This window comes from Cibotium barometz, chromosome 58 (assembly GCF_041138505.1).
Source record: "Cibotium barometz isolate CiBa-2024 chromosome 58, ASM4113850v1, whole genome shotgun sequence".
Lineage (NCBI taxonomy): Eukaryota > Viridiplantae > Streptophyta > Polypodiopsida > Cyatheales > Cibotiaceae > Cibotium > Cibotium barometz.
In genome coordinates, this window is record NC_141103.1 from 15,082,609 (window position 1) to 15,154,697 (window position 72,089).

Genomic DNA, 72,089 nt, shown 5'->3' on the forward strand with positions numbered 1-72,089 from the left:
GCTGAATAACAGGCTAGGTCACCTTGATTGGAGAAGAGCATGGCAAGGTCATAAAAGAGGTGGAGGCCAAGGCTGCCAGAGATGAGATTGAGCTGGTTAAGGCAGAAGCCAGGCTGGCTGTCTTGGATGTCGATGAATTTCTAGAAGTGTATGAACTAGAATCCGAAAAGATGGAGCAATGGGAAGGGCAGGCCATCGAGGATCTAAAGGAGGTGTGGGGGAAGTATTTGAAGAAATTGACAGCGGTAATGGCTCGGACACCATCCTCTGTAGATAGATGGTGCCCTACCATTCACAGAACAACAATATGGAGGAAGGATCCAGATAGTCAAATTCAGCCCAGCTAACAGGCTTGAAAATGATAAAAGTAGGAGCCAGTAGTGGGGGAGGTACTAGGGAAAAGAAGCTACAAAAGGAAATTGAGCAGCTCAAAAATGAAGTGGAAGTCTGGAAAAAGGGATTCGCCCTCCTAAAGGGAGACAGAAAGAAGCAAGCCGCATAGACAGATGGGAAGGGGAAAGAACTTGTCATATACAAAAGGGTCTTCAATGGACCTAATCCCCAACGAGGAGCTAAAAGAACATGCATGGAGTTGGAGAAGAAGGATAAAGAGAATGTGGGGGGGGAGAGGTAGAACTTCAAACCCTAGCAAGCAAACACACACACACAAGATAGAGAAAGACACAAGAGAGAGATGGATAGCTGAATTTTCTTCTATCTTCTTCTTCTCTACTCAACCAACATAACATAAAGATGAGTACACACTATATGGGTTAGTACTCAACTACTACAACATACAAGGGTCGGTCCATAATGTGAACCCAACTAAATGAGCTAGCGCTATAACTATGCCAGTCTCTAGTAATCCAAAATGGCTGTCACACAGCCTGTCATCCCACTGGCCACATATCACCCATAATCTCACCAACCATGCCAATGGTGTAGATGCGGAAGCTATCACCCAGGCGGTCATCAATGTCCACCGTAGCACTAGTTGAGCTTGATATCTCACCAACCATGCCAATGGTGTAGATGCGGAAGCTATCACCCAGGCGGTCATCAATGTCCACCGTAGCACTAGTTGAGCTTGATATCTCAACACTCCCCCCCTGGAGCTCAACTCTACACATTGTACTCTAAGTAAGCTCCTAAACCTATGGAGCTTATCTGTGCCCAATGCCTTCATTAAGATGTCTACCTGATCCTCTATGCTAACATATACCATATCTACATCTCCTACTAGAACCTTCTCCCTCACAAAGTGATAATGCACCTCAATGTGCTTTGTTCTTAATATACTAGGCTACTGGCCAACTGTATGCTACTCATGTTGTCACAATATATGACAAGTGCCCTATCCACAGGCTCTCCCATGTCACCAACAGTAGCTTCTGAAACCAAGCTACCTCTCACAAGCTGCCATAGCAACACCCCTGTACTCTGCCTCTGTACTCAACAAGGCAACTGTTGGCTGCTTCTTATTGCTCCAACTCACAGTAACACTCGCAAATGAGAACATAAAACCACTAGTAGATCTCTTGTTTGCAATACTACTAGCCCAATTAGCATCTGTGTACCCATGCAATTGTATCTATATACTAGCCTCATAGAAAAGTCCATAATCAATTGTGGACTTTATGTACTTGAGGATCCATCTAGCCGCATCCAAGTGTGGCTTCCTAGGGGCCTACATAAACTGACTCACAAGTCTAATAACATAGCTCAAGTCTAGCCTTGTAATGGTCATGTAGATCAAACTACCCACTATGCACCTGTATGTAGTGGGGTCCTCCAAAAGCTCATCTATATCTGCGGAGCTTTGTGTTATGCTCCAATGGCACTGAAATAGGCTTATAGCCTATTATACCATACTTGGACAACATGTCTAAGCCATACTGCCTCTACAATAGAAAAATGCCATGAGGTGATCTCACCACCTCTATGCCCAAGAAATACCGCAGCTCACCCACATCCTTCACCTGTGTACACTTGGATCATTGCTAGGTGTCCTCAAAACAGCCTTGGTTCTCCTTACACCAAGAGTAACCATAGACGGAATGCCAAGCTCCTCATTAAGGCACTGCTCAGAGCCACTAGAGTCACCATCCACATATGAGTGACCTTCTGACAGATCATGCACAAAAGGTTGATCTACCTTTTCCTTCACTTTCCGTGATACATGTGTACCTGGATCATTCCTCAACCTACCTGACCATGGGCCTGACCATGGGCTAACATTAGATCCATTGCTCGAGGACTCCCCAGGTCCACTCAACACCTTTGATTGCTGCTCTATTTGTGGTATGCACCTTCTACTGGTGCATACGAGCTACTCATCTCATTGAAGATAACATCTCATTGAAGATAACATCTCTGCTTACTCGCATCTCATGAGTGGTAGGGTTATAGCATCTATAACCTTTTTGCTCCATAACATAACCATTGAAGATGCATTTCTCTGCCTTTGGATCCAACTTTGTTCTCACTTCATCAGGAACATGTACATATGCAATAAACCCAAACACTTTCAACAAGTGAGACACATCCGGTCTTATGCCTGTAAACTTATGTTCTTCAGAAGTCATACCATGAACAGCTGCAGTGTGTGAGGTCCCTATCCCCAACGCGCAACGAATTCAGGGGTTCTAACAGTGAAAGGAGCACTTCTTGCATGGGGCAGTGTCTCACACTCAAGGCCTTGCCCATGGATATCCGGACAAGAGACTAATCTATCGGTTCTTCCAAAATCGATCCGGAAAAAACTTTCCTTGCTCGGAAAGCATGGGCGATTCCTCCAGGATAACTTTTCTCTAACATAGTCAAGAGCCTTAACTAACTGAACTGATCTGAACAAACCTGTAAGTCCCAAGTCAGATCAGGGAAAAGATTACACTTGGATCATAGAGACTAACGCTTTTTTCCTCATTGAGAGGCACAGCCGTTGATTCTTTTCCATAGAACAATTTTTATCCGAGATTTACTTCATCTATCGTACCATAACAGAATTGAGTCTCAATTTAAGGATCCATCAGTTCAGCCTAACCCCATCCAGTCCCGTGGGTTAGCCAACCGCCCAACCACTATAGTGATGGGATCCAATTAAGAATTTGGTTAGGTTTTGTCTCGGGGGTACTAGGGAAAAGAGTTCCCAGGCCCCCCAGCCAGATATTCATGCAAACTTAAAACTAGTCATACCAGTTACACACCCAATATGAAATTGCCTTTTTCTCAGCATTAGCTATCTTTAAAACAATCATTTAATGAAACCATTGTGTCATTGATCACAATCCTCAAAATCTCCGGTTGAATCCTTATTTCCAATCATTCCTTCATTGGTGTACCTATGGCATCATTGGCAACCAGAACGCTCACCACCTATTCACTCAGGGGCCTTTTCGATAGTTCCTAGCTCATAGTAACCGACAATATATTCACATATCAAAATGGAATCTCCGTTGAAGAGATCAGTAAGATCAACCAATGGATCCATATAAAAGAGCCATGGACTCATCCGTTGAGGACCAGCAAGGTCAACCAACTACATCCATGCCCAAATTCAGAAAACAACTCTTACTCCTTGTTCCAATATCTTCCTCGACGTACATGTGGGTATCTTTGGCGACCTAGAGCCCGAGCATCGTATGGTCAGCACCCTCTAGGATCCTTTTCGTAGGTCACCTAGCGCTTCACTCATAGGCCGCTTCCTTGGTCCCTCATCCACAGTATCGGAAGCTCACCATTTAATTCAAACTGAGGCTGGTCAAGACCTCGGCCGAAGACCTTGCTACGCGAGACGTCCTCCATTGACTCTCCGTCTCAGCAGTTGCAACTTTAACAGATAGGTCTCCACGATCTCATTCACAAGATGGTCAAAATGCTTCCCCAGCATTCTTGACATAAAACAGTCATTCAAAAATAGATTTCACATACAAATACAGTTCCAACAACAATATTTCCATTTTTTTCTCATCACTCCACATCCTTTCACATTAGTCCCCATCTTTTCTCATCTTCCCCATTTTTTCTCATCACTCCACATCCTTTCACATTAGTCCCCATCTTTTCTCATCTTCCCACAATTTTTTATTCTTCATCGATCCCTATCACATCATATCATTCCCACATCCAATCGCATCATCCACACATCCAATCGCATCATCCACACATCAATCCACATTATACATCCATCCACATCATCCACACCAATCCACATCATCCATACATCCATCCACATCAATCCACATTATCCACACATCCATCCACATCTTCCATACATCCATCCACATCAATCCACATCATCCATACATCCATCCACATCCATCCACATTATCCACCCATCAATCGAACATTATCCATACATCTATTCACGTCAATCCACATTATCCATACATCTATTCACGTCAATCCACATTACCCACACATCAATCCATATCATCCATACATCCATCCACATCATCCACATCATCCACATCAATCCACATTATCCACTCATCCATCCACATCAATCCACACGTCAATCCACATTACCCACACATCAATCCACATCATCCATACATCCATCCACATCATCCACATCACCCACACACATTCATTTCATAAGTATTCCCATTCTCATCTAATCGCATCTTTTTCTCACTCATCACTTATTTCCTCATTTATCCTCATGAGATATCACATCTACTTGCATCTACCTATACATCTCATCGCTTCACATACATTAACATCTATCTAGTTTACATCGCATCTTATCACATCCATTTCACATCACATCTCATTCATTCACATCCCGATTCACATGCTAACACATTCATTCACGTCTCTTATCGTCGTCCATTCACATCCCGATTCACATGTTATCACATTCATTCACGTCCCTTATCGTTCATTCACATCCTAATTCACATGTTATCACATTCATTCACATCCTATATCATTCATTTACATCCTGATTCACATGACATCACATCTCATCTATTCATTTACATTTATCTGATTCGCATCACATATCATCACATTTATTTACCTTTCATTCTCATCACATCCATCCATCCATTCTTTCCCATCTATCTGATTCGCATCCCATCTCATCACATCTACTTACCTCTCATTGTCATCACTTCTATTCTCATCACATCCATCCATCCATTCATTCCCATCTATCTGATTCGCATCATTCCATCTCATCACATCTATTTACCTCTTATTCTCATCACGTCTATTCTCATCACATCCATCCATCCGTTCATTCCCATTTATTTGATTCGCATCCCATCTCATCACATCTATTTACCTCTCATTCTCATCACTTCTATTCTCATCACATCCATCCTCTTTTCATTCTCATCTATCTGATTCATATCACATCTTATCACATCTATTTATAGAATGTAAGAGAATTCTTATTTTTGATATAAAGATTCTTTATGCATCTATTTATGCATAAGAACTTCAGTGGGAAATAACACTTTTATAAAAATCCATTTATGCATCTATTTATGCATAAATTCAATTTTAAGGAGAATAACACTTTTGAAATAAAAATAAATCTTTTATGTATCTTTCTATGCATAAATTCAATTTTAATAAGAATAACAATTTGAAATAAAAATAAATTTCTTTATGCATCTTTCTATGCCTAAAATCAAAATTGATGAGAATAACTCTTTTGAAATAAAAATAAATTTCTTTATGCATCTTTCTATGCCTAAAATCAAAATTAATGAGAATAACTCTTGAAATAAAAATAAATTTCTTTATGCATCTTTCTATGCATAAAATCAAAATTAATGAGAATAACTCTTTTGAAATAGAAATAAATTTCTTTATGCATAAAATCAAAATTTGATGAAAGTAATGCTTTTATTAAAAAAATTCTTTTATGCATCTATTTATGCATAAATTCAATTTTAATGAAAGTAACACTTTTATAATAAAAAAATTCTTTTATGCATCTATTTATGCATAAAAATTAATTTTGATGAAAGTAACACTTTTATAATCAAAATATTCCCAATATGTATCTTTCTATTATGCATAGAAATTAATTCTAATGAAAATAATACTTTTATTATAAAAATATTTCTAATATGCATTTTTCTATGCATAGAATAAAAATAACACTTTTAGAATACACAAGTGGTGGGGATTACCCTTTTTGAATAATAAAAGATAAAACTTATTTCACAAAATTTAAGAAAATTTTGCCATAACCTCCTTTGTATGGCTGACCATTTTTTATTTTTTTTCATTCTCAAGTTACTTAGAAATTATCCCAAACGATTTAAAGCATTTTAAACTAATCAAATTTCACTTTTTAAAGAGAAACAATATGAAAAGTTTAATTCTAACAATTTGATTATACATCTAGGATAAAGAAAGGTTGAATTCAAGAATGAAGAGAGGGGGGAAGCCTTTCCAACAAGGCATAGCATCATTTTTCATTTTAAAGAAAACAAAAATTAGAAAACCATTAAATGGAATAAAGAAAAAGTAGGATTTCTAGCTTACATGAATTTTTGTGAGCTTTCCTTTGGCTTGATGGTTTGAGGGATCTACTCTTGTTTGCAACAAGAGTGACCACCAATTCTTTTGAAGAGGAAATGGTCAAAAACTAATGAATTATCAATAAATTCACTGTTTTTGGCTCTAGGGAGAGGAGTAGAGTAACAGTGCATAAAACACTATTAACCATTTACAAAGGGGGAGGCTTCATTTATAGGAAAAAATGAGCCTCTAACTAAGCAAATTGATTCTAGAATTTTCCAGATCAGTTTGGTCAATTTTTGACCATTTTCAGGTCAGTTTTTAGCTTACTTTTTGGATCTAGTTGAAGCAAGAGAGAGGAGAGATGAAAATATCTCATTATTTGTGAGTTTAAAACTCAACCACACATATGAAATAGGCACCTCCTTCATGAGGGGAATTCCCCCACACTGAGGTGTCAAAAATGCATCCTTTCTTCTAAAATATATCTTCTTTTTTAACTAATAACCTTGTCCTTAGTCAACTCTTCATCTTATGTGAGTATTTACTCATTTTTGAGGGGATTTCCTTTTATTCTTCAATTTATCTCCTCCCTACATTTGGATTAATCTAATAGGAACCTTAATTCAAAAATTTTAAAATATTTGGACCCTTAGGCTAAGGTCCTTTTTACCTGATTTCAATTTATTCCAATTGCACATTGGAAATTTCTTTTTGAATATCTGTTTCAGGAGAAACCATTTTAGACACTAGGAGGATTTTTATATCCAAAAATATCTCAATTTTGAATTACCGCCCTCTAGACATTTTCTCTCTCTAGGCTAAAACAGGGTAAAACAAGGATCTTTCTTTTATTTCAGAGAGGGGAATAATTATAAGATCAGAAGGGGAGGTTTTTACACCTACACACCTCAAAAGCCGGAGGGAGGAATCTTACATCCTACCCCACTTAGAAAACGCGAGATGTCCTCATCTCGCAAAATTAGAGGAGAACTCTTTTCCTTAAGATCCAACTGATTCTGGGGTTCCTTATAGTCTGGTGAACCCAACAGAATCCTAGGATAAAGATCCCTTATATAAAACTTATCATCAGATAATAATTCACTCACATCGTATCATTCAAATCCTTATCACAATATTGGTCCATTAGACCGAATTTTCTATTTGAACAATCCTTCATGGAAATTTTCAATTATACAGATTTTTAATTTGACATCCCTTAACTTGATCCACTATCAAGTGTTAACAGTAGCAATCTGCCCCAGCACAATCCACTAATCTCATAGTGATTTGCTGAAGTCATCATCACAGGGACTCGTCCCATTCATCCTCATTGTGGTTTTGCTTAGTTTATTACATTTCAACCAAAATTTAGGAATCTTCATTTTTCAATCAGAATCCAAATCAGTTCTCAACTAGAATTTAAAATCATATCAACCACATTCGAATTCATCATCTGGATAGTATTAACGCTTATAATTTCAAGTCTTAGATTTACTCGTATATACTGCCAGTAAAGAGCTGCAGTTATACCCTCGGTATATAAGGGTAGTCATGGTCCTTGGAACTATAAGGTAAATACCATCATATCTAGGCCTCAAGCAAGTCAGGGATTCCATACCATACAATTGCGATACTTCCATCTGAAGACCCAATTACCAATTTACGAATTTCAGTTTGAATATCAATTCGTATGAATTTTTTCACACAATTACAACCTTTTACTGCTTCTTCATAATTTTTTTACATTTTTGGCTTCTCCATTGATCCTCATTAGCCAATTCGCTCTAATACCAGTTGTGAGGTCCCTATCCCCACCGCGCAACAAATTCAGGGGTTCTAGCAGCGGAAGTAGAACTTCTTGCGCAGGGCAGGGTCTCACACTCGGGGCCTTGCCCACCACGGATATCTAGACAAGAGACTAATCCATCGGTTCTTCCAAAACTGATCCTAGAAAAACTTCCCTTGCTCGGAAAGCACGGGCGATTCCTCCAAGATAACTTTTCTCTAACGTAGTCAAAAGCCTTAACTAACTGAACTGATCTAACTGAACCCGTAAGTCCCAAGTCAGATTAGGGAAAAGATTGCACTTGGATCATAGAAACCAATGATTTTTTCCTCATTGAGAGGCACAGCTGTTGATTCTTTTCCACATAACAATTTTTGTCCGGGATTTACTTCATCTATCGTACTATAACAGAATTGAGTCTCAATTTAAGGATCCATCAGTTCAGCCTAACCCCATCCAGTCCCGTGGGTTAGCCAACTGCCCAACCACTATAGTGATGGGATCCAATTGAGAAGTTGGTTAGGTTTTGTCCCGGGTACCAGGGAAAAGATTTCCCATGCCCCCTAGCCAGATATTCATGCAAACTTAAAACTAGTCACACCACTTACACACCCAATATGAAATTGGCAATTTCCAATCATTCCTTCATCGGCATACCTATGGCATCATTGGTAACCAAAACGCTCACCACCTATTCACTCAGGGGCCTTTTCAATAGTTCCTAGCTCATAGTAACCGGCAATATATTCACATATCAAATGGAATCTCCATTGAAGATCAGCACAGCAGGCAAGATCAACCACTACAAATCCATATAAAAGAGCCATGGACTCATCTGTTGAGGACCAGCAAGGTTAACCAACCAGATCCATTCTCGAATTTAGAAAACTACTCTCTCGTTGTTCCAATATCTTTCCCAACATACGTGTGGGTATCTTCGGTGACCCCCCAGAGCAGCCCAAGCACCGTATGGTCAGCACCCTCTAGGATCCTCGTAGGTCACCTAGTGCTGCACTCATAGGCTGCTTCTTTGGTCCCTCATCCATAGTACCAGAAGCTCACCATTTAAATCAAACCGAGGCTGGTCAAGACCTCGGTCGACCTCCGTTGACTCTCCGTCTCAGTAGTGGCAACTTTAACAGATAGGTCTCCACCATCTGATCTTAGGCATTTTATTTGCATGCCTTTTTCCTTCTCGACCCCAAGGCTTTAAATCTGTGAAAGTGAGCAAACACCTCACTTTTCTCCTTCATGAAATAAACCCACACTTTCCTAGTGTGGTCATCAATGAATGTAATATAGTACCTACAACCTATAATTATTGCAGTCTTGGTCAGTGGTCCCCATACATCTGAATGTATAACATCCAATAATGGCCTTGCACTGACATGCTTTTTATGTGGGAAAGCATGTTTGGCCTCCTTACCAAGTTGGCATGCTTCACATACCTTATGGCATACTATCAACCTTAAACTTTGGCAAACCAGAATATTTTGGGCCTACATAGACTTCAGTCAATGTACATTCACATGACCAATGCGCTTGTGCCATATGTCAATATATGTGCAAATGACACTTGTTCCATGCGTAAACATGTCTGCCTTTATGTTAGGCATGTTCACATCCAAAGTAAACATCCAGCCATTTCTGTTGCCCTTTGCAACCAAGCGACACTTATTTTTGAAGTCTTCCACAAAACATCCTTGAGGATTAAACCTCACTTGCAGACCTTGCTCAACCATCTAACCAATAGAAACCAAGTTCTTTGTAATATTCAGAACATGAAGTACATCAGCAAGTACTTCATTTTTCCATCCTACATAGACAATGGCACTTTACCAACATGTGCAATGCGATGCGCAGTATCATCACCTGTTCCTACATAACCTGGTTTTTCCATTTTCTACATATCTCTAAACCACTTAGCATGACTAGTCATGTGGTTAGAGGCACAAGAATCCACATACCATATATCTTAAGATCGTGACACATCCTCTGTTATGGAACTAAGCATGTGCTGCATCACAAAATAGCTGCTCACTTCTGTCATCACCTCTATGTTTGCTGGATGATGCATAGTTGCCTTGTTGCAACTTATGTCATTCTGCTTTTTGTAGCAGTCCTTTGCCATGTGTCCTGGTTTGCCACAGTAATAGCACTCTATGCTATTTGCATTTTGATTTCTTTGCCAACCACCTCAGCCTCTTTGGCTCCCCCTACCTCTAGACTGGCCTCTTCCACCTGTGTATGATTACTGCTATGAATCATTGGACTGTTGTTATCTAGAATTCTGATTTCCTTGTCGGCCACCACCTTGGCCTCAAACACGGCCTCTACCTCTGCCTCTACCTGAATTAGAGTAGAAGGCTCGTTTCGATGTGCTCTTTCTTTGTGAAGACGAATCCTCACCTCTTTTCTTCTATGATCAGCATAGATATCAAGTCTCGAAAGTTGGGAATATTCTCCCTAACTACAAACAGAGGTCTTGAATGTCTTGTACTCTTTGCCAAGCCCATTCAGATAGACACTTCTCCCTAACTACAAACAGAGGTCTTGAATGTCTCGTACTCTTTGCCAAGCCCATTCAGACAGACACTTACCAAATCATCATCCTCCACCAACTCTTGCTTTAACTACAACTTCCTTGCCTTTGTGTTAGTCTAGAACATGTGAGAACCAGATTCTGCCACATGCAACTGCTAGAGTGTTTGCATCATGTATGTGTCCTATCATAGTGTCTGTGACACTAATTGAAAGCCAGTACATGACTTTTCGTGTGCCCTAATTCCAATCCTTGATGGCCTTTATATCTGCAAGAGTGGCATTCTCCTCAGATAACTCTGGAGGCTCCTCATTGTCTCCTTCTACATAATCCCAAAATCCTTTACCCATTAGGAAATTGGTTATTCTAAACTTCCAGGCATGGAAGTTATGCTTATCCAGCTTCTCACAAACAATCTGATTAATTCTGTTAGACATGTTTTCTTGCAGGCAATCAAATAACCTGCAAACATACAACTTCTATATGATGCAACCTGTAATACAGCAGTATCTCCTGTAACTGTTGCAGTAGCGATACTTCAGCAGCACAGCTTGTGTGTCACCAAATGTGACCAGAGTACATGTACATACACCCAATATCAACAATACATGTGTGAACCCTGTTTGGACTTCCAAAATGCACTATTGCTTTTAAGCAGAAACAGTTCTCTACTAGAACTTCAAAAATACCCTGCAGTGATGAAAACGGGGCCCGTAACGCGCCTGAAATGTGAATCTGGCATAAAACTTTTATCCAAAAGAATAAAATACTTTCCTTGTAGCTTTGCTACCACAAAGACAGCTCCTCAATCAGAGACGTGTAGCTCCTGAGGGGGTGTTGTAGCTAAACCAAGAAGGGGAAAGAGATGATGGCACCCGTGTAGTATTGCTTCCTTCCTTGCTTGTTCTTGCCTCTTACTTGCCTCCTTAGCTCTCACATAAACCAGGCTCTGATACCATAAAGAGAATGTGGGGGAGAGGGAGAACTTCAAACCCTAGCAAGCAAACACACACACACAAGAGAGAGCAAGACACACGAGAGAGATGGATAGCTGAATTTTCTTGTATCTTCTTCTTCTCTACTCAACCAACATAACATAAAGATAAGAGTACACACTATCCGTGTAGTATCGCTTCCTTCCTTTCTTGTTCTTGCCTATTTCTTGCCTCCTTAGCTCTCACACGAACCAAGCTCTGATACCATAAAGAGAATGTGGGGGAGAGGGAGAACTTCAAACCCTAGAAAGAAAACACACACACACAAGAGAGAGCAAGACACAAGAGAGAGATGGATAGCTGAATTTTCTTCTATCTTCTTCTTCTCTACTCAACCAACATAACATAAAGATAAGAGTACACACTATATGGGTTAGTACTCAAACTACTACAACATACGAGGGTCAGTCCATAATGTGAACCCGACTAAATGAGTTGGTACTATAACTATGCTAGTCTCTAGTAATCCAAAACGGCTGTCACACAACCTATCATCCCACTGGCCACATATCACCCATAATCTCACCAACCATGCCAATGGTGTAGATGTAGAAGCTATCACCCAAGTGGGTCATCAATGTCTGCCATAGCACTAGTTGAGCTCGATATCTCAACAAAGGAGAATGATGAAGCTGCACTCAGAGCACATATCAAATAGCTAGAGGCTTTGGTTAAAGAGTTCAAAGAGTAGTAAAGGTAGGATGGGCTAACAATAAAGGCCCTCAAGAAGGATGTAGAGGCTGCCACACCTGCAAGAATGATAAGAGGAAGAGGAGGAAAAATGACAGTGAATGAGCTGAATGTCGCATTGACAACAGCTCATACTGAGCTCCAAAAAAGACAAGAGCAATTGCACACCATGAGGAGGGTGCACACGTAGAAGAGGTGCAAATAAACTAGGCCAACCTCAAGAAAAGATAGGAGTAGATGGACACCATGAGGAGGGTGCACGCCGAGGAAGTCCGAGCAAAAGATAAGATGATAGAGAACTTCCAAGGTTGGGCAGAAAGGGAAAAGGGGAAAAAATAAGATCTCCATAAAAGAGTCTAGGAGGAATTGGGCCAAAAGAGCATGGGTGTTAGAAGGGAACTACCCTTAAATATATGCAAACTTTAATCTAGATAGCCTAGCAGGCAGGTGCCCTGAGAACTTCCAACTAGGAAGAAATTACAAAATACATGACATAAAGAAATTACAAAATACATGAACCAATTGGAAGTGTCGAAGACATAAAGAAATGGCCAAGGAAGCTCTTAAGAAAGGGCATCAAGACAAGGAATAAGCTCTCAAGCAAGGGCATCAAGACAAGGAATAAGCTCTCAAGCAAGGGCATCAAGACAAGGAAGAAGCACCTCCCCTAGATCTAGAGCAGTACGTGGAAACAACGGTCTCTTACACACGACTCACGGATCTGGGTAAGGAGGCAACATCACATTTAAAGAAAGACTCTACTAAAGTCCCTCACCAATGAAGTCCATAAACAGAAAGGAAAAGGGAAGTGTTGAAGCGTGAACCTATAGGCACACCACCCTGTGGGTGGAAATGGAGTCCGAGTGGGAAAAGAAGGTCAAAGGAACCGGAGCAGACAATATTTAAAGAAGACATCATCACCCCATAACAAATAAATTCCCACGCAAAGGCAAGGCTATGGAAGCAATGAAGAGGGCAAGGGCAAGGCATCTAGAGGCAAGGGCAAGGGCAAGGCATCTAGAGGCATGGCCCATTAATGTGCAGTTTCAAAGAGCCGATGAAAGGATAGCATAGGGCATGCCTGGGTAAGTAGCAGGAAGAGAGCTTACGAGTCATGGTATGCCCACGATTGCCCTATCAAGTTCATCTCAAGGGGCATTTGCAAGGAGGTACCAAAAGAAGGTGGCTGGAATAAGCTATAGAGGGAATTTGGATGGAAGGACTTAGACTAAGAGGCAATCCATACACCTTTTTTTTCGAACAGTAATTGTGGGCTTCATTGTTGGTAGCATCCACCATGATCGCCAAGTGCTGGCAGCCAATCATCTAGTTTGGCCACTGCGCCGCCTGGATTGCTGTTGGACTAATTGTTATGCAACAAATCGATCCTTCTTGTTCTGTAACAAACTTGTAACAGCTTCTTGATGAATGGGTAGTATCCATGGTTTTTAAAGGAAAAAAGGGGAATTAGTTAGAGAAGGGGGACTAATTGTTATGCAACAAATCGATCCTTCTTGTTCTGTAACAAACTTGTAACAGCTTCTTGATGAATGGGTAGTCTCCATGGTTTGTAAAGGAAAAAAGGGGAATTAGTTAGAGAAGGGGGATAGAAGAGTTAGGGTAGACTTTGTCTACCTAGATAATATTGTAGGAAGTGAGTGCATTACTGTTTGGATAAAAAATGTGTATGGATTGCCTAGAGGAGAGGAACAATACCGAATAGCGGAATAGGAGAGTTGAGTGAGAAGTTCATGAGAAAAGTTCTTACTAAGGCATTGTACTATAATACTCAACAATGGATTGGTCTTTGTCTTACTATTTCTTTCTCTCTATTCATCTCTGTTTATTCAATGTTTGATAATATGTTAAGTTTGGTGATGTCTGGATGTGTAATACTGTTTAGATTCTGGATAGCCCTAGGAACTAACCTACTTTGCACTCATAATTAATCTGGATAGCCCTAGGAACTAACCTGCTTTGCACCACTCATAATTAATCTGGATAGCCCTAGGAACTAACCTGCTTTGCACTCATAATTAATCTCCCCGCACTTAGGTAAATAGGTGGCTCAACATCCTAGCGTTGGCTTATTGCATTGGGCACAACTGCATTAGTCGCTGCTCCTCCAGAGCTGATAGGTGGTTAAGAACCACGTAACTCTCAGGTCTTAATCGAACACCGACATACATCACTAGCTACTCCTAGTTCAAATTTATTATTAGCTAAAAGGGATGTTTCACTAAGTATGAATAGGTGATTTCCATACCGTCCAATCGTGAAAACCTTGTCCCAAGCTTTTGTGGAAGAGTGCACATTGTTTGCCAAGGCATGGACCCAATTCTCATAGTTGTTAAGCTCTAGGAGAGATTTATAGTCCTAGTTCTCTTTACTATTAATTTACATATATTGAGACATTTACACACAACTTGCAACATTTACGCATATTGAGAACAAAGTAGTTTGGACAATTGTATTGGACCAACTGACAAGAATGCCTTGACACATGGGATGTGTCTTCCCTATTTTCAGGTTTATCTTAAGGACTAGTTGCTTTTTCATATATAAATGTGATTAGTTTCCCAATCATGAACCAACCTTGCTCCTCTCAAGAGGCTTTCCAAAGATCATTATGTATGCCCCTCTTCTCTGAGAATCCATCACCACAAATGCGTGGTGGAGGTTTAATCAAAAGGTCTGGATGTGATTGGTTTCCTAATCATGAAACAACCTTGCTTCTCTCATGTAAGGCCTTCTGAGGATCATTGTGTATGACCATATTCTATAAAAATCCATCACCACAAATGTGCGGTGGAAGATTAGTGTGAAGGTCTTAATTTTTACATCTTGTAGGGTGCTTAAAGTGATTATGTTGACACCAACACCACCATCCAAGATTAATGTGAAGGTCTTAATTTTTGCATCTTGTAGGGTGCTTAAAGTGATTATGCACCAACACCACCATCCAAGATCATAGAGACAGTAAGGCCCTTGTACATGGCAAGTAACATGGTGTTCATTTTGTCACTTTCAAAATAGTGCACCCCATCTTATTCATCAGCTCTTTTGGCTCTCCAATGGTTTTGGCTATGGAGGGAGTACACTCAAGGTTCGTCCTCGTCCTTGTCCTCTTCAGGTTCATGTTTCAAGTGTGTGATCTCTTAAGTTCCCATTTATCTAGTTAAATAAGTCTCTCCAAAGTTGCAAATTTCCTTGCAAAAGAGAACTTATTAAAACTTAGACTTCCAAGGACAAGAAGGCTATGAGGCCGTCTATGTCTCATGGGAGAAACTTGTACTCACTAGGTTCATACTCAATCTAGGCTAGGATCTTCCAATGTGTATGGAGCGTGCATTGATGGTGGTGCCTCTAAAGGAGCTGGCTATGATGAACCATGAAAGAACAACTTTCACCTCCCACACTGAGTCCTCCCTTAGTGCATCTAGAAATGTGGGGTTTGGTTATATTTGTTTTAGAGGAAGGGGCCCCCAAACTAGTTCTATTTGCAGCCTTTTAAGAATGGTTACGAATTTATACGAGGCCTTAGGTAAACTTTAAGGTACCCTTACTTGGTCTATGGTGGGCTCTAGGATAGCGTCTAGGATACACTCATATAGGTTTAGTGGTGGTTCATATTCAACCACTTGCTCTAGCATTAGCTATACTAGTTTGTATTCAACCACTTGCTCTAGCATTGGTTCTAGTGGTTCATATACAATCACTTTCTCTGGCATTGGATATAGTTTAGTCCACACCAAGATCTTGGGCTTATCTTTCTCCAACACAGGGTTAGGTTACTCCTTGAGCTTCTTAGGAAGGTTTTTGTAACATATTAGTTTATTTTCCTTATGAAGAGTGGGTTTTAATGAGCTCATATGAGTCTCATTAGTCATAAGACTCATAGATCTCTTATTCGTGGTTTTCTATCCATGCGAGCAAGGTCATCAAGTATTGTTATACTAGTGTGATTATTGGAGAAGCATGTTCAGGTGGTAGTACCAGATGGATATAGCAACTAGGGAGGTATATACATACCTCACAAACAAGTGGTTTTGATAGGTAGGCATTAGAGCTTGTGCCTACTATGAGGAGTGATTAGTGGGCCTTGCAAGTCTAATGGTTTTCTTGGTGTTAACCAAAACATACTACCTTGCAGAAGAGCAAGAGAGAAGAAGAGAATGATGCCATGTCAGTGCATGTCAGTGTCATTTTGGAGACTTGCATTTAGCCAACCCTAATGAGGAACTCCCCTATGTGAGGCCCCTAGGGGCTCAGTCCACTACCACTTGTGTCACCCAAGTGGAGATCCACAACAAGCTAGGTGATGAGCAAGGAAGAAGGGAGCTATGGAGAGCTCTACCCCCACTCAATGCCAATGTGCATGCAAGAGGGATCTTGAGAGGAAGACAATAGAAGGGAGAAGAGAAGAGAAGCTAGAATAACACCATCTCCTCCATGCATACACAACAATCAAGCAAGGAAGAAGGGAGCTATGGAGAGCTCTACCCCCACTCAATGCTAATCACTCAATGCTAATGTGCATGCAACAGGGATCTTGAGAGGAAGACAAGAGAAGGGAGAAGAGAAGAGAAGAGAAGCTAGAATAACACCATCTCCTCCATGCATACACAACAATCAAGCAAGCATGCAACCATAAACACAAGAGAAGGGAGAAGAGAAGAGAAGCTAGAATAACACCATCTCCTCCATGCATACACAACAATCAAGCAAGCAAGCATGCAACCATAAACACGAGAGAGAGAGAGAGAGAGAGAGAGAGAGAGAGAGAGAGAGAGAGAGAGACTCAATTGTGACAAATGGGATTGTCCCTTTTCATATTCCATAAAGTCATTTATATACATTAGCTCACTTTTTTACAATGGCTGGCTGCCCATTTACAATTGGTGGCCCAAAATTGGCTTCCTAGCTCTATGTACATCTAGCTCATTCCTACGACCAGCATTACATAAGCCGTAAGCTTGATCATCCCATATATCTTTTTTTTCAATAAGTGCGTGGTTATATAATGATATATTATAAGAAGCGTAACCATGCTTGACAAATGATGTTAACCATAGTGGTTAACATGCCCCCTCCCTAATTTAGGTCCATTGTCCTTGGAGTTGGAAAGGAATCTAGTGCAGTAGTAGATTGAGTATGTGAGGACGAAGTCACATTTTGTGAGGTGGGATGTGGGGGGGGGCGTGGGCCGATGGAAGACTTTGTAACTCATATAGAAAGTTATCTCCATCATGTCTTCAAATGTTTATAGGCGCCATGCAGGCATCCACTCGATGCACTCGTAGTAGCCAAAAAGTTATTTAGCATCGGGCCTTTATCGAGGTCAAAGGCCAAGCCTTGATTGCCCTTGTGGGTAACGGCTCTAATTCGGGAAGGTCTCCAAGAGAGTGATGATGAGATTGAAGAATCGGATGGTGGCTACCATGGTTGGATCTTGCACCTCCTCGTATTGTCTGATGAAGTCATGGTGGATTGTTTCTTTGTGCAACGGTTATGTGGCATCGGAGGAGCGAACCATGGTGGCTACCATGGTTGGATCTTGCACCTCCTCGTATTGTCTGATGAAGTCATGGTGGATTGTTTCTTTTGTGCAACGGTTATGTGGCATCAGAGGAGCAAACCATGGGAGTTTGTAAATAAGTTTGGGGTTTTTGGCCTGCTCTTGATTCCAGGTGGCCCAACGGCGGTGGCAGATCGATAAATATTCACGGTTGATACACGGAGCTATCACGTGGCGCCTTGCAGTATTGTTCCCATATGTAGGGCTTGCGGAGAAAAGGACACTGCCAAGCAACCATAAATATTCACGGTTGATACACGGAGCTATCACGTGGCGCCTTGCAGTATTGTTCCCATATGTAGGGCTTGCGGAGAAAAGGACACTGCCAAGCTGGTTGCTTGCCCATGAGTTTGAACATGATTGGATGAGTAACAGGTTAGGGGGGTTGTGGTATTTGCCGTCGCATTGATGAGGGGGGTGCTTGCGCTTCCAGCCGCACGATGCTTTGTGTCAAGGTAGGGTCACAGGACATGGAGGTCCATGCAATCAGTTGCCTTGGTGATGGGAGCCTCTTGGAGTTGTCGATCGACCGAGCAAGATTCTTATGGCCTGCGCAAACTCCATGCAATCTAATGGATCATGCCACTTGAGGGGGTTCAGTAGGGGTTCGATCTCCTCTTGCTCTCACGATGGTAGTGGGGGGGGATTTCCCCTTCTTCCAAGGGTTGGGGGGAGGGGATGTTGGGTGGTGGTTATTATTACGAAGGTGGAGGGGTGGCCAATGATGAGGCAAGGGTGTTGAGCACTCTAGTAAAGAATGGGGGAGGCCTCGCTGATGTTGAGGGTAAGTCTATTATGGATGTTGGTAGGCCTAAGTGGAGAGTTAAAGTGGTAGATGAGGGAGGAGTGGGTGATGGAGGCAGAGGAGTGGGGAGATGAGGGGGTGTAGAGGACTATGAGGGGAAGAGAGGGAGTGTGGTGGTGCCAGGTGGGGGTGGGGTGGGGGTGGTTGGGTGCTTGTGCTGGGATGAGAGGAGCTAGGAGGAGGAGGTTGATGGCGGGGAGATGAAGGTGGGGGTTGCTAACGGGGGTGGGTGCCTAGGGCTCCTCCACTCGCCGCCGCCACCACTGTCATTGTTGTCATTGTTATCTTCATCCAAGGAGGTGTTGTCGGGGCTTTTGGAGTGGAAGAAAGCTTTGGTGTTGGTGGCTTCTTGGGGGGTGAACTTCATGGGCAATGCCACATGCGAGTTGTCAAACTGCATTATGTTGGTGGCCTGGATAACCTCCATCTATAGAGGTGGCACCTGTGGTAGAGTATTAGGAGGCCCTGCTAAATAAGGCAGGAGCTCATAGCACCGGGGAGGGACTTGTAGGCTGCATAAACGATGTCCCAACTTGTGCAGTGTAGGAATCGGAGGGCCTCTATGGTTCTTGGGGGGGAGTAGGGGTAAGGGCCTAGCCCATCGGGGATGGCGAGGTCAATTGGTTCAGTTTGTTTGATGTGTTGGCCATAGCAAAGGAGGTGGGCCCATTTCATAAGGTTTGCTTAGAGAGGATGAACAGGGAGGTCAAAAAAGATGGTGGAGTGGGTGAAAGAGAGCTGTCCCTAAAAGAAGAAGGTGGGCCCACGAGGGAGATGCTATGGGGTGGGAGTTTGGTTAATATATAAGAGAAGGTGGCTTGGGAAAGGGGTTCATTTGATAAAAATATCATGTTGGAGTAGGTTAAGGCGAATGGTTTGGAAATTGATCTCAAGGACTTGGAATGGGTTCTAGCAAGGAATGGCAAGGAGTGGAAGTTTTTCGTGGTGGTTTCCAATGCGTCTACCTTTCTTTCGACTGTACTGGGGACATGTTCAAATGGGGTGGTGGGCTGCCCAAGCTTCTGCAGCTTCCAATTGGGTAATTTTTTGGTGGAGGGTCTTTTTTGCGACCTCACGGTATTGCCAGAAGTCAAGGTTGGTCTTTGTGAGAGTTTCTTTGGCTTGGGTTTCTCTTTGGCAAAGGTCTTGTGCTGCGGCCTGGGTGAGGGATAGGTCATGCAGTGCCTGCTGCTCTGCTTTTCTTAGGCCACCTAGAGCTATCTTTGAATCTTTGAAAGGGAGGAGAAGGTGTTGGCCAAGGCCTGCTGCCTGTTGGTGGTTGATATTGGCAATGGTGGTGTTGTATAGAGCTTCCTAGCTTTGCTGCTCCTGGGCCTTTGCAAGCAATAGCTACTGCTACACCACCGTTGCCAGTTCTTGCTGCCATACATGTAGTCCATCACCTAACTGATCAATTCTCGAGCCAATTGGGACAAGCCCTAGGCAAAGTCCAGCACTTCCCCATGTGATGAACGGACACCTTTAGAATATGCCTCATGTGAGCCAAAGCTCCCTGTGCGCGCCTAGCAGAGGGTTTGCAAGGTATTTCTATGAGAGGAGGCAAGAGAAGATGGGCTAGCTTCTGAGTAATGAGGAGGGAATGGAGAGGATCCCGTAGGTGGTGGGGTTTTGTATAGATTCTACTCAAAAAAGGCTTTGTGTTGCGCTTCCTCCTCAATAGCCTCTTTGCGGTGGGCTTCAGCCACCAAGTTCCTCAGTGTCCCGGGCCGGAGTGGGGTGGAACCTGCTCCTATAGCTTTGGGTCTAGGTGATGGCACTTTAGGGGTGGAGAGGTGGGAGAGGATTGAGGGGGATGGAGAGAGACTGGCACTACATTTTGCCCCTCCAATTGAAAATGGCCCTGGGGAGTTTGTCCCATCTTGCAGTGTAGTAAAGTACTTTGGTTGAGCAAGGATGCGGTCGTGAGTTTTCTTGTGGGTTAGCACATATGGAATGTAGCTCTTTATGCGGTAGTCAGCCCAGTTAACGACCATGCCTTGGTGGACCCTGGCAAGTGTGGAGAGAGGCTGCATTGGTTGAATCTATCCGTCCATGTGGTGGTTAGTAGAAAGGACAGGGCCCTGGCTAGCATGACAAGCTCCTCCTATGTAATGTTTTCCCACTCCACCTCGTCCTTGGTGGTGCTGCCTTGGTAGGTGCTGCCGCGAGTTAGATGTGTGGTGTTGGTTAGGAGCACATATGGTTATTCCATCCTTGGGAGGTGCAGGGCTTCATGGACCACGTCGAGACTTAAGTGGACGGTCTGGGTCTGGCCTGTAGCATCCCAATTGCCGCATTTTTGTCGTAGGTCTCTGTGAAATATAGGAAATTGAAGAGATTGAGGCCCTAAGGTTCCAAGGTTAGTAGCTTGCCAAGCCCAATCTGCTCCAGGCAGGTGAAATATAGGAAATTGAAGAGATTGAGGCCCTAAGGTTCCAAGGTTAGTAGCTTGCCAAGCCCAATCTGCTCCAGGCAGGTGAAATATAAGAAATTGAAGAGATTGAGGCCCTAAGGTTCCAAGGTTAGTAGCTTGCCAAGCCCAATCTGCTCCAGGCAGGTGACTATAGCTAGATTTGTGACAACCTTGAAGCAAGGCCTTGTGTAATAAAGGAGCTTGTGCTCCACCTTATAATTGTTTTTCATAAGGCTATGGATAGTGTGTCCAACTGACCTACTTCATCAAGTCCTCCCCAAGGTGGGACAGTTGTTTGGGATGTCGGCCATTTTCTTCAAAGTGTCCCCCAGCTAGGTGCTTCTTCTTCTATGGAGTGTGGGTGAGGACCTCTTGGGAGGAGTCAGAGTGTTCGGCCATTGGGTGGAGGATAAGAGGCAGGAAGGTACAAGCTCAAGAAATTAACTGGTGGGCCCCTTTTTACACGTTTGCAAGAAGGACACGGCTGTCACACAAAGTTTGGTATGGGCGTGGAATCTCCAGGGTATGGGCATACGCTTCAGATGGTATGGCCATTGCATTAGATTGGTATGGCCGTGGCATAGTGGATGGAATGGGCGTATGCTTCCGCCGATGGTGAGAGTGTTACATCCGTGGCTTCAGATTTGTAGGGCCGTAGAAATTAGGATAGAGAATGGTATGGTCGTGGCTTCATAAGGGTACGGCCGTGGCTTCTGGTGGTTGGTAAGGATAATCTTATTGATGCTTTCAGCCTAGCTATTGTCTTGGAGGTAATAGGGTGAGGATTTACAATGTACTAGCAAGAACTTGTTCACATCATTGATAAAATGAGACCTCTATCACTTACTAGTTTAAGTGAACACCTAAAGCTAGTAATTATATTCTCATAAAGGAATGTTGATCTAGCATTAGCCTTTGTGGTAGCATGGGCCTCAACCCATTTAGTACAATAGTCCATAGACAATGATAAATCGTGCTTTAGTACCTTAAGCAGTTGGGCTAATTGGTATGACAAAGTCAATAAGCCATTTCTCAAATGGTTGAAGAGACACTATAGGGTGTAGGGCAATTTTATCATAGTTGTAAACCCCATGAATTGTTGTTGACATTAAACGCAAAATTTTACAAATTCAGTTGCATCTCTAAACAATGTCGACCACCCACCACAAGCCTGCTAATAGAACTTTCTTTGCGGTAGTGTCTAGCTGAGAAATGTCCACCTACCATACTAGAGTGGACTTCCTCAAAGACATCGATGCATTCCAATTCTTAAGTAAATTGCCATATGATTCCATCTTGTCCTAGCTTGTATAATTGCCCCATAATCAATTGGTACTAGAGGGTGCCTTTTTAATAAGGCACCATGCTTTGTCTCTATCAAGGGGTCTCTCTTAGGGAAGATTTTTATAGCCAAATAATGAATGATCTCTTCAACCCATTTTGGAATGATATAGAGTTTGAATAGTGGAGCCTCTGGTAGTTCATTCTCTATTCTAACCACATCAGGGAATGCAGACATGCTACGAGCCCTTCCGCACAATCACAATCAAGCAAAACTCTAGTAAGATCAAAAGTCAGCAAGTTATTAACCAAGTAAAGTAATACCCAATGGTCTACAAAAAACACAAATTTGTTCACCACCATGAAAAGGTAATGGTGGTACTTATTTATAGTGTAGACCATTGAGAGTCCTTCTCTTTTTGTGGTGGTGTAGTTTTGTTTCGCATCATTCAATTGTTGGCAGCTAGTGAACCTAGCAAGGAAGTCCATGTTATGATATTTTGGCTATGCTAATATATAGCCAATTGCAACGAACAAGGCATCTATGTGCATATGGAAGATAATATCCTAGTTGGGAGATCTTAGAATTGGTGCACTTTCTAAGGCATTATTGAGAGTGTCATAGGCTTTTGGCACTTATCTATCCACTCAAAGATGACAAGTACTCTATACAAGGGTCTTACTATATGGGCGTATAAGATTATGAATCTTCTATAACATGTCCCATGGATTGTTGGACACCCTTGAAGTTTGTGGGTGGTGGAAGCTAAAAAATCATCTTCACCGTGCTATCATCCGTAGAAATGCCATGTTTTGAAAAATATGGCCTAATTTTACCCCCCATATCTTACCCAAAACTGGCAATTGAGTGGGTTAAGGGATATCTTGTATAGTCTTCATTTTTAAGTACCTTCCTCAAGCACTAGAGATGTGCCTTTTATTTAGAAATTGACGCAAAGTTCATCCATGAAAACCTCAAGGAACTCCCTAAGGTATTCATTGTATATTATGTATATAAGCCTTTGAAAAGTGCCTAGGCCATTGGTTAGGCCAAATGGGATAACTTTGTACACATAAAGTGCCTTATTCCATGGAAAATGCCAGCTTATATTGATCGTTTGAGTCTATCGCCACTTGGTTATAGCCTGAGAACCTATCAAGGAAGCTGTAGGACTCCTTGTCTCATTTTATAACATAGTGAATGGCAGCAAACAAGTAATGGTCTTTCACTATGGCTACATTAACCTTTTTAAGGTTAAGAGAAACCAGGATCTTTCCATTTTCCTTAGGCACTATGACTATTAGGGATAACCATTTTGTGTGCTATATTTTGTAAATGAATCTAGCTTTGATGAGTTTGTCAATTTCATCCTTGACCATTCTATAGTATTTTGGATTCATTTGATAGGCCCTGTGCCTCGATGGCTTTGCTGCTTCAACAATGGGAATAGTATGTTTAACCACCACACTGCACCCTGTTCATATCTTTTTATTTCCAAGAAAAACCGTTTAGGAACTCTGTGAGTAGGTTAATGAGGTCTTTTTCTTCTTCTAGAGATAGGTCTTTTCCAATGTATATTGGTTTTGGATTTTTGTCAAGTTCGGCTAGGTTGACCTCCTTACTTTAACTTTAACCAGTTTGTCCATGCTTCCCATCAAGGGTCCTCTTTGTCTTTTCAAAATGCTCAAAGTGGTTACCCACATTATATGTTTTGAAGTGCTCAAGTATCTACCTAAGATCATCCCCACATGCACTCTCTTATAGAATGTGCTTGTCTTCTTTTTCAACCTCCTCTGCCAAGACTACTTTGTTCCTTGCTCTTGTTGTTGTATAGTGAGAGAGTTTTATGGATTCTTCTAAGCTTGAGGGTTAATCTCTCTTTGTGGCCATTAACCTAACAAAGACTTTGAAAATATTGAGCTCCTTCTGCTCCATTGATGTAGAAGTCTACATGGGAGTCTATGGCCTTGAATATCAAAGCTAATAGTCTTCGATTCCTTCCTAGAAGAGATATAAGTCTTTACTTTTCAATTGTTTTAGGCCCTAAGACATTTTCTCCTGGTTAGATATCACCTTCAAATTCTAGTGTATGTTGCATTGCTACAAATTCACAACATATATGTCGAGGAAATTTCCTTACCATCTGTTGTGGCATATCTCGTTCCTATTCTAGTTGGGAGGATGTCCATGGTTGCAAGGATATGCATCCAATTATCAGAGTCTTCTTGCTCTGGAACCAAGGGAAACTCTGATTCCTCACCTTCCTCATCTCTAGCACACATATTTTGTTTAGTGGTGTTATTTGTGGGTTATTGAGTCTTCGGTAAAAGGTCCACCACTCATGGGATATGTTTTCCAAGTTTGTAGGTTGAACTTGAGGGTTTCATTTCTTTTCCGAATGTAGATGTGGAATGTGTCCCAATTACGTGTTGAGATATCGAGCTCATCTAGTGAGGCGGTGGCCACCACTGATGACCCGCCTGGGGGATAGGCCCCACACTTACACCACTGGCATGGTTGGTGAGATCTTGGGTGATATGCAGCCAGTGGGATGACAGGCTGTGTGACAGCCATTCTAGAGACTGGCATAGTTATAGCGCCAGCTCATTTAGTCGGGTTCACACTATAGAGAACCCGTGTATGTATTGGTTGAGTACCTTTCATATTATTGTGTACTCTTATTCTTGTATATGGTGTGTTGAGTGTTGAGTGAAGAAGAAGAAGATTTTCAGCCTCTCACCTATTGTGTTCTCTATTAGGGTTTTGTGAGTGTGTATGTGTGCTTGCAAGAGCTCAAGCTCTCTTCCCCCCTGCATCTTTTCATGGTATCAGAGCCTGGTTCGTGCTAAGGGCTGAGCTGCAAGCAAGAGAACCATAGGAAGCGGTACGAGGGTAAGAGCTTCAACTACTCTTCCCTGTTGTGTTGGTGACTACACCCTTGTCGGGAGCTCTACGGGAGGCACCGGCAAACGGTCTCTGATTGAGGAGCTTTCTTCGCGGGAGTAAAGCTATAGAGCAACTATGCAGTCCTATTGGACTGCATAGTTGCCCTATTGGACTGCAGTTTTTGGGCCGAAAACGCGTTTCGGGCACGTCTGGACCTCTGTTTTTCAGAAAGCAGGCGATTTCGAGCACTGCGGGTAAGTCATCGATTCTCTGCAGAACTCTATTTTAAGAACTACAGGAAGACAGATTGACTGTGCAGACACTGTGGGTGCTGCAAAGAGGTCTACAGTTGCCATTGGGTGTATGTATGCACATTGAAGTCACTGGTTGTGACATTTGAGAGTACTACAGTACCGCTGTGCAGAAAATACAACAGTTTGTGCAGAAAAACTAGAGTGCAGTTTCTGGTAAAATTGTGTGTTTAGCAAGATGTCTAATGATGGCATAACACAGATTGTGGCTGAGAAGCTAGATAAGAATAACTTCCATGCTTGGAGGTTCATGTTGACGAATTTCGTGATGGGAAAAGGCTATTGGGACTACATAGAAGGTGAGCATGAAGAGGCACCGGAGATACCGGATATAAATCCGACTGCTGCAGATGTGAAAGAGTTTAAAGACTGGAACCAAGGAGCCAGGAAGGTTATGTATTGGCTCTCCATTAGTATACAGGACACCATGATTGGACACATTCAGGATGCCAAGTCCCCCAAGGAGGCGTGGGACACCTTGGTAAAGCTCTATGAAACAAATACCAAGGCACGTAAGATACAGTTGAAGAATGAACTTCATACTGTGGAGAAAAAGAGCATGTCTGTGAATGACTATGCGGCGCTGAAGATAAAGGGTATTGTGGAATCCCTTGCATCTATTGGTGTGTCAGTAGATGATGATGATAAGGTGGAAGTCTGTCTACGTGGTCTCGGGCCACAATACAAGGCGTTCAAGACGTCCATTCAGACTCGAGAAAACATTCCCAACTTTACAAATTTGGTGTCTATGCTGATTATCGAAGAGAAGAGCTTGGGTGAAGACCAACAGTCTTCACAAAGCAAAAACAGTTCAGAGCAACAGGCCTTCTACACGAGTTCAGGAAGAGGACGAGGTAGAGGAGGCCGTGGATGCGGTCAACAAGGTGGCCGAACAGGTAATCAGAATTATGGCCAGCAGAGCAGCAGCAGCAGCAACAACAGTCCCAGAATTAACAACAACAACAACACGCAGGTGGAAGAGGCAAATTCAGAGGCAGGGGGAGTCAAAGAGGCCGTGGAAATTGGCAAAGGCAATATAATGATGCACGTGAATGCTATTATTGTGGTAAGCCTGGACATGTGCAGACAGAATGTTATAAGAAGTAGGCTGACATGCAAAATGGGAAAGTGCAGCAAAACAACTATGCATCCTCAAGTAGAAATAATGAGGATAATGAAAGGTTGTTTGTTATGCAGCATGTCGTAAATGCCATGTCTAAAAATGTTGATGCAACACAAAAAGATAATGTATGGTATGTGGATTCAGGCGCTTCGAACCACATGACGAGTCATGGGGAGTGGTTCAAGGAGATGAAAAACCCGGAAAGACCAGGTTTTATGGAAACAGGGGATGACACTGCTCATCCAATTGCCCACGTTGGAGATGTGCCATTGTCTATGCAGGATGGCAAAGTGAAGTACCTTGCAGATGTACTTCATGTACCGAACATAACAAAGAATCTGGTTTCAGTTGGCCAGATGTACTTCATGTACCGAACATAACAAAGAATCTGGTTTCAGTTGGCCAGATGATTGAGCAGGGTTTGCAGGTTTGGTTTAACCCTGATGGGTGTTATGTTGAAGATTTCAAAGACAAGTGCAGGTTGGTTGCAAAAGGCAACAAAGTGGGCAGAATGTTTACGTTGAATGTAGACATGCCTGAAATGCTACGATGTTTGCAAATGGTTCAGGAATTGTTGCAGACACAGACATTTGGCATAAAAGGATTGGATATGTAAATGTGCAGAGATTGAAGTCTATGCAGACAAAAGGAATTGTGACAGGGCTGCCTAAATTTAAAGTGGAAGGTATGCAGAAAATATGTGAAGCATGCCAATTTGGGAAGCAAACAAAGCATGTGTTTCCACGTAATAGATATGTGAGCAGAAATGCACTAGATGCTGTGCATTCAGATGTATGGGGTCCTACAAAGACTATATCTATGGGAGGCTATAGGTATTATGTGACTTTCATTGATGACCACACAAGGAAAGTGTGGGTATATTTCATGAAGGAGAAGAGTGAGGTGTTCACTCACTTTCAGAATTTCAGAGTTTTGGTTGAAAAGCAAACAGGGAAATATGTAAAGTGCCTAAGGTCAGATGGAGGGGGAGAGTACTTCTCCAATGAGTTCTCTGAATTCTTGAAGAAGAATGGTATTCGGAGACAGTTTACATGCAGATACACTCCGCAGCAAAATGGAGTTGCTGAGCGGAAAAACAGGCACATTGCTGAGATTGCACGAGCATTGATGGAAGAGAAGAATATGCCGCATTGCAATTGGGCTGAGTCTGTTTCTACAGCAGTATACATCATGAACAGGACTCCAACTGCAGCCATACATGATGTAACTCCAGAGGAGAGGTTTACTGGCAGAAAACCAGATTTGTCTCATCTGAAAGTCTTTGGATGCATTGCATATGTGCATGTGCCAGATGAGCTGAGAATTAAGCTGGATCCGAAAGCTGAAAAATGTGTGTTTATTGGATATTCCCTTGAGCAAAAGGGATACAGGTGTTATAACCCTGCTACACGTGAGTTGAGGGTAAGCAGGGATGTTGTTTTTGATGAGATGAGCAGCTGGTATGTTGCTGGTATGTTGGTATGCTGCTGAAAAAGAAGCTGTTGGGGCTGATGTGAGTGGAAGTGTGGTTGCATAGAATGCAGGTTAGCAATCATAGTCTTTGAGTGGACCAGGAGAGTCCTCATCTAGTGGGTCTATTGATAGACCATGGAGTGGCAGGCTGCGTCATAATACTAGTCCTGCAAATGTGATTACTACATCACGTAAAGGAAAAGAGAAAGTGGTTGAGCCCCTTGGTATGCCTGACATTTCTGCAAGGCATTCTCATGTTGATGGAGAGTCTAGTGGCTCAGATATGAGCCTTGATGAGGAGCTTGGGATCCCAGCTATGAGAACACCTGGTGTAAAGAAGGCTATGGAAGCCATGAATGAAAAGCTGCGAAGATCAGGGAGAGTGAAGAACCCTGTGCAGAAATTAGGGAGGTGGTGCAGGTTGTTGAGTCCACATGCATTGATGAGGCTGTTGGCAATGTGTGTTGGGAGAAAGCTATGGATGAGGAGATGGATGCACTATATGGAAATGAAACTTGGGATTTAGTGCAATTGCCTGAAGGCAAGAAAGCCATTGGATGCAAGTGGGTGTACAAAGTTAAACATAACAGTGATGGAAGCATAAACAGGTACAAGGCTAGATTGGTAGCCAAAGGATATGCGCAGACATATGGGATTGATTATGAGGAAACTTTCAGCCCAGTTGCCAAGATGGCAACGGTGAGAGTTGTGATAGCAGTGGCTGCGTCAAAGCAATGGTCTTTACATCAGATGGATGTAAAGAATGCATTCTTGCATGGGGATTTGCAAGAAGAGGTGTATATGTTGCAGCCACCTGGTTATGAGGATGTGGGTCACCCCGAGCATGTTTGCAGGTTGAAGAAAGCCTTGTATGGCTTAAAACAAGCACCATTTGCATGGTCTGACAAGATTTCTGAATATCTTGTCACTATTGGCTTTCATGTAGCCAATGCAAATTTCTCGCTGTATGTGAGACATGGTGATAGAGGAGTTGTGCTTGTTGTCATCTATGAAGATGACTTGATCATTACGGGGGACCATGATGCAGAGATCTTTGATGTAAAGATCTTGCTTAGACAGAAGTTTGAGATGAAGGATCTGGGGGAGCTGAGATATTTCTTGGGCATTGAGGTGATTAGGTCACCACATGGTATTACTGCAGAGACAGTATGGCTTCGACATGTTGTCCAAGTATGGTATGAGAGGCTGTAAGCCTATTTCTGTGCCATTGGATCAGAATGGTAAGTTGAGTGCAGATTCAGGAGAGATCTTAGAGGACCCTACTATGTACAGGCGCATAGTAGGAAGTTTGATATACATGACGATCACCAGACCAGATTTGAGCTATGTTGTTGGGTTGGTGAGTCAGTTTATGCAGGTTCCACGGAAACCGCATTTGGATGCAGTGAGACGGATACTGAGGTATGTGAAGTCTACTTTGCATTGTGGACTATTCTATGAGACTAAGACAGAGATATGTGTACATGGGTACACAGATGCTGATTGGGCTGGTAGTATCTCAAACAGAAGATCTACCAGTGGCTTCATGTTTTCTTTGGGGAGTGCTACTGTGACTTGGAGCAGCAAGAAGCAGCCTACGGTTGCTCTATCCACCAGTACAGAGGCCGAGTACAGAGGAGCTGCTACGGCAGCATGTGAGGTAGCTTGGTTGAGAAAGCTACTTGCAGATTTGGGTCTATCAGTGGATAGACAAGTTGTCATTTTCTGTGACAACATTAGCAGTATACAGTTGGCCAGGAACCGAGTCTTTCATGCTCGTACGAAGCACATAGAGGTCCACTACCACTTCGTCAGAGAGAAGGTCTTGGCAGGAGACCTTGACCTTGTTTATGTCAGCACAGAGGATCAGGTAGCTGACATCTTCACCAAAGCATTGGGTATAGAGAAGCTTTGCAGATTCAGGGCTTCGCTTGGTGTACATGAGATGGAGTTGAGCTCAAGGGGGAGTGTTGAGATATCGAGCTCGTCTAGTGAGGCGATGGCCACCACTGATGACCCGCCTGGGGGATAGGCCCCACACTTACACCACTGGCATGGTTGGTGAGATCTTGGGTGATATGCGGCCAGTGGGATGACAGGCTGTGTGACAGCCATTCTAGAGACTGGCATAGTTATAGCGCCAGCTCATTTAGTCGGGTTCACACTATAGAGAACCCGTGTATGTATTGGTTGAGTACCTTTCATATTATTGTGTACTCTTATTCTTGTATATGGTGTGTTGAGTGTTGAGTGAAGAAGAAGAAGATTTTCAGCCTCTCACCTAGTGTGTTCTCTATTAGGGTTTTGTGAGTGTGTATGTGTGCTTGCAAGAGCTCAAGCTCTCTTCCCCCCTGCATCTTTTCATTACAAACCATTCAGGTCTCTCTCATGAAGAGTCTACCACGGATACAATCGAATTGGGTTGCTAACTTAGCCCAAAGGTCTTGATTCTCAGATTTCACAAAAGTCCCATGGGTTTTGCAGTGGCTCCATCAATAAAGCTTGATTATTAGACTAGTAACGTCAAGAGGAGGTTGCCCCCACTTGGTAATGACAACCTCTCCATCTAAGTGATGGCTCTGACGACCTAAGTGATGGATGACATTCATGTCATCACTCTTGAAGTAGTGGCCTAATTTATTCACCACACTTTTGGAAAAGCTTGGTAAACTGTCTCTTTCCTAGTAGGTTCATCATCATTAGACTCATCCGAGGAGCCTTGAGGAGATTGCTCTTCCATACCCACCCTTAATCTTCCATCCATCCAATCCTTTAGGTCCTTTTATAGGCTTGGGCTTCCTTGTAGAGAAACAACCAACAAAGATTTGGACTTGAGAGAAGAGGAAGGTGGCGAGTCGTGCTATGTCTCTATGGGTATGTCCATTGTCACTTACATAGATATTAGGGCGGATAATGGTATATGGAATGTGTACTTGCCCTTTCGAGTGCAGCACTCTTCTGTTATCTCACCAAAGGATTTGGAGGTATTGGCTTTAAAGCTTTTTTCCTCATCTCCTAATCCCTATTCCAAGACTCCTTGGTTGTGAAATACATAGGTTCTTTTCTCAATCTTCTCTTAAACTAGCATCTATGTTGGCACCCACTCCGATATCCTAATCGCTATTCCAAGTCCCCTTGGTTGTGAAATGGATTGGTTCTTTTCTCGGTCTTCTCTCTAAGGAAAGTGAAACCAACATCTGTGTTGGCACACCCACTCCAATAGTAGGAACCACTGGAGGTTTAATGTCCATTTGAACTTGGCATGCCCTTACTAGTTCCTGGGTAACTTCTAGCCTATTTTTTTCCTGAATAGGATTAGGGTACTCTTCTAGTCTTAAACTTAGTGACTTAGGATCTAACTTGGGGGATTGTTAGTCTCTAGAGGTTCTAGGTAGATACCATCTCCTCCTATTCATCTTCCTTCCCATCAAGTATTTATGTTTAGGATCAATTGGTTTATGGGAGTTACCCTGGAAATGGGGGGTTTCTATGGCAACCCTCCATTCCCACAGTCACAACTGGTTCATGAGAGTTACCCTAGGAATGGGGGTTGTTGTGGGGTAAACCCCATTCCTAGGGCAACATTGGGGGATGGTAGAGGCAACTTCAAAATGGGGGGTTCCGGAGTTACCTTAGGAATGAAGGGTTGATGTTGCAACATTGGAGGTGGTAGAGGTAACTTTGAAACTCTTAATACTCCTCTTTGTGGCATGTATTGCCCTAGTTGAGGTGCGTTTACAATCATAGGTCTTGCCGCTGGAGCAAGCAAAGCTAGGTGATGAGCATAATGGAGCTAGTGCAACTAGCTCCATGTACTGCCCTAGTTGAGGTGCATTTACAATCATAGGTCTTGTCTCGGTGGAGAAAGCAAAGCTAGGTGATGAGCAGAATGGAGCTAGTGCAACTAGTGGTTTTGTTGCCCCTCTGTTTGGGTCTTAAGTGGGGGCATTCTATGCTTGTGTAGCTAGCATGACATTACATGCTAGTGTGGGTAGCATGGCATATCAAACACTAGACCAAACTTACATCTAGGGTATAGATATGGTTTTCCTATGTTGTCCTTTCTTTCCATTGCTCAGCCATTTGTTACATAAGTGTGGTCACTAGGTCTTCTACAACAACTGGCAAGGCATGTGGCTCCTTTTCTCTGTTGGCCAATCCTCAAAGGCATTGTGCCAAAAGATTATTTTGAAGATGATTTTGATGGGGTCCCTTTATGGAGATTCCTTGAAGAAGTTCCATGAAATTATCGTCAAAATCTATGGCACTCCTCTATAACACGATTCCTTAGAGTACAAGGAATTTATGGCACTCTTACAACATGACTCCTTAGAGTGCCAGAGTGAATCAAGGATTCCTTTAAGGAATCTCCCAGATAATTGTTCATCAAAGAATTTATCATTTGTAAGAACATCGAGAGTGGAGGTATCCTTGAGGTATCTCACTGTATTGATGTAGTCTTTAATTCTCTGATTGATTCTTTCTCTTGTTGCTTGTTGACATAGTAGAGTTGATTTGACTAGGTTCCATCGGGTTTTTTGATGGGAATAATCAATCATGAAAGCAGTCTTAAAGGTGTCAAAGTCAACCTTATCTTCTGGTTTTAGTGTTCTGAAATACTATCCTACCTTCCCTTCCGTGGTAAGGTAAAAAAGCACTCACCCCTTACCAAATCATCAGGTCGACCACATGTGTCACACATTTGATCAAATATTTCCAAGTGTGTAATGGTGGGATCTCTAGTCCCATTGAACTTTAGCATTAAATTTTCTATTTACATCAGTTTGATCATATTCTAATGTCTAAGTTTTGGTCCCATTGTTTACAGCTAGTGGTGATATTTCTACAAGCCATGTTTTGCTGCCCCCTCCCTATTGGGGCTACTATTCTCAAGATGTCTTCAGTGGTGGTGGTCAGTGCAGCAGGTAGTGGTGCAGGTGGAGGTTGAGGTTGAGGTAGCAATTATGAGGGATAGCATGGGTAATGATAGGTTGGTGGGCGACGGGTGACATGGCATATGCTGGATATATTGCCCCCACACTTGGGGCAAGTTGGGGTATTGTGGAGAGCCATGGAGGGCTAGGTTGTACTATGGGGTGTATGCTCCTCCTAATGATGGATCTATTCTCCAGAGCTTCCTACTTGCTTGCTAGGTTCCCCCATCATTGTGGAACTAGGGGCTTGCGTTATCACTTTGGCCCTAGTGGCCTAGGTTGTGACTACCACCGCGATAGAAAAGTTGAACCTAAATCCCCCTTTTGTACTTCTTATACTAGGGTTTAATGTTGCGAAGCAGTTATGGTGGGCCTCTAGGCTACTTCAAACACTCCAAGGTTTGAATTTTAAGAGCTTGTAGAGCCAAAAGAAAAGTTGATGATGTAATTGTTGTCTTTGTGGCTATGCCACTTGGTTCTAGGAAGGATTACTCCTTTCTCTATAGGGTTGGCACTTCTCGTTCTTGAACTAGACTGGTTAGGATCTATATTGGAAACTGATGGCTCCATGTTTGGCCTTTCTAGTTGTTTTGGTAGTCTCTTACTTTTATTTCTTGGCTCCCACTCGTCGGTTGGACCTCCTATGATGTTAATATCTCTAATCATGTCTACAAAACTCCTTTGAGTGGTTGTAGGGGAGTTAGGCACTCTGATTTCTTGGTCCATATGAGGCTTCAAAATGATAGGCTCCTAGTAATAGGCCTCACTCAAGCTAGCATCTATCGCTCGAATACTCTATGAGACTAGGGTTGATTGACTCCTATGAGGTCCCATAGGGATTTTAAAGTGATAGACTCCCAATAATAGGCCACACTTAAGCTAGTGTGTATCTCTTGAGAATACTCAGTGAGACTATGTATAAGCTATAATTTCTAAATAGCCCTTACTGATCCATCTTTTTGGAATGATTCAATGTTCCATCTTCCATGAGAGGTGTGTAAGGCACTGTTCATTGATGTTATTTTATGCCTATTTTAGCTATACTATCCATGAAACTCCTTTGACATATACTCCCCCCCTCGATGTGTACGAAGGGTGTCACTTTACATCAAGACACATTTTGAGCCATAGAAACAATGTGTCTAAAAGCATGTAAAAACCTATGACTTTGCTTTTAATGGATACACCTGTGTGCCTTAAGTAGTCATCAATAAAAGTTTGCATCTTAGACAAGTAAGTCGTTCGTTCGAAGGCTACTTGAAGAAATCTCAAGACGAAGACACATGGATATTTATAGTTTTCTTGAAAGTCAAAAGCATATGACTTCTCAAGTACTATATCAAGTATAATAGCTGAGTAAGAAAAACTATTTCTTAAGGTCTAATGATTGAGGATAAGATGCTTTTATCATCAAGGACGACGATTTCTAACGCGATGACAATGTAACATACCTCTAAGATTAACCAAGTTATGATTAAAGATAATCCTAAGTTTTGGATGCTACAGATTTCAATAATGAATTCCAGCAGTTTTTAAATAGTTTTTTAGTACTAAAGATTCTAAGTGTTAAAATTAAGTGAAAATTCAAGATTGAGTTTTCAATTAGTTAGGATACTCAAAGGAAGCCTTTTAGTGTGTAGATGGACATGCAAATCGAAATTTGATAAAAAAAAAGTAAAACGTGACCTATTTTTGGAGTCGACTTTCACATACAGAAGTTTTTAACGATTCTGCTCAAGTGAGGTTGTAGACCGCATGCATTCTGGAAATTTTAAGTGCGCACACGCCTTTGAATTTGGATTCTTGTTCAAGTTGATTCTACATCTTGAAGTTTAGTATTGGGCACATTTTTAAGTGTAAAGTTATCCCCCGATTGATGATATCCTTATAGGACCATATACATGACTATGTATAAGCTATAATTTCTAAATAGCCCTTACTGATCCATCTTTTTGGAATGATTCCCATTATATCTTGCCCAAAATACACCCCTCGCATATATTTTGATAGGGGTCTCAAGCTTTGGCAAATTTGACACCATCTCTTACCTTTTAAGGTGTAATAAACTATCAAAATTCAATGACCAAAGCAGGCATGTCATAGGTCTGCATCACTGATAGCACATGTGGTAGTAATTGAATAAGCATTATGTGCCAACCTCTCATACCTCTCCAACCTATAAAGCCCATAGCTTAGAGTATCGGATACTACAATGATGTCTCCCATCACTCCGATCATGAATTGTATACTTGGTTCATCAACAAATCTAAACACTAGACTTGCCCTAGCAATGGTAGGTATTGACAACAAGTTTTTTTAAATCCTAGGTATACAAATAAGAATTCTGAGAATTATCCCACCATTTGTAGCAGAGAAAAAATCTCACCAACTCCTTTCATTGGATATGAGGAGCTTTTTGCACATGTGACTATGCCTCCTTGAGGAATTGACTCAAGGGAGAAAAACAAATCACGTTGAGAAGTAACGTGCTTGCTAGCACCAATATTAAAATATCAGACATGTTGATCTATCATTGACATACATCATGGACACAAGGGTCATAACTACAGTGCACAATTTATGCCCAATATATCATTCCATGCATGGTTCGATGACTCCTTATTTTCAACAGTTGGTGCTGATGCATCAGCCACATCCATGTCTCACTCTTTCTTCTTCTCCTTCTCCAGTGTTTTTTTGCATTCATTAATATAATGGCTTGGATTGTGAGAGTATTTACATTTTCCTTTCTTCTTAGACTTATCACCCCCCTTTTTGACTTGCAAATGAATGCATGATCTCCCACATGTATACTAGCTTTGGTTTTATCGAAATAGCTCCTCTTGCAAGGAGCACTACCACCTACACATCAAAATGTAAGGATATTTGGGCTACCCTTCATCATGAGCCAAAGTGTGGATGTAAGAACCTAGTATAAATCTGGTAGAGCTGTGAGAATAGTAAACACCAGTGAAGTTTTTAGATAGGCCTCATCAATACATGCAAGATGCTCCATGAGGTCTTATATCATTTTGAGAAACTCATCCATTAAATCTCCCTCATTTATATGCTCGAACTCTAACTACTTGTGTAAGTACCTCGTTACACACCTGGTAAAGCGTATGCCAAGCCTACTTTTCACGAAAAAGTGCCACTAGTGCATGTGCTGATGTATTTGTGCCATCCCACCTAGCTTGTTCCACTGTGGGAGGTGTGGAGGCAAATGTCATAGTTACATTTGAACTAGTGTCACCATCTAAAGTACATGTACTATCCTATGCTGGTGAGGTAGGACATGCCTCAATGCTAATGATGATATTTCAAAGCCCTTTAACAAACCAATACATGACACATCATATATGACTACAATAATGGGTAGTTTTTCTCGTTAAGCTTATCCTAAGTGAAAAGCATCCCAAATACTGCCATTTCAGCATGTAAGTAATTACATTGTAAATATCCCAACTACCTGCATTGTCAATGGCCATGGAATACAATTAAGATGTATGCCTACTACCAGTAAACCACTGATGAGACGAAGGAAACTTGCAAAGTGTATGAAAAATGGTAGAGTGTAGATTGTGGAAAGATTACTTAGTGAAGGAATGTAGAAATCAATAATAATGTAAACTGACAATGATGCTGCTGTTGATGATGAGCTCGAAGATATGATGTCAAAGATGTGACGACCTTGTTTGTGCACCAAAAATGATACTGCAATGTAGAAAACCCAAAATCAAACAAAGACACTTTGATCTGATACTCCTCTTTGGATGTCTACGAAAACCTTACAACATGAGAACCAGCCCCGAAATGTGCCTAAAATGTGTCTGAAAATGCCCCAAAACATAAAAAAATATGTTAACATAGCTAACGAGGCACCATAGGGTATACCTTCTCCACCTAAGAGGATAGCTCAATCTGATACAATCAAAAGAGCAACTCGAGGAGAAGATGAATATGGGATGAGGGCCAAGAGAACCTACTCCGATACTAATAGTTAGAGTGGAGACAAAGATAGCAATACACACATAGATGTAGCAAGCAAGGAGAGATAGAGAGAAGCACCACACCTAAAGTAGATTGATGAGATTTAGTGAAGTACAAGGGAAGTGTCATGATAAGGTCACTTACACACACTCATAAGAGTGTGTAGATATATATGCTTGGGGGGGAAAACCTCCTAAAGAGGGAAAATGTGCCTCGACCTATTATTAGCCTACATTCACACATCACTACCAAATTGATATATCCCCTTAGATATTTTATTGAAAATAAATGTGACCCCTTAGGGCAAGAAACAAATGCTTTAGCCACATGAAGGGACTAGTAAGTCATCATGTATGTGTAACACAAAGTCACACTTTAGTGGAAGGAGGTGGTTTTTTAATAATTAAAGGACGTACATGATATACATGCAACAATGGATAATCAAAGGACTTATATGTTGTATACATGCAAGAGATGATTATATAATTAATTATTTAATGTAATTAATATATGTGAATTAATAGAGAGAGGTTTTCAACACAAATTTCTAACATGTATACTTACAAAAGGGGAGTAAAAAATTGTGTTAAACAAAATTTTATAATTTTAAAAAAATGGGGTATTTTATATATATGCATGCATGCACATACATGCTATATGGGTTTTTACAAGGAAACTCCCCCTAATACAAGAGGTGGATGGATCGTGAAAATGTGTGGAAGGATAAGACCATTGAGAGAAATTCCATCCTTATTGTCAAATTATGACTATCAAATAACTCATTGTTCAACCTAACAATTTTCTAGGTTATTAACAAGTTATACTATTCATTTTTTCAAAAATAAATATTAAAGGCTCATGAAATGGAAAATTGTACATCAATTATGAGGTAGAGATAGAGGTTGATGGAAACATACATACCACCCTTCCAAACATTTACTTGTTAAGGCAACAATGAGCCCCACAAATGAGCCACCCGAATAATTGGTGTGCATCCTACAAAATTGAAGAATGAATGAGCCTCAATGAATGAGCTACATAAGTGAGATGCTTAAATGGCTGGAGTGCATCCTCCATAACTAAAGAATGAATGAGTCTCAATATCTAATATTCATGCCTATAATAGCCAATGTCCCTTGTTTAGAGAGGTTGATGCTTGTGAGGAGTTAAATTATATCGTACTATTGTCATTGTACATTTGTTGTAGAAGAGGTGGACCCATATTGTATAGTCATTGTCAAAGAAGGTGGAGAGAATCAATCAAGTTGTCATTGATTAATGACATACAATGTGTGGGTGTTATGATTGTGCATGAGATGCACATGACTACGTGAATCTTCTACTACAATGAGGGTGTCTTTCAAGAGGTTTTAAATCCACAACCTCCTTATGAGATTTATGAGCTCTAACAACTCAAGTATAAATGCCTACTTAATAGCAAGCTTAAGAGTTGTGTCTTTATTAGTTTAAAATACTAAGTGTTATGTCTTAATAGAAAATTAAGCTCAACATCGATAATATGCAAGCACATACAAAGAAAGGCCTTTATTTGTTTTGTTGTTTTCTTATCCTTTCCTAAAACTTTCACATAAACACACATGCTCACGCACATAGAGGTACATGTGCACACACACACACACACACACACACACACACACACACACACACACACACACACACACACATCTAGACACATATGCATCATCATCAAAGAGTTGCTTATCTTGTATTTTGATATGAGATTACACAAAGTAGCTTTACATGTCGTAAAACTAGAAAAGGAACCCATTTCAAATTAGTTCAAATCATGCCCCCCCACCTTATTTAACCCCTTTCTAATTTGAAAGCCCCTTTCAAATCTTAATAAAACAAGCCTCAAAGATCTTACATTGATATGAGATTACACACGTAGCTTTACAAATAATAAAACTAGAAAAGAAGCTCATTTTGAATTAGCATAAATCATGGCCACATTGTTTAGTCCCTTTGCCCCTTTTAAATCTTAATAAAATAAAGGCTCAAAGCATTTTGATTTACAAATAAACATCTAGCTTTCCATTTTTTTTAAATATTGACAATAGAGATTTTTCACCACTTAATACCAAAATGGCTCACCAGTGTTGGCTAAGGGAAAGAAAGCCTTCAAAAACCCCAAGACTTTGATGTTCTAAGTGAGCTCAACATCCCTCAAATGCAAGGTTTGCATTGTGTGCTAACAAACTCATTAAAAAGTAATCTCATGTTATCTAGATATTGAAGGGACCTTCGTTTGTGAGTAAGAGAGTGTGTCAACTACTATCAAGTTATCCTAAGTCTAGTTTAAAAAGTAAAAGTACAATAGGGTCATGTATCAAGTTATGGTAAGTCTAGTTTAAAAAGGAAAAGTACAATAGGGTCATGTGATTCGAATTTTGCAAGCGATGTTGAGAAGCTTCATTGGTAGAAAATTGGACATAGTCATGTAAAACTTGTTATTTCTTTGTCCTACCCTCCGAGACTGTTAAAAAGGCTGTGGTATAAAGCCTTTGATAGCTCATGCAATGTAGCTTTTAGGCCCAAAGTACATGTTTTAGACCCACTTTAGGCCTTGATAGAAGGCCCAAAGTACATGTTTTAGACCCACTTTAGGCCTTGATAGAAGGCCCAAGGTGTGAACCAATGAAAGGTTATATGCTAGACAAATCATCCAAGGATTGACATGTGAATAGGGTGTAAGATTCAATGCTTTTGTGTGTTGAAGACGTGGTCATATGGGGAGGTTTGGCCAAGAAATGCATGGGAAGTGGAAGAGAAGGGGTGAGAAGTCAATATAAACAAGGTGAGAGTGTGATACAAACACTTGTTCTAAGCCGGCAAAATGAACGTGGAAGAACGAGCTGATAATAAAGGGAAGTAAATTATAGTAAGAAAAATAGTATATGAGAGAGAGTGTGTGTGTGTGTGAGAGAGAGAGAGAGAGAGAGAGAGAGAGTGTGTGTGTGTGTGAGAGAGAGATAGAGAGAGAGAGGGAGAGAGAGAGAGAGAGAGAGAGAGGGGCATGTGCGGGTGGCATGTGCGCGTGTGATAACACAAGTTTTAAGCCGGCAAAATCAACGTGCATCACGTACGCGTTGCCCATGCAAAGGATGATGAGCTTCTCGCCCTTGATGGAGCGCGAAAGCATTGTCCTCGTGAGTGTGTGTGTACTCGTCTCCGCCACCACCCATGCTTTGCATTATATGCCCTTGAGAGCACTCGAGTTGATATACCTCGCACACGGCCCATGCACTGATGCGAGGTCGCGTACAGCATCGTCTTCCTGCATCTTGCTCATAGCTGCTCCCTTCTCTCACCCTATCGATTCTGGGTTTCTCTTCGCTCTGATCTACCTTCGCATTGCTCTCCTCCTGCTCTTGAGCGGTTGCTGATACTACCCTTTTTCATAGATCCGTAGCTATGGTTGCCGGTGCAGACTTGGCTGCCCCCCATCCCCTCTGCAACAATCCTCGCCCCATCAAGGCCATCCGCCTCGATGGTGACCTCTCCCATGACCCCCTCAACTGGCTCCAGTCTGCCGCTGCCCTCCAAACTAGCTTCCTTGCAGACCTTACATCCATGGTCACCACCTTCTTTACTTCTGATGGTGTCAAACTAGAGGGCAAAACCCTAACTGTCGCAGAGGTCACTGCTGTGGCTAGAAGAAAAGAAATCAAGGTCAAGCTTGATGAAGAAGCTGCAAAAGATAGAGTAGATGAGAGCTCCAATTGGGTCCAGAACAAGATCATGAAAGGGTGTGATGTGTATGGTGTGACCACTGGCTATGGTGCCACCTCTCACCGGAGAACATCACAAGGTGTTGAGCTGCAAAAGGAGCTCATCCGATTCTTGAATTCTGGGATATTTGGCAAGAGTGAAGGTAATGTCCTCCCTGTAGAAGCCTCTAGGGCTGCAGTTTTGGTGAGAACCAATACACTGATGCAAGGCTATTCTGGTATCAGATGGGACATCCTTGCTGCCATTGAGAAGCTTTTGAATGCCAACATTACCCCCTTGCTGCCCCTGAGAGGGACCATCACTGCATCAGGAGACCTTGTCCCCCTCTCTTACCTTGCAGGGCTTGTCACAGGAAGGCCTAATTCTAAGGCAATCAATGCTGATGGCAAGGTAGTGAGCGCCATTGAAGCTTTAAAGAGTGTTGGTCTGGAGAAGCCCTTTGAATTGCAGCCTAAAGAAGGGCTTGCTATTGTGAATGGGACTGCAGTAGGGGCTGGCTTAGCTTCCATGGTTTGCTTTGATGCTCACGTTCTAGGTCTTCTAGCAGTTGTTACTTCTGCTATGTTTTGTGAGGTGATGAATGGGAAGCCTGAGTACACAGATCCTTTAACCCATAGGCTAAAGCACCACCCTGGCCAAATTGAAGCTGCTGCAATGATGGAACACATCCTCCATGGAAGCTCTTACATGAAAGCTGCTGCTAATCTCCATGGTGTTGATGCCCTCAAGAAACCTAAACAAGACCGCTATGCATTGAGAACATCCCCCCAATGGTTAGGCCCCCAGATTGAAGTGATTAGGTTTTGCACACAGCTAATCCAGCGCGAGATTAACTCTGTTAATGATAATCCCATCATTGATGTGGCTAGAGACCTTGCTCTCCATGGGGGTAATTTCCAAGGAACCCCCATTGGAACATCCATGGATAACCTTCGTCTTGCCATTGCAGCCATTGGAAAGCTTATGTTCGCTCAATTCTCTGAGCTTGTTAATGATTTCTACAACAATGGGCTGCCATCTAATCTTAGTGCAGGGCCAAATCCTAGCTTAGATTATGGGCTGAAGGGTGGGGAAATTGCCATGGCATCATACACATCTGAGCTAGAGTACCTTGCTAATCCTGTCACTAATCATGTGCAGAGTGCTGAGCAACATAATCAAGATGTGAACTCCCTGGGGTTGATCTCTGCACGCAAAACTGCAGAGGCGATTGAGGTTTTGAAGCTCATGAGTGCCACGTACCTGGTGGCTCTATGCCAGGCCATTGATTTGAGGCATCTGGAAGAGAACTTGCAGAGCGCAGTCAAGCGCGTGGTGTCACAGGTGGCCAAGAAGACACTCGCCACCGACAGCAATGGCATACTACTTCCTTCTAGATTCTGCGAGAAAGATCTCTTGCAGGTATTAATTAGTATTCCCGTCTCATCACTAATCAAACCTGCCAAGGCAAGTAAACTAGATTAACTGTATACTAACAGTGTGGAGTTATGGCAGGTGGTGGAGAGCGAGCACGTCTTCACGTATGCAGACGAGCCGACGAGCAGCGGGTATCCACTCATGCAGAAGCTGAGGCAAGTGCTGGTGGAGCATGCGCTCAAGAGCGCGCCCGCCCACGAGAGAGACGAGGCCACCTCCATACTGGCCCGGGTGCCGGCCTTCGAAGGAGCACTGAGAGCGCAGCTGCCCGCGGAGCTCGTCAACGTCCGGGCTTGCTACGACAAAGGCCTTCCCGGGCTCGTTCCCAACAAGATTGTGGAGTGCAGGTCGTTCCCCGTCTATGAATTTGTCCGGCAGAAGCTCGGCACCCAGCTTCTGGCAGGCACCCGCGATCGGTCGCCGGGGGAAGATTTCGAGACTGTTTTTGACGCCATCGTCGACGGACAAGTCATTCGCCCTCTCCTGCGCTGCTTGGACGGCTGGGATGGCACTCCTTCCTCCGTCGCATGTTGAAGCTATGGGGTTCACTCTTCTTATATTAATAATCTCTTGATTGTGATTATCATATGTGTTTATTTTATTTGGGCATTTAGGCTTGATCCATGATTTACGCAAATGCGTTCTTATTATAATTTAATCATATTTGTTGTGAACCTTTGATTTTTAGTACAACTCCCATCATCTTATTCTAGACGGGTCTTTTTGTATGTAGCAAGTGGTAGGTCCTTGGTCACTTTTCCTTGACAACATTTCTAATGTGAAAGAAAAGTAAAGATGTGCACAGAAAGAAGATTTTTTGAAATGAGTGCTCGTCTTCTATTTGACCTTTTCACACACACACACACACACACACATGCACACACCCCGCACACCCCTCACCCCTCTTCTCTCCACAAGGGTGTTAGTTAAGATGTATGTGTTTACCTCCTCACATTAGACAAAAGAATACATGCATGCATGACAGACGCTAAATTTTAGTGTTATTTTGTACAAATTCAATGTGTGAGACTCCGATGATTGAAAAGAGAGTTGACATGTAGGTCCTTCATTGGGTTGTTTTTCCAACTCAACATGAATGAGTTGATGATGATGAAGCCACGTGACATAAGTTCGTCCTCATTGCCGAATGAATAGACCAAGTGGCACGTGAAGTGAAGTTCATGGCCTCACATAAAGTGAAGCTTGGCTTACCTTATTAAGGTTTGATAACAACAAAGCGGCCTAACATATAAACAACCTTAGCCAATGAAAAGTTTATATCTATCTAACCCATGTGTCAATAGATGTTTGCTTACACTCCGAGCTATCTTTAGTAATTGACTTGATAAGAGGCATTTCTCCATTTATCATGGGCATCCAAGCAACACAGTTTAATTGTGAGGCCAAGATAACTCCACCATCATTATTCATCAGCCTAGATCTTAAATGGCATGGTCTAGTCAAAAGGGCTATGCTTTACTTTTGTCAATTTTCACTTGTTAAAGGTGTGTCCATGCCTAGCTTATATCAAGATCCATTTGACAAGAAGGTGCACAATTTGTTATTATGTTGCCACTAAGTTGTTAAACAGCATGTTGAAATATTGAGCTCAACTAGAATTACATGCATTGATGACCCACCTGGGTGATAGCTTTCGCACTTATGCCACATGCAAAAGGCTAGTGAGATGATAGGGATACGCTATGTGAAAGGCACATTTGAATTACTAGAGAATGGCATAGTTATAATGCTAGTTCATGTAGAGTTAGGTTTTCACTATAGACTGACCTTGTATGTTTTAGTAAGAGGTACTTTCCGTGATAGTATGTACTCTTATCTTTATGATGTACTAGATTGAGAGAAGAGGAGATAGAAAAAAGTTCAACCAACTATCTCTCTCTTGTGTCTTGCTCTCTCTAGTGTCTGTGTTTTTGCTTGCAAGGCCCAACTCAAGATCTCCGTCTCCCTCATATTCTCTTTATGGTATCAAAGCTCCGGTCCATACGAGAGTTGAGGAGGTAAGCAAGAGGTAATAATAAGCAAGCAAGGAAGCGGTACACAAAGAAGGGTATTCTCAATTAAAGCAAAGTTGCGGTCGAAATTTAATGCAAAAATTGAGATTTGTAGATGTCGGGGGATTTATGTGTATGTAATTGACGTACATTTAGTGGCATTACAACATGTTTACTGTCAGAATTTACAAGTTTGTAAAGTGAAGAAGTTAAAAGTGCTTACTTACTACAAGTAAAGATGTTTCATAGCTTATCCTAGATTGTGAGTGAGAAACTGGACAAGGGTAATAGCTTCTAGGCAAGGAGTTCAGGATGACCAATTTCCTTATATTGGGAGTTCATCATAGGTGATGAAAAGGAGCTAGTAATTATACTAAAGAAAATCCCACCTCACAATACTTGTAGGCATATAAATCATGGCATGAAAGAGTCAGAAAAGTGCTACATTGGTTGTTTATCAGTGTGATAGACTCTATGATTGTGCATATTAAATACATATGCACAAATGCCTAAGGAGGCTTGGGACACCTTGGTGAAGATATACATGCACGAATGCCTAAGGAGGCTTGGGACACCTTGGTGAAGATATACATGTACAAACACCCAAGCCCAGGAGATGCAGGTAAAGTAGGAGCTGCATAATGTGACCAGAGAGAAGTTGAGTATAAATGATTACTTGGTGAAGGTTAAATGGCTTACATATGTCCTTGCTTCTATTGGATCACTTATAAATGACAATGATATGTTGTTGGTGACCTTGAATGGTCTTGGTACAAAGAATACAGCCAGTTTCAGACCTCCATTGGAGTTTGAGAGGACTTTCCTGATTTTCAAGAACAGATTCCCCTCCTCATCTGTGAGGAGATAAATATTGGTAGAGGTTCAGTCTCTAGAAATGCACATGAATAGGTATTCTACTCAAATACAAGTAAAGATAGAGGCAAGTCATCATCTAGAGGATGAGATGGTGGGTTGCTTTAGAAATCAAAACCAGCATAACAACAACAATAAGAAAGTCAGCCTCATATAGGTGGAAGCAACAAAAGGCCACTCTAGAGGTAAGGAGGATCTAGCAAGGCTGAGGTGGTTAAAAGAAGAATGGTATCGAAAGTGGAAAGTTGGAGCAAGACAACTATGCATTATCAAGTAAATAAGGTCATAATAAAAGTGAGTAGTTGTTATTTGTGATGTAGCACATGCTTAGTTCCATGACAAGAGACATGTCAAGATTGGTGTTAAGATCAAAAGATATTTGGTATGTGGATTCTGGCACCTCTAACCACATGACCAATCATGGTGGTGAGTGGTTAAGAGATATGTAAAAAAATAAAAAACTAAGATATGTGTACTGTGCACCGCATTGTGTATGTTGGTAAAGTCTATGCAAGATGACAAAATAAAGTACCGAGCAGATGTACTTTATATTTTATTATGAAAAACCTCGCTTGTGTTAGAACATATGGTTAAGCAAAGTTTGAAAGCGAGGTTTAATCCTCAAGAGTGTTTTGTGGAAGACTTCAAAATTTGGTACCACTTAGGGTAGCAGAAATCACCTTTGGATGTTAACATGCCTAAGAGGTAAAGGCATCCATGTTTGCACATGGGATAGATTTCATCACAAATATTAGTATATGGCACAAGCACATTGGTCATGTGAAGATACAATGGCTAAAGTCTATGTATGCCTAAAATATTATTGCAAGTTTGCCAAAGTTTAAGATTGATGGTATGCACAAAGTATGTGAAGCATGCCAACTAGGTAAGAAGGCCAAACATGCTTTCCCACATGAAAAACACATCACTAGAAGATCATTGAATGTTATGCAGGTTGATGTATGGGGACCGGCGAAGACTACAACAATTGTAGGTTGAGGTTACAAGTACTATGCTACATTTATTTAATGATCACACTAGGAAAGTGTGGGTTCACTTCGCGAAGGAGAAAAGTGAGGTATTTTCTCACTTTCAAAGATGTAAAACCTTGGTTGAGAAGAAAAAAGATATGCAAATTAAATGCCTAAGATCAGATGGTTGGGGAGAGTATTTTTTCAATGAGTTCAGTCATTTCTTAAGAAAGCAGGGAATCAAGAGATAGTTTATATGCAGGTATACTCCACAATAAAATGGCATTGCAAAAAGGAAAAATAGGCACATTGTATAAGAGTGGCACGTTCCTTGAAAAGAATATGCCAGATTATTTTTGGGTAACTGTTGTTTTTATAATGAACAGAAACCCCACTACAATTGTTTATGGCATGATGCCTGAACATAAGTTTACAGGTATAAAACCAAATATGTCTCACATGATGCCTAAACATAAGTTAATAGGTATAAAACCAAATATGTCTCACTTGAAAGTGTTTGGATGTATTGCATATGTGCATGTTCCAAATGATGTGAGAACAAAGTTGGATCCAAAGGTAGAGAAATGTATCCTTATTAGTTATGCTTTAGAGTAGAATGGTTATAAATATTATAGATGTGTCTCACTTGAAACTGGATGTATTGCATATGTGCATGTTCTCGATGGAGTGAGAACAAAGTTGGATCCAAAGGTAGAGAAATGCATCCTTATTGGTTATGCTTTAGAATAGAAAGGTTTAGATGTTATAACTCTACCACGTGAGATGCGAGTAAGCAAAGAAGTTATCTCTGATGAGATGAGTAGCTAGTATGCACCAATGAAGGCAACTAAAGATGCACACATAAGAAGTAATGATGTTGTCCCACATGTAGAGTAACAATCATAGGTGCTTAGTGGACTAGGGAGAGTCCTCTAACAGTGGATCTAGTGTTAGTCAATGGACAAGTACGTTAAAGGTAAAGGGAAGGAGAAAGTAAATCAACCTTTTGTGCTAGATTTATTAGCATGTCACTCTTATGTGGATGGTGACACTAGTGGCTTTGAGCAAAGTTTTCATGAGGAGCTTGACATTCCATCAGTGGTTACTCCTGGCGCACAAAGAACCCGAATTGTTTTGAGGACACTCAACATTGATCCAAGTGTATGCAACTCTACTCAGGTTAGATACCCCATTGACATGTTGAGATATGATGAATATACAATCCATCACTATGCTTACATGGTTAAAGCAATACAAGAGATAGAGCCCATTATTTTGAGCATGCACTTAGAAATAAAAAATGGGAAGATGCCACGAAGGAGGAGATGGTGGCAACATTGGATGCAAATGCAACATGAAAGTTAGCGCCTTTGCCTAAGAAAAAGAAGGCAATTGGATATAAGTGAGTATATAAGGTCAAGCATAACGGATGGATCAATGAGTAGATATAAGAAGGCAAGATTAATGCCAAGGGTTATGTGTAGACCTATGGCATTGAGTGTGAGGAAACATTCAGCCCAGTTTATAAGAATGAAAACACCGTGATGTGGGTGAAGGGTTGGTCTATACATTAGATGGATGTAAAGAATGCCTTCTTGCATGGTGACTTACAAGAAGAAGTATACGGTGTAGCCCACTAGGTTATGAGAGTGATGCATACCCATATTTTGTGTGCAGGTTATGCAAAGCCTTGTATGGCTTGAAGCAGGCACACCTAGAGTATATTCAAACAAGATCAAGGAGCATCTTGTTACTTTTGGATTTCCATTGTAGATATTTCACTTTATGTGAAAAAGACAGACAAAGGGATTATGTTATTAGTTTTTTATGTGGATGACTTGATTATCACTAGTGATAGTAATGTTGACATATATGATGTCAAGATGCTTTTGAAGTAGAAGTTTGAGATGAAGGATTTGGGTGAGCTGTGGTATTTCTCTTAGAAAAGCATTTGCTCAATGCTCCACCCTTATAATGTTTTTGCAGGTGATGGATGTGCTCTATTTTGTAAGGCCCCCTTTATAGCCATTGTGGTGAGCACCCGATAGTTCCAAGTTTAAACACTAAATGGTTGGCTAAGTGTGGCCAGATGTTTACAAGATGGCTTATGTAGATTTAGCACTTTACCAGTTAGGATATTATGCAGGCTATTTGACCATATTAGTGAGTGTTGGATAGCAAATTGAGGACACAATGTTTGTCGATTAGGATGTATACTTATGTAGGCTTAGTGAGTGGTGTTGGACAACAAATTGAGGACACACTATTCTCGGGTCACATGATGGGCCGGCTTATTTGAGGGTCAGATGATCTTAAATGACATTGTAGTCTATGGTTCCAATCAGATGATATGGTTGGTTGGTCATTTTGGACCAAGTCATTGGGTTGTTGGCCGACATGATCGACCTACATCCGTGCTAACCTTGGGTACTATATATAGACTTGTTTGGCACCCTTAGTCCATTATTGAGTTTATTATGTTTAAGCACTCTTATAAGCAAGACATACTCTGTCGTCCAAAGTCTATCTAGATCACCATTAAAGCTTCTTACACACGGGTGGGTGAATGCCCATTTATAATTTAGTTTAACATTGTTCCTAGAATCCTTCTTCCACCAAGACTTCAAAGTAACATCCTTCTTCATTTAGTCTACGTGCTTTGACCATGTGACTAAGCTTATTGTGCAGTAGAAACACTTTGCCTTATATTTTTTCTTCTTTTCAGAAGAATTAGGGTTATCGGAGCCCTTCCCCTTGCCTTTTTGCATTTGCAGAGAATGTCATGTTACTACCATCTTTGGCTTTGAAACGCATCTCCTCCTCCACCAACCAATATTGCATCGAACTTCTCAAAAGTGAGAGGTGAGTTGCATACTTGCATGTTCAATGAGGTCACCAAATTGTCATACTTTGAGGGTAACACTTTGATGCATCTTCTATCAATTATTTACTAGAGTTAGTGATCCCCACTGCCACAATCTGATCTTGCAGATTATTTATCCATGATATGAACTACTCTATTATTTCTCCATCAAAATTCCTTTCTATTGTTGCAAGTTAATTCTCAAGGTTTTGAATCCTTACCTAATTCCTCATCTCATATTGGTTCTTTAGAACTTACCATGCTTCGAAAGTTGTGGTAGCATGTTGAATCAAGTACATCACCAAATCAGTGATCCTAGTAATGATGGCACAGTATATTTGCATTCCTTCACCTCCATGCCAAATCAAGAATAGGATCTGGCGATATGGTCAGTAGTGGATTTTCTGGCTCTAGAGTAGGACTCGGCTTTACATCAACCCCTATTGTAGTGGATCTGTTGGATCCGGGGAGTAGGACCTAGATTTACATCAACCCCTTTATAGTTTCCCACAACTCATATGAATGAAATTCCGAAGAGTGTAATTTCTCCCATCCAACTTCCCATTACCAAAATGTGGAGGGCAGCTATGTTATTTACAGGTTGGGCCATCTCTCCAAATATGCCTTTAAATAGAGCTTTACCTAGAGCCTATGCTTTGATACCATGTAAGAATACATAATAGAAAAAGCTAGATCAACACAATACAAAGCACTCGATTATAGAAAGAAGTGGAGAGTAAACAATTGCAACCGAAATCTTATTCTAGGAAAGATTGTGGAAGAGTAGAGAATTCACAAGAATTAATTCAACCATAAAAACCATTGCTTTGCAAGCTTCAACTAAATCAAATCAATTGAAATTTAAACACTTAACAAAATTAAAATACTTAGCTCAATAGACCATATTGGGTGCAATCTTCCCCCCTCTTGTGCGTGGCCTCTCCCCACACAAGAGTATTTCTTTATTAGCTTTCTTTTTCACCAAAATTAGGCCATAGCCCCCAAAATATACAAGATGTGCTTGTTAGAGAGCACGGCACTCTTCTTTTACAAAAATAGAGTGTCAAATATTGGGACTAGGGTAAAACCATAGGCTTTAATAAATTCCACATAAATAAATGTATCTTTCCTAAAGTTCAAAATGAAAAAATCATTTGCTAAGGTTACAAGCAACTATGCTTGCCAAAAATGAAATGTGATGAACCAAGACATTTCTTCCAAAGTAAACTCTTCAATTCCCATAGTCTTCATCACCTGAAAATATAAGCCCAATTAATTATTAAATTAATCCCACAAATATTAAACAGGCACAAATCATCACCAACTCATGACTACCAGGCGTAAGTACCCAAGGAATCACCCTGCCATACAAACCTAACTGAAATAATCATAGGTGGCCTCAAACATACGTCATATACCGCACGTATTAATATTTATAGTGGTGTCACCCATGATATTAACCTAGCCGGCATGACGCAAGAGTAACCTAGGCATCCCCAAATTACTCAAGAGTGGATAAATATTATTTTTCTAGAGGACTTAAAATATATTCTCATGACATCCCTCTTGCTTGAGTTTGCAATTGTCCTTAATTGCGGATTTGCTGAGTTTGAAAAGAATGAAGAATTTCAGGGTAAACTCGGAAAAATTTCTCAGGCATCCATTTAGCATCTTCTTGTGGATGATTCTTAAAAGTCAAAAGATACTTGAAGTATTGATTACATGTTCTTGTTGTTGTTATCTCTTGGTCAATGATAGCATCAGGAACTAGTACTTCTTCCTCTCCTTCAATAAGAGGTGGTTCCTCATATGTTGGGTGAGTAGGAAGTGTTCCTCGAAAAGGTTTCAAGAGATGGATATGAAAAGAATTGTGGATATTCCAATTAGATGGAAGCTCTAGTCTATAGGCCACATCATTAATCTTTTGAAGGATTTTAAATGGCCCATAATATCTAGGCGCTAGCTTCACTGTAGGGAATTTTTCCACACTCTTTAATCGACGTTTTTCAATTCTCAAAAGTACATAATCACCTTCTTGAAATGAAAAATCTTTACGCTTCCTATTTGCTTGAGATGTATACTTCTCTTGAGCTCTTGCAATACAATCACGCACTTCAGATAAAATGCGATCAAAGTCTCTAACATATTGGTCGGCAGCTTCAATCTTATGAGAGAGTCTAGTAGCCGGAATAGGCAAAGCTCTACCATAGATGATCTCAAATGGTGCTCGACCAGTAGCAGTATGAGGAGTATTATTATAAGCAAATTGGAGTAGGTGTATGTACTTATCCCATGCACTAGGTTGCTGGGAAACATAGGCTCTAAGCATATCTAAGATAGTGCTATTTGTAACTTCGGTTTGTCCATTTGATTCCGGATGGAAAGCCGTGGAAAAATCTAACTTAGTGCCTAAGTTTGAGAAAAGAGCAACCCAAAAGTGACTACAAAATTTAGAATCTCTATCAGAAACTATCACTTTGGGTACATGAACAAAAATTTGCTTGACAAATATGTTTGCGGCTTTCTGATGAGAAGTTAGTGTCTTTTTACATGGAATGAAATAGGTTTGCTTACTAAATTTGTCCACTATTGTCCAAATCATGTCATGGTGACTGGAAGTAGTAGGAAAGCCAGTAATGAAGTCCATAGACACTTGTTCCCATGGTCTATCAGGAATAAGTAGAGGCATAAGCAATCCTAAAGCTTTGCCTTTGTAGCTTTTAATTGTTTGGCAAATGTTACATTCAGCTACAAATTTAGCTACATCATTCTTCAAATAAGGCCAATAGAATTCTCGAGAAACTACTTGAAGTGTTGCGGAAACTCCTCTATGTCCCACAAATGGTGGTTGGTGCATCTCTTCCAAGACAAGTTGTCTATAAGGTTGAGTAACACACAATCTTTTCTCAAAGAAAAGATAGCCATCATTATGAGAATAACTTCCGTGAGGTGTCCAATTGTTTTCAGCAATTTGATCTATATTTCAGAAAAAATCTGAATCAACTTCGTAAGTTTCTTTCATAAGTACAAATGGTTCACTTTCAATAATGGAAATGTTGTTGATATTTGGTCTTCGACTCAAAGCATCGGCAACAACATTTTCTTTTCCAGGTTGGTATTGAATCATAGGTTGGAAACTTTGAATGAAAGATGCCCATTTGATGTGCCTATCTGAAATTGACTCTATAGGGAGCTTTACAAGGCTGAAAATTTCCAGGCAATAAGTCAATACTATGATCCTCAGGCCTAGACTTAGGTAATCCTGGAGGTGGATCTTCCATGAAACAGTCACTAAATTTGGAGATAAAAAGATCAAACTTGGACTTTTGGATATGTCAGACTCAGCATCAAGCTGGTTAACCCATACCATATAAGTCTTGTCTCTTTTTCTCTTTGCTTGAGTGTGACTCAACAAAGGACTCATTTCTCCTTTGACTTGACACTAGAGGATAATATTTTCATTGTCCTTCCTTAGAGAAATGCTATGAGTGTCATAGTCTATAATAGGATTGTATTTGTGTCTCCAAGGCATACCCAAAATTATATCTACCCCTTGTAAAGGTGCAACTAAGAAATCCCTCTTTTCTGTTAAAGGCTTGATGCATAAATCCAAATCTTTCACCTCTTGCATGCAATTATACTTTGTTCCAGTAAATGCTGCTTTGACTTTATAGTGCGTGGGTGAAGAATGAAGATTTAATGCTCTAAGTGCCTTTTCAGAAATGAAATCATGTGTACTACCATCATCATGCAAAATAAGAACTTCATGTTCATTTATCGTTCCTTTTATTTTAAGCAAAGAATGAACATGAGGTTTACCTTCTTGTTCTGAGTAATCTGGATCGGAATTACCCTCTTGCTTAAATGATTCTTCTTCATTGTCATCTTCTTCAATCATATTGACTCGAGCTACTGCTAGTGCTGCTGGTGTTGAATTCTTGGTACGCTCCGGACAATTCGGTGCTATGTGACCTTCTTTGTGGCACTTGAAACATTTGATAGTAGATGTCTTCGGTTTGCCACCATTGACTTTCTTATTGGTACTCATGTTGCCTTTAGCCTCGTCCTTGCCTTTGTCATAACCTGGTTTATACATCTTTTTTGAAGCATAAAAAGATTTAGTAAATGGTTTAGAAGAAGTACCCTCATGTGCTTTAATCTCTTTAGGAAAACCATTTTTACGTTCTGAATTAGTTGCCAAAGATATTGCAGAAGATAGTGAATGAAGTCGAAACATATTCACACCGGCCCTAATGGTAGATCTAAGGCCCGAAATGAATTTCCTTTTTTGGTCCTTCTCGCTGACTCTATCCACAACCTGCACCTGTAATAAAGTATTCCAGAACTTTTCTACATACTGTGACATAGTTTCCTTTTCCAATTGATGCAAAGTGTCCCATTGGTGCCTAACTTTGGACTTGAATTGTGAGGGTAAAAAGTGCTTTTTAACCAACCGTTGAAATCTTTTCCAAGAATTTGGCTTGTCACGACCTTGATTTATTACACTCCACCATAAAGCTGCACTGTCTACCAAATGGTTGACTGCACATTTAATCTTATCACTCTTTGAAAATTTTTCTCCAGAAAAATCATCTAGTTGACTAAGCCAAGCTAAAATGACCCTAGCATCCTTCTTTCCATCATAATTTTGAAATGTGAAAGCTTTCCGACTAATCTTGGATTCTTTTTGTGACCTTTGTGCTTGCAATGTAGCATTTACAGCCCTTTGAATAGTGTCATCTTCGTCATCAAAAGATAGCGAAGAGTCACGCTTGCGTCTACGACTCGTGAGCTGTCTCTCCAATTTAATACACTTCTCTCTTTCTTCTACAATTTGATGTTGTAAACAAAGGAGTTGCTCTTGAATTGATGGCGAGATAGGCAAATCTGCCATAGTGCTTGTGCAAATGATGTAGATAAATAAAATTTTACTTTATTTGATGTAAATAAATAAAGCAAAAATAAGTATTTATCTTGTTTTTCTCCCGCAATTTGATCTTGGTTGAAGCTGAACAAAGACGCTGTTCAATGGCTGAATTGAATTCTCGTCGCCTCAAACAAATCCCGAACGATTCCTTGTGATACAAGAGACTTGGGCTAGTCGAATTGTTGATGAAATAATTTTTCTGCACTTTGAAACCTACTGAAACAGTCCTGTAAACCTTGCCCAATCTCTGTAATATTTTTTGAATTTTTTCCAGAATTTTTCAGAAGCGATTTCGAAATTTTCTGGCCTTTTCTAGGCAATTTTCAAGCCTTTTAAAACTTGTAAATCACTTTTCTGCACCCAGAAATTTCAGATTTGGAAACCTTTTGTATTTCTCTTCAAATTTGAAAATAGGAGAAGTAAAGGTTCAAAAAGGTGACGTGACTTGCATAGGGATTGGGAAAAGTAAGATTAGGATTAGAAAGTGATTAAGCTTGATTAGACTTGTGGTTGTTTTTTTAAATCTCTCCCACATGCCGTTTTGCGCCGGCAGGCTGCCGCCGTGCGCCTCTTCTTGGTTTTTCTTTTGAGAAATTTTTTTGATGGCTTTACACTGATTTACCTGCTCCGTCCATTATAGATTTACTCATGCTTGAAGCTTTCTGATTTCTAAGAGAATCCCGTGAGGTTTTTGGCTATGAAGATTTCATCCATGCGGTCAGATTTTGATTTCACTGAGTATTTGGAAAAACCACTTTTTGATAGAGAGGGATGGTTTTGCAGGGTGGTGAGTGGGTTTGAGAGTAGATCTAGTTTTGAATCTTTGACCTTTGGGTAAAGACCTACAAAACACCCTTCTGTCCACTGGATAAATTCCTGCACTTTCTTGATTTTTGAGAAGTTGAAGCCCTTTCCTACCTTCTCCACAAATCTCCTAGCCCAAGATCTGATACCACTGCAACCGGAATCTTATTCTAGGAAAGATTGTGGAAGAGTAGAGAGTTCACAAGAATTAATTCAACCATAAAAACCATTGCTTTGCAAGCTTCAACTAAATCAAATCATCTCAAATTTAAACACTTAACAAAATTAAAATACTTAGCTCAATAGACCATATTGGGTGCAATCTTCCCCCCTCTTGTGCTTGGCCTCTCCCCACACAAGAGTATTTCTTTATTAGCTTTCTTTTTCACCAAAATTAGGCCATAGCCCCCAAAATATACAAGATGTGCTTTTTAGAGAGCACGGCACTCTTCTTTTACAAAAATAGAGTGTCAAATATTGGGACTAGGGTAAAGACATAGGCTTTAATAAATTCCACATAAATAAATGTATCTTTCCTAAAGTTCAAAATGGAAAAATCATTTGCTAAGGTTACAAGCTACTATGCTTGCCAAAAATGAAATGTGATGAACCAAGACATTTCTTCCAAAGTAAACTCTTCAATTCCCATAGTCTTCATCACCTGAAAATATAAGCCTAATTAATTATTAAATTAATCCCACAAATATTAAACAGGCACAAATCATCACCAACTCATGACTACCAGGCGTAAGTACCCCAGGAATCACCCTGCCATACAAACCTAACTGAAATAATCATAGGTGGCCTCAAGCATACATCATATACCGCACGTATTAATATTTATAGTGGTGTCACCCACGATATTAACCTAGCCGGCATGATGCAAGAGTAACCTAGGCGTCCCCAAATTACTCAAGAGGGGATAAATAATATTTTTCTAGAGGACTTAAAATATATTCTCATGACAACAGTATTACTGTTTGGAATTGGAGCTATTTATGGCAATATAAGAAATCTATGCAAAAGCAAAACCTGCCTTAGCATACAATGGTTCATGGATCATTGACAGTGGAGCATCTCGACATATGGCCAATCAAAAGGACTATTATACCTCCCTCAAGCATGTGGGAGAGCCCACATGCTTGAGTCCATCATGGTAGCGATCGAGAACGACACTTAGCCATGGGTTTAGGTACCATTTCTTTTGTTTCTAGCAATGATGATATTAAGAAGTTATTCGATGTTCTTTATGTTCCTATTATCTGTTACGACCATAGCTCACTGGTGACTTGAAGGTTCTCTTCAATAAGGCTAGTACAGTCATTAGATGCCAGTGGCAATGTCATTGGGAAAGAAATCTAGTGTAACAACTTATATGAGGTGTTGGCTTTTACAATCCAAGTTGATGTGGGTACAAGCAAGCTATGATATGAGAGATTTGGGCACCTGAGCTTTGTAGTCTTAAAAGAGATACAAAGGTCTAGGATTATGGCACATCTACCAGCATTTTCAAAGATGTCAAATATGTGTGAAGCAACTTGTATGATGGGAAAACATCGGCATGCATTTCCATAGGAAAGCAATAATCATGCAAAGGCTTCTCTAGAGCTTGTACATGTAGATCTCTATGGTAAAATGCCAATCACCACACTAGGTGGTTCTTCTTACTTCTTTTTACTAATCGACAACTTTAGCAAGAAGATATGGGTGTATTTTTTTGAGATAAGGTTGAAGCTTTGAGATAAACTTGAAGCTTTTAGAAAGTTCAAAATATGGCATAACTTGGTAGGAAAGAGGCTAAAAAAGTTTCAAACAAATCAAGGAGGAGAATTCATATAAAGTGAGCTCAATTTCTACAAGAATCACGAGATTAAGAGAGATTTGATAGTTACTCATACTCCACAACAAAATGGGGTTACACAGAGCACAAGAATTGCACATAGTAGTCATGGTGGAGATGATGCAAAGTATGCTCAAAGGCAAAGGATTACATAATTCTTTTTGGGCCGAGGCAGTTATATTAACACTGCAATGCATATCCTTAATAGGAGTTACACAAAGGTAATGAAGGTCATGACAAGATTATTCAAGTATGAAACTCTCAGTTTTATATTTCAGGACATTTAGTGGTGACTATTTTTATATATGTTATAGACTCATGGGATTTCAAGAGCAGAAAGTGATCTTCTTGGGGTAAATATGGAGTCAAAGGGTTATTGACTGTATGACCCCGAGGTAAAGAAGATAATTATCAGCATGACGTGGTGTATGAGGAATAACCTTATCAGGTGGAGGAGAGAGGTTTGTCCACACTATCCTTCAACGAATAAGTAGCCTAGTAGACCACCAGTGACAATACGAACTCCACAAGAGGTGGATTCATCAGATGATGAATCCACTAGTGATAGTATCAAGGAGGTGTAATCATGAGATGGTGAAGAAGAGAATCCTACAAAACCTCATAAGGGTTCATATCCTAAATGGGTGAATCAGCTCTTGGATGGGAAATCTCTATCGATAATAATCACAAAAGAGCCAGCCGCACTTGTTCACGAATCCCAGAGAATAAAGGAGCAAAAGATGGTCTTTTCTCACATTGTCAATATGGCCTTGGCTATTGAGATAATGAAACTACAACAATGAGACTGCTTGGAGGAAGTATTAGTAGATCCAAATTGGAATGGGCCATGGAGTCAGAGTTTCACCCAATGTTGAGAAACCACACTTGGGATCTTATGGATCATCCTGTAAAATAGAAGGTTATTTTCACCAACAAGTGGGTTTGGAAGGCCAAGTACAAGTTTGATGGTACAAGGCAAGGCTCATGGTGGGGCAAAGGGTTTTGTATAGATCAAAGGGTTTGAATTTTAGGAGACATTCGTTTCCATAGCTAGAATGACCACTATCCCTACACAGTACTTGCCTTACAAATGTATGTGAAGTCAACTTTTCTGAATGGCCATCTCAAGGAGGAGTTTTATGTGGCACAACCACCTAGGTTTGAGATACCTTCATAAAACAAAGTGTGCAGACTCTAGAAGACATCATATGGGTTGAAATAGGTCCCTCAAGCATGGTACTAGTGGGATAGATGCTTTCTTTGTAAGTATTGGTCTTTCTAAATGCCAATCATATGAAAATTTGGTCTTTCTAAATGCTTTCTTTGTAAGTATTGGTCTTTATAAATACCCATCAGATGAAAATTTGCATATTTTCTCAAAGCAAGGCAAGTAAATAATCATTATCCTATATGTGGATAACCTCATTATGATGGGGAACCATGAAGAGAAGATCTAGTAAACGTAAGAGATGTTGAGTTTAGATTTTGATATGATAGACCTTGGGCTTATTTTATGCATTTCTTTTTGGGGCTAGAGGTTTGGCAAGAGTCAAATGGAATCTCCATTTCTCAGCAAAAGTAAATGAAATTTTGAAGGCATTTGGCATGGTTGAGTGCAAGTCAGTGGTTACACATATGGATATTGATGCGAAGCTGTCTGTTTTTGAAGATGCTTCTCCACTAGTGGATATGAAGGAGTACATGAAGTTGGTGGGGAGTTTGATCTTCCTATGCAAGACATGGCCTAACATCAGCTTTGCGGACAGTTGGTGTCCTTAATAGGTTCTCAAATCAGCCCTAAGAGAACCACTAGAAGGGAGGGATAGGGTGTTAAAATACATCAAAAGTACCATAGGGTATGGCATCACTTACAAATCGGGCAATTCATTGAGACTGGATTTTGTCACTCAAACTGGGCAAGAGACTATGATAGCAGGAAATCTGTTTCTAATTTCTATTTTCTTATTGGGCCTGGAATTACATCCTGGATCACCAAGAAATAGTCTACAATGGAACTTTCTTCTATAGAGGTTGAGTATATTGTAGTATGCTTTGCTTCATGTGAAGCAATCTAGCTAAGGAGGATCTCAGGAGACATGGGTGCTGCTCAAAAGGGAGCGAGACAATATTGTTGTATAGTGTTGGTGTGCGACAATTAGAGTTACATGGATATCACCAAGAACCCAGTGTTTCATGCTCTCGCACTAAGCATATTGAGATCCAATATCATTACGTGTATCATTATGCGGATGAGCTAATTATGGATGGAGAGGTAGATCTTAGACATTTCCACAAAGGCTTTGTGGAGAGATTTGTTGAAGTGCCATCTTCATCGACTGGACATTGGACCAAAGTGGTAGTTCACCTACGATAAGGGGGGTGTTAGAAAATCATATTCTCAATGCTCCACCCTCGTGGTGATGTTTCTATAGGTTATGGACGTGCTCTATTTGTAAGGCCCCCTTGAGGAGTAGCCTTGCGTGGTGAAAACTCGGGCACACCCACCGATAGCTCCCAATTTAGACATTGGTCAAGTGTGGTGAGATGGTTATGATTTCTTCATCTCTAAAAAGCCTTCGCCACCATCCAATGAAGGGGATAAAAATAAGTACGAATTGTGTGCTTGTCACATCATTCTAGTCATTGAGGCTAATTGATATGGTCCCAAGAGCATGCTATCTTCAACTTCGACAAGCCTATGCTTTTAGAATTCTAATTTGACCAAACCTCTTTAAGTCATAGATTTATTGTTCATGTAGTTTTCCAACCTTTTTCTTCTACTCTTTGTTTTTCTTGAGATATTCTCAAGCTTTTGCTTTGTGAGAACTTTAAAGGTAATAAAAAGTGTTGCTCATATGTATTCTTTATTTCAACTGATTCATCACTTGCTTGAGTATGATTTTAGGATTGTTTTTATCAAAGATGAGATTATAGTGTTTTTAAAAGAGTCTTGTGATAAATATCTATTTCTACTTCAAATTTTTTGTGTTAGGTCTTGAATTATTTATATTTGTGTTTAAATTTATATGCATATATTATTTTTTGAATATCTATATAATTATTTATTGCCTTTGTTATGCCACAAAATTTATAACTTTTCTAGGATTTTCTTCTTATTACAAAAAATCTTCTTACATGTAACATCAATATTTACTACTCTTTATTATTATACTTCATAAAGGTAATTTGGTATTAGAGTATTGATAATTTGCTAGCCTTTAAGTTACTCCAATTTGCTAGCCTTTAAGTTACTCCAATTTGGTATTAGAGTATTGATAATTTGCTAGCCTTTAAGTTACTCCAATTTGCTAGCCTTTAAGTTACTCCAATTTGTCAAATGTTTCTAGAAAATACTCTTTTTCCATTGCTCATATTAACCACAAAAAGCCTTAAAACATGGAACAATAAGATGAAAATTAAGTTGGATAATAATAACTATTATTGGTTGAACATAAAAAGGACATGAATGATGTGGCAATGTACCATTTAATTAGAGACACATTTGTGTAGATGAACACTTCATAGTAATTTTACATCTTTAAGAGAAAATATTACTGATGTTACTCAACATTATCACTCCATTTTTTCAATTTAGATCATGTTTTTTTGTGTTGTACACTTCAATCATGTGTTGTATTCATTTTGGGAATAAGATGTATGGAAAAATACGTTTTATCTTTGTTTAGAATCATTATTCTCTAGTGTAGGTATCTTAAATAAGTGTTACTTATATAGAACCTTCAATATCTTTTAAAAAATATCGATTCAAACTAGGTTTAGCTGAGTTTAAAATGTATGTATGTGTACGAGAGAGAGAGAGAGAGAGAGAGAGAGAGAGAGAGAGAGAGAGAGAGAGAGAGAGAGAGAGAGAGAGAGAGAGAGATGATGCCTATTTAAGGCTATGATGACCTATGAGGTTGTTATTGAGGATGAATTCATGGAATATTTTATATATTCCCATGTTGTGTAATTATGGATTCTTAAAAGAATTCATGGAATATTTATATTCCCAAGTTTTTTATGCTATGAAGTCTCTTAGACAGATTTAGATTGGGACGCCTTTCTAAGTTCAGGCAATCGTAGCTTGCTTTACGCGTACGTGGGTGAATCCATACATGCGTGCGAGTATTGGTTGTATTGTCTTGATGATATGAAGTTTTTTATGGTTACTTGTATTTTTAGTCAATTAATATATTGATTGATTGGCATAGTTGATGTAAGTGTAAATCATTGGATGTGATAATAGAAGCGAGTTGGCAGTGGTCAGGAATATATTTTGTGAGACTCAACTTTGGGTATGGATAGATACACATGCCCAAATGACTATTATGAATAATCTAAAATTGATCATTATTAGAATTATCTTTATTTAAATAAAAATAATATAAAATATAAAATATAAAAAATAAATATACTTTAATATAATATAATGACAATATATATATATATATACTAAAAAGCTAATTGATAGAAAAAGTAAACTTTTCCTAAAATAGACCACTCCAAAAAGTAGCCTTTTTTTTAAACATACAATCGAATTTAGCAAAACGGCTCACGCAAGGGTTGTAGATTAACACTATTTTTAAGTATAAACTCAACTATATTCTGGCGGAAAGACCAAAGAGTTATAGACGTTGTAAGTTGCAGGCCTATACTTGCATATAGGGAGCCCTGACAGGCTATGAGATAGGCAAACGTCTACAGAGAGTATCAGTTTCTTTCATTGTTTTTTATTTTATGGTTTAATTATTTCACGAGAGAGAGAGAGAGAGAGAGAGAGAGAGAGAGAGAGAGAGAGAGAGAGAGAGAGAGAGAGAGAGAGAGAGAGAGAGAGAGAGAGAGAGAGAGAACTCTATTAAACATGATTTGTAAGAATTACGTGTTCCTTGGATGAAGCTCTCCTTTCTTTCTTTATTCTCTTTTCTTCTTTGATGAGATGAGCTAATGTCTCCAAAGAGATTGATTGTACCAAATTACTTCATATCTTAATAAATCATTGAAATACTCATCTGTGAGACTAGGTCTCACACATGGGGAAGCAAATTGGACCCAATATGGTGTTTATGTCTATGCTTTATTTTCTTGCAAATTATTATTTGAAGTGAAAATTTGATTATTTTGATTTCAATTTTCTCCTCTGCGCACAACAGAGGCCTCATAGAATCATAAATATAACTAGAGGTCTTTAAATAAATCAATGTATTGAAAATGTATAATGAGATGAAACTAATAAAATCCTATTGTCTGATGGGTGATACTACATCAATAGGTGATATAATAATTGCAACATTGGAGGCAAGGGAATTATAGAAGATTGTTGATTGGATTTGGTGTGTGAAAATTTTGGATCTCTCACACCAAAAACTACACATTTGCCTTCTTTATACACTTCCCATGTAGTAGCCAATTCATCACAAATATACTTTAGTTTTGTTGGGATAAGGTCCTCTACTATCCACACTTCTGTGAATTTTAGCTCCTTTAAATTCTACAGAATTTTAATCGTGTGTGTCATAGGTGAGGACTATGTATTTAAGCATTTTTCCAACTCTATATGTGTATGCACAGGTGCTCTTGCATACCTACACATGCATGAGTGCGACACACTTCCCTTACAATAACTAATTTAACACATTTCTACTTGAGAGCCCACACTTTTGTGCCATTTAGCTACTTTAATTGCCTAAGAAATTAAATTGTGTTGAATCTTGTGTAAACCACTCTCTAGGTTAACATGGTTTCACTATCCAACCTACCATAAGGTGCTTTCCATCTTACCTCTTGGAACAATAGTGAAGGACCATCTCTTGTGTAAATTGTGTTGAATCTTGTGTAAACCACTCTCTAGGTTAACATGGTTTCACTATCCCAACCATAAGGTGCTTTCCATCTTACCTCTTGGCACAATAGTGAAGGACCATCTCTTAAAGGGCTATCCCTTCACCCCATCAACAAGGACCATTTCACTCTAAGGTCCCAAGTGGGAATCTCATATGAGTTTATATGTAAAAGATATTAGCATTTTATGGAATGAGTCCAAATTTGGGACATGGTGTATACATTGACTTTGTATCTAAGGAAATGAGGACTTTCAACTATCTAGTGCTTAATCAGATTATGAAACTATATTCCCAACTTTGCATGTGATGTTCCACCAAAATAACTTGAAAGGAAATTCCTTCATTAGAGCTAGGAGAGATTGGCACCATTAAAGGTAAACAAATGCCAATTTTTTAATTGTTTATAGAGTACCTGCATGGACAAAACTGGGCACCCTAATCACTTAATTACTTTCCCCATCAAGTCCAAAAGATTAAAAAAAACACCAAAATCTAGGCCAAACTAGCTATCGAGTTGGGGATGTGAGCCTATAGTCTCTCCTAAAAAGATGCGAGTCTACGCATGAGCTTGCAAACGTGAGCCTAGAGATGTGAGTCTAGAGGTAGGTATACCTAACATTGTACCGATTAATTATTACTACTTGAAGACTCATAAGGACATACCTACTCATGCCTTTGGAATATTTTCCCATCATACAATCTGGTACTAGCTAATTTTAAGGAAAATTCTTGTCCTTCATAATTATTAAAAAATTAAAGTACAATTATTACCTAATAAGTGCACACCAACCCTATCATAGGCCAAATTCCTAAAATTTTGTATCCCATGTAGGCTTATTCCATAAACAAAAAGTATGTGTCAAGTTTATTAAAAAAGACGTGAATCTAAGTAACCGAACTTGGAAGCTTGAGCTAGTAGACATGAGCCTAGATGTGTGAGCATGAATATATGAATCTAGAGGTGTGAACCTATATATGTGAGCCTATAAATGTGAACATGCATACTATATACATGAACCTTAAAACTTGACCTACATACATGAGCTTAGAGGTGTGAACCTATATATGAGAGCCTACAAATGTGAACCTACATGTGTGAGCTTGTAAACATGAACCAATATATGTGAGTCTAGAGAAGAGAACTTGGACATGTGAGTCTAGAGATGTGAATCTAGAGGAGAGAACCTGGATACGTGAGCCTAGCAAAAAAAAGTGTTTGAAACCAATTTCAAACCTACTCCAAAAGTACTATAAGCCTTTGATGTGCATAAAACTACAATTCCTCAAACCCACCAAGCCTTTGATTCGAGAAAATGATTAGCACTCAATATAGTGCTAAAATTTGTATGAATTGAACATGATCAGTTGTTCCATCATTTTGGAAATCCGTACAGCCTTGAAGCAAGGAGCTTTAGGTGAAAATGAACTAATCAAGCACATACATAAGTAGAGGATCAATGAAATACTTGGAAATAGGAGCCATCGCCACCATGGTCGTCTGAGCTTTGGATTCACCAACTACCTCCATAAATAGCACGATAAACTTCATAAAAAGGGAATTAAACCACTCTATATTTGGGTAAATCTCTAACGAAGGAGTGTGAGCACAACTAGGAACTTCAAGGTTCACCTCAAGGTTTTCTCCCGCAAGAAGTAGTTAGACCATGTCCATGATGCCACAATGTTTCATAACATTTGGTGTCAATCCAAAGTTGGGTTTCTGACCATGAATGACAAGCAACCCAAAGTTACAATAGTTAGGACATGTCTCTTTTGTTGTGTACCATTATAAACAAGTATTTCCTAGTACACCCGTGACCCAACAACAAGCACACATAGCACAAGTAGGAGTCTCAATCTCCACCATGGGAGCTTGTTATAGAAGTGCCTTTACCATACAACCAAGTTCCAGTTCTTTTGGACAAGGAACATGGGAAAGGCAAAAGATCATGTAGGTTCTTCTCCATGAATAAGGGAAAGGGTAAAGATCCAGTTCTTGAGACTACCTTAACACAAAGGGAAAATGAAACATGGGAAAGGTAGTTCTTCTCCATGAACATGGGGAAGGGTAAAGAGCCACTACTTGGGACTACCTCCACACAAAGGGATCCAAGAGAGCATTATCATAATGTCTCAAAGATAGGCCTATGGAGGATAAGTCCCATTGGAGGAGGCTATAGCCTCAAAGATAGGTCTATGGAGGACAAGTGCCATTGGAAACTACATAGCCCAATAGGGCAAGAGATCATGTACCTTGAAACAAAGGATTTCGCGCAACCACCTCCTTACATTCCACCACCACCACCACCACTGCATGAATACATATAAGACATACTAACGATGGAAAGGGAGGCTGCAATGAATATAGCACTTAGAGGCTTAGAGTTGAGAAAAACCAAGCCAATCCACATCTTAAGGATAATGACCAAATTGGATGGAAGTGAAGATCCCATTCAATTCTTATAAAATTTTGATCAAATTTGCGAGGCCATAGGATGGATCGATGATCCCAGGATGATCTGCTCATTCAAACTTTTCCTTGAGAAAGCAAAGCTTGCTAGTTATTCAAATTTGTAAACCCGCTTGAAAAGGCCAGCTCTACTACTACATGGTCTCAACTATACGAGGTTTTGAGATGCACTTTCATTGTGGGATCCTTACCTAATGGAGCCAAATGGAGCCCCATTGCATATATATATATGTATAACCTCAGTAGGAGGAGAGAGATACAATGTGGATTACATTGCTATAACCAAGTATCTCCATATGAGATGTAGCACCTGCAAAAGACTGGATGATTTATTGTTCATTGATTGATTTATGATCAGTCTTAAGAGCAAAAGGTGACCATCTATACACATCTTTGATGAGTGTTCTCGTGAGGAAATAGAGCAAGAGGCTTCATGACCATCTATATGGGTCTAGTCAAACTACATCTTTGTGATGAGTGTTTCTCAAGAAACCACCTTTCACCACACCTTCGTGGTGGTGTGATGAACTTTGGCTGATAGCTAGTTTCGTACGATTGAATTCTTGGACAACCCTTTGTGAGGGAGATAAAAATGATCCATGACTAGGATACCGCGACCACATCTATATTCAGAGAAAAGACCAAACAATCAAGATAAACCTACGCACTTGGAAGGTTTATCCCCCATGAGTGGCCAACCCTTTGTAGAGGACTCAGTAACAACCACCTAATCCACTGCAGTCCACCTGTGCCAAACTTGCCACAAAACAATAGATGAGGAAAAGGATAGCGAGGAATGTGCACTCTTGTTGGAGACTCAAGACTCTGAGAATTGGATGCATATCCTTGCTATCTTGGACATACTTCCGAGGCACACGGGAACCAGGTTTGTGATAGCCAATGGGTAGGAGATATCGTTTCTCTACATGCTTAACATTGCATACTTGCTCGAAGTTGCCACTCATGAGCCTGAAAAGGCCGATAAGACGGAACCATCATGGGGAACACACTTACATAGAACTCGCAAACCCGGTGGATTCCGCAAGCAAGAACTCTATATCTTCCCCTACTGACTCAAACACCAACTGGCTTAAATACGTAGGGCTAGTTGAAGAACATGAACAATTCAACCAAGTCTGGTAAAAGGAGTTTCACTAATAACTCTCTCCTGGTCCACATTACCACCCCCAAACCAATGGAACCCTTTCACCCCCAATCCTAACCCTAAAGCTTTACTACTCCGCGCGTAATGCGCATAACAAGAAGTTAGTTCTTGTAGAGAAAGAAGCCAAAAATTTGATAGAAGAGGAAAGCACTAAAGAAGAAGAGACTAAATAAGTCCCCAAACACTTCAAAACCTTTACGATGGTCAATAGATTTATACAATATGACTCGGCCCAAAGGTCTCACAATGGAGAGCTAGGGACCTGGTATGATGGTCTAGCCAAGGTGAAGGAAGTTATTCTGGCAGGCCAGGGCGAAGACCCTAGGCCAATTTACATTGGGGATGACCTCTCGAGACCGAGGAAGAAACCACTCATTGCTCTCCTCACTGAATTACTGTATTTTGAGGCCCTATAAAATTAGGAAAAATTAGAAAAAAATCATGATAATTCTTTTTCTCGATAATTTAATATTTTTGAGGGTTATTTAATGTTGAAGTACGTTTTCTCATGCTGCTGACATTAGATAAATGCGGGTTATTTGCATATTATTAATACGATTATACCTCGTATATTAGTAGATATTTCTGTTTGGTAGATATTTTTATTTGGATAAATTCTAAACAATATTTTCATGGATTTTTACCATTATTTAGCCATTCTTTTTGGACATGTTTCTTAATTTCTTTTAATGGCTATAATCTGCGTTCAAAGTGTGTTTCACCTTTGACTCTTTTCCATGATAATTTATTTTGCACTTGTTTAAGTGTGGTTTATGCTTAATTTCTTAAGCCTAAGACAAATTCTATCATGGGTTAGTTGATCGGTTTGTTTTGGTGGATTTTATTGGATGTTTTTCAAGTTTTATATGGACTCATCAGGTTCTGCCTAGATCACTTGTGTCTAGGGGTTTTTAATGAGTGCTACATGTGTGTGTTTCACTTGCTTAGTTTGGAGTTTAGTTTGAACAACACCACGTTCATATACTCTTGAGACTGATGAGTTGGCCATCGATTTTAATGCTTCTTTTGGCATGATTCATGACCATTAGATGGTATGCATTGATTTTATGATCAACTATGGTTTTCATGGATTTGAGGAGCTTCTATGCTTTTATTCATGGTTTTATAAGGATCTTTTGGATAATATCATGTGCTTTGAAGGTAGCATTTTTTGCACATAATTTTGGAATATATTGCTTGTACTCTTGTACATATTCCAACTCGGATACCTAGTTGCTTATATATCTAGGTGAGTTATTTTTCTACCCTAACTTTATTGTGTTTTGGGTAGTTATCATTAGAAAGGCGCCAATAATTCAATTTCTTTTCTAATGATGTACTCGGAGTTATTCCTTGATGTAGTCTCAGGTATATAGAGACAAGTTTTAGTATGTGAAAGTCTCAGATAAGGCCATTTTATTCCTTTTATACATGATTTCGTTCATATTTCCTAGTAGACGGCATACTAGGGAGTTTCAAATTGGTAAGGTATGTATGGGTGGTATCATGGTGGTATGGGACGCTAGCGATCCCATACATATATTATCTTATGAGTGGTATCATGGTGGTATTAATGGGACGCTAGCGATCCCTCACATATATTATCTTATGGGATAATTTGGGCTCAAGATTGTTGCTTTGCTTACATCACTTAGCATGTTGACCTCAACATTCAAAGATAATCTCATTTTCTAAATTCACTAGAAGTTATAGTGTGGGCATTCTCTAGATAAACTTCTTTTATCTATAGCCTTCATGTTCTGATAAAGGTAATCTTGTCGGCATATTCACTTGTTGAAATCTCTTTCTTTAGAGTTCAACGAGTTTATCTTATTGTGTTTGGATTAAGGAATTTCATACTCTTTCTTTATTGACATTAGTTCCATCCTTTAGGTGATTTATACAGTCCACCTGATAGGTTTATGGATGAACATATGTGACTCATCGAGACGTTGATGACTCTCTATGTTGATATGGATAACTCGGGACGTCGATAATTCCATGTGTAGATGTGGGTACATCGGGGCACTGATGAATCCCTGGTTCTTGCTGTTATAATGCAATGTTTTCCTACTTTATTCTGAATAGTTTACAACGAGGAAACTACTTTGAGTATGAATTCCTTTGATCATCTGCCCCGCAGAGTCTGATGGGGCAAACAGAGTGTATGAATCAGATTGTAGAGGATATGCTTTGTGCATATTTCTATGGAAAAGCATCAAATTGGGAAAAAATATCTTCCAATGATGGAATTTGCCTATAACAGTTCTAAACATACGGCTATTGGTTTTAGTCCGTGCATGCTTATGTATGGGTATCAACCCAGGGCACCTATTGATGTTGGTCTTAAGGACATCGAGCTTGATGCATCAAGGGATTTCTTGCGTGAAATGCAGGAAATGCTGACCGAAGCTCGGGATTCTATCATGAGTGCTTAGGATAGGGCACAGTTTTATGCTCATAGAGGACGCACATCTCGATCTTTTGAACCAGGAGCATTGGTTTATTTAAAAGTTCCTAAAGACTCTCAAACTTTGTCAATGGGAAAATGCTTGAAGTTATCTCCTAGATATTGTGGTCCATTTTAATTTATACATCGGATTGGCGTGGTTGCGTATGAATTTAAACTATCTCCACATGTTAGAGTTCATCCAGTCTTTCATATCAGTAGATTGAAAGGGAAACTGGGAGGTGAGAATAAACATAGTTACTCCTCAAGAACTCGTTGAAGTCGAAGAATTATCCTATGTTCCACATGAACCTGATAAGGTACTTGAATTCAGGGAAAGGAAACTTTGTAGTTGACTAATCCCTTAGGTTAAAATTAGGTGGAAAGATAGGGAAATAAAGGATTCGACTTGGGAGTCAGTTGAGATTGTTCAGCGCAGTTCTCTTCCTTTTCATTGCAAGAGTGCAATGTTTTGAGAGAGGGAAAGTATGTTATATGCACATTATGTGTGCATATACTAGGAGGCTAGGCTTGTGAGCATTGGAGCATGGGAGCATGGGATCAAGCTCTAGTGGAGCATGGGTTAGGACTAACCTTAAGGGTTAAGGTTAGGGTCAGGCATCCAAGGGTCACACATGGGAGCTGGAGAGTCAAGAGTCACTTGAGGGCCCTCCTATATAATAGGAGCATGGGACACACTCAAGGGAGGCTTAGGATATGGTCTCTTGATGTTATCTTGAGGCTAGGTTATGTTATGTTCTCTTGTGTAGAGGATCATAACTACTCACCTACCATTTCACACTATAGCTACATGTTGCTTAATTGGAGTTATACCTCTTGATGGTATGGGATATCAAGGTAAAGTTATGATGTTCTCTTGTGTAGAGGATCATAACTACTCACCTATCATTTCACACTATAGCTACATGTTGCTTAATTGGAGTTATACCTCTTGATGGTATGGGATATCAAGGTAAAGGTATGATGTACTTCATTATAATTCATGTGTGCATCCCTTGGGCTCGTGGTCGGGTGGATGAGTTTATGCCTGATTTATGCATGTTTATGCATAACAATTATCTAGACAGATCTTAGGGTTTTAACACTCTAAGCATTTCCCACTTCCTCTTCTCCTATCCCACCATCACAGTGCTTCCACCACACCTATCCATGTGCTTCTCCACCATATTAAAGTCTCCCACATGAATGCAAGGACATTGAATATCTAACCTTACATTCTAATCCCACATCTCCCCTCTCACCTTATGATTATGATGAGCACCATACTTAAATCACCCATGCCCTCACCCCTTCCACTTGAATTTCAATCACCGAAATTCTGCCATTAGAGTGATTGGTTATGATACTAGGCATTAGTTCCTTCCTGACTATAGTCATGACCCCACTAAATCCTAACTTAGTCCCCCCATATATAACTATCCAGTCTTTATATCTATCCTTTCTTATGGACTTCAACCCAAAAAGATTATGTTCTTACACTGCCATCATTGAAAGCCCCCATCCTTTCACTAATCCCCATAGTGTTGCATTCTTCCTTCTATCTCTCAGTCCCTTCATATTCCAAGTACACCCACTCACTTGACTAGTTTTGTTCATTCTAGGGTAGTAGTAGGTACTATGTCCACATCCGTCTCTTTCTCCATTTGCTACGTGAGACGTCCTCCATTGACTCTCCGTCAGCTATTGCAACTTTATCAGGTTACAGGTCTCCATGACCTCTTCAGACGGTCAAAATGCTTCATGTCCACATCCGTCTCTTTCTCCATTTGCTACGCGAGACGTCCTCTCAGCTATTGCAACTTTATCAGGTAGGTCTCCACGACCTCTTCAGACGGTCAAAATGCTTCCCCAGCATTCTTGACATAAAACAGTCATTTAAAAACAGGTCATAAATACAGTTTCTATAACGAACTCTCGTCTTTCCACATTGTTCCACATTAATCCACATCCATTTCATATGTATTCCCATTCTCATCCAATCACATTATTTTCCATCTCATCACATCTTTCCTCATCAGATCTCATCCACTCGCATCTACCCATATCCACATCTCATCCACTCGCATCTACCCATATCCACATCTCATCACATCACATTCATTCACATCTCATCCATTCATATCTACCCCGATCATATCCACATTCATTCACATCTCATCCATTCATATCTACCCCGATCCACATCACATCACATCCATTTCACCTCATCTTATTCACTCACATCCCGATTCACATCACATCTCATTCACTCACATCTATCCATTCACTCACATCTATCCATTTCACATCACATCACCTCCACCCATTCACATCCATCACATCACATTCATTCATATCCATCACATTCATTCTCATCACCATCCCATCACATACATTCTATCCACATTACATCACATCACATCATCATATCTCATTCATCCCATCCACATTACATCACATCCACATCATGTCTCATTCATATAAATCTCATCTCATTCATCCACATACATTCCTTCACATACACATCCACATCCATTCTTCACATCCATTTTCATTACATCCACATCCATTCCTTCACATCCACATCCACATACACATCCACATCCATTCTTCACATCCATTTTCATTACATACACATCCGCATCCATTCTTTCACATACACATCCGCATCCATTCTTTCACATACACATCCACATCTATTCTTTCACATACACATCCACATCTATTCTTTACATACACATCCACATCCATTCTTAACATACACATTCACATCCATTCTTTCACATACTCATCCACATCCTTTCATTCATTTACATCCCGATTCACATGACATCACATCTCATCCATTTATTTACATCTATCTGATTCACATGTCATCACATCTATCTGATTCACATGTCATCACATCTATTCACATCACATCTATTCACATCTATTCTCATCACATCTATTCACATCACATCCCATCCATCCATTTTGGCGTAAGACAGTCCTTTAGGGAAACAGGGTTTCTATGCAAGTTTTCAATTTGATTTTCTTTTGAATACAAAGAGTATTTCTTGAATCGGTATTCCCAAAACTTCTTGATCGAAATTCTGATACCAGAATTCCTCGAATTCTATAACCTTGATCCACAGATCAATTTGAAGGGTCTCAAACTTAGTTTCAGATTTGGCGGAGTTTTGAGTGTATTTTTCTAAACTAGTCGCACCTTCTTTCCTCTCGAAACTGACGAAAGAGTTTGGTCTTGGTCATAGTTTGATTTTGAAGGTTTGGGTCGGATAAGATTTTTCCTGAGTTATCTTTCTCAAAAAGGTTTGATAATTCAGTTACTATTTTACTAAATTTTTTTCTTTGAATATTCACTTAACTAATTTCTAAATTAGTTATGAATTCCAATGAGGAATAAATT

The 72,089-nt window shown here is 40.2% G+C and overlaps 1 protein-coding gene across 1 annotated transcript; it reads left to right on the top strand.

The window, feature by feature from the left end:
* The first annotated feature begins 40,535 nt into the window (after positions 1 to 40,535).
* Positions 40,536 to 43,175, top strand: LOC147605947 (phenylalanine ammonia-lyase-like). Its single transcript, XM_086792449.1, has 2 exons — positions 40,536 to 42,448; positions 42,542 to 43,175. Exons 1-2 carry the CDS (start codon positions 40,730 to 40,732, stop codon positions 42,995 to 42,997), a joined length of 2,175 nt encoding a protein of 724 aa, XP_086648575.1. The 5' UTR covers positions 40,536 to 40,729; the 3' UTR covers positions 42,998 to 43,175.
* The last annotated feature ends 28,914 nt before the right edge of the window (positions 43,176 to 72,089 follow it).

Coding starts and splice junctions, on each gene's coding strand:
- LOC147605947 (XM_086792449.1), top strand. CDS start 40,730: ATGGTTGCCGGTGCAGACTTGGCTGCCCCCCATCCCCTCTGCAACAAT. Junction 42,449..42,541: donor GCGAGAAAGATCTCTTGCAG/GTATTAATTAGT, acceptor GAGTTATGGCAG/GTGGTGGAGAGCGAGCACGT.